Source organism: Lampetra planeri, chromosome 68, assembly GCF_965212315.1.
Source record: "Lampetra planeri chromosome 68, kcLamPlan1.2.h2, whole genome shotgun sequence".
Taxonomy (NCBI): Eukaryota; Metazoa; Chordata; class Hyperoartia; order Petromyzontiformes; family Petromyzontidae; genus Lampetra; species Lampetra planeri.
The window spans coordinates 1,199,222-1,271,310 of NC_136173.1; the positions used below are offsets into that span (position 1 = coordinate 1,199,222).

The following is a 72,089-nucleotide window of genomic DNA, read 5'->3' on the forward strand; positions in this document are numbered from 1 at the left end:
GTGGCATTTAACAAACGCTTTCGGGACTTCGCAGTTATTGAAAAGGACGTTGCTTTTCTCTTCTCCCTTCTCTGTGGACCCTGATGATGCTCCTCCACAGCTGCAGCTGGAGCTCATTGAGCTGCAGTGTGACGATGAGTTATCTTGTTGACTATTGCCGGCAGCTGGACAAAAGCAGGTTTCCATAAATGCGGTCATTTGCTAAGAAAATGCTGAGCTTATTCGGCTCCACATATTTGTGTGAGCAAACATTCTCAGTCATGAACTTAAACAAGAACCGATTGAGGTCAAGGATGAGTGACTCCCACTTGCGTGACATTTTACGCATCTCAACCACTGCCCTCAAGCCAGACCTGGTCTCTTTACTGAAATCTAGATCTCAGTATCACCCTTCTCATTAGTGTCAGCAAGTTATCTGTTCCTTGATCAATCTTAAATTGAGTGTTCTGAACGGTAACATCTGTCACTATTAACAGTGAAAAGCCTAAAGCACATTAATGCACTGGGACTTATGGTACTTGTTTTATTAAACTCTTGAATAAGATTTGGCTATAACTGTTCATGTTATGTACCTGTAGATGTGACACAAACTATTGCTTTCTGAAAGATCTTGTAAAAAACAAGGGAAAAATTCACTTGTTTTAAAGTTTAATGATAACAGACCACTTTGCATTACTTATACCTCCTGTTTAAAATGTTCATGAGGCAAAGATATGTAACTCATGGAAATTTAATGTATTCTATACAGTTTGTTCAATGTTATCTGACTGAATGAAAGGCAGAATTGTGTTTTAGAGTTGTTCACATCTGCCTGAGTGGCTTATATTTAGTTACATTGTCATTTGAAAAATAAAGGTCATTGTGACAATGACAATTGTTTTATAACAGTGTGTATTTTCATGTAACTTTTGTGGTAAAAAAAATGCCAGAAGGAACTATTGGCCCCCGGGCATCTGCACTTTATCAAATTTTGCCCTCTTTGCAAAAAGTTTGGACACCCCTGGGCTAGGCTAAGCTACTGTGGAGAATGTGTGGACGAGACCGTGGAAGTTGTTAATATAGAAGGTGCCTTCTAGAAACTCTGTTTCTGAATCGTTGACACTACACATACATAGAGTCACACAGAGACCCACAGACTCACACAGAGACCCATAGACTCACACAACCCATAGTTTGTTGTCCTTCCCTCGCACCTCCGATTAGCATGGTTGGCTACGGACGGTACGAAAGAAGTTTAACGTAGAAGCACACGCGTACATGTGACCACTAATCCGCAGAGGTGTGGACTCGAGTCATGTGACTTGGACTCGAGTCAGACTCGAGTCATGAATTTGATGACTTGCGACTCGACTTGGACTTGCATAACAATGACTTTGTCCCACCTATGAGATGTGGACTCGAGTCATGTGACTTGGACTCGAGTCAGACTCGAGTCATGAATTTGATGACTTGCGACTCGACTTGGACTTGCATAACAATGACTTTGTCCCACCTCTGCTAATCCGTATCTCGTCTCCAGCTGGTCACCCACATATGTTGTCTATCTCTTTATCACCAATTCTCTCGGGGTGTGGTTTCATCTCCGTATCGGTGAATCACTGCTCTGGTGGCTCCCACACATCAACAGCTCTGCTGCCCCTCTCCCACTCAACCTCATCTGGGTGGAGCTGGAGCCAGGCGCTGAATCTCAGTGTACCTGAAACCATCACCACGCCAACGGTGGCTAGGAGCTGTTAACTCCCTCGCCTGGTATGCAGGAGGTCGTGGGATCAATCCCGACCCTGACGACGCCTGCTGTTGCTGTCTGCCTTCCTGTGGTCACGTGGATTTTTCTCCGGGTCCTCCGGGTTTTCCCTCCACATTTAGAAACATCACGTGTTTAGAGTATTTTGTGCTATAAATTTCCACATGATGATAAGCCACTTCGTTGAGCTATCATGTGATAGCCTGGTCGCTTCTGAAAAGAGAGCTATATAGCTGCTCAGTGGGCCTTGCCTGGTAAAATAAAAAATACATTTTTTTATAGTTTTTAGTTTTGACTACCCTGGCCATCCTCGCAGCAGCGGCATTTGGCTGGCCATGGAACAAAGACGACTTCCTGATGCGCTTATGCGGCTGTCTGGAACGCTCTTCATTCCAATAAAATGCTACAGTCACTGCAGCTAGCAGAGCCGGATTAAGCTAGTGTGGGGCCTGTAGCATATGTTATAAAGGGGCTCTAAATAAATAAAAAAAACACGCGTAAATATTAAAACACACATTTATTATATTCTTTCGGTAAAGTCACGTAGAAGGGAAACAATACAATAATAAAAATATAAAACAATACAATTTTCATGACGTTTCGACTGCAACACAAGCAATCATCATCAGGTGTGAAAAACACTGCAAGAAAATTTTAAAAAAAGTGACGTTTTTTCTTAACGTTAGCACCACGGACAGCGATTTTGGCAGTTGTTCAGATGGACAAGTCCATCTATGTTCGGAAAAGAGGAGGGGGGAGAGGAAGAGAATGGAATGCGGTCTGAAAGTCACCGTAAGCGTGAACACAATCAATTAAGACCCGAAATGGTTTATCAAATCCTTCCAATGATTGCTAAGCCAGAATCCATCTTCTTGGTTGCAATTGTCTCTGTGTTTGTATATGTGGATAGCCTCATGAACGAATCTGTTATGGTAGCCAGATGGCTTACAAAGAACCTTTGTCTTGGAGAAGTCAATGTCATGTGAGCCCACTAAATTATAACAGCGATCTGCCACGGCCGAGGTGTTGGTCCTACCGTGTTTTAGGTCTGCTTTGTGTTCACGGATACGGTCCGATAAACGTCGTTTGGTTTCTCTAATGTAACTACTACCACAAAAGCAACTCAGTTTGTAGACGCCAGGGTACTGTATGTCCAGAATCACATATTTTACAGACGGAACCAGATCAAGGATTTTATGTAATGTGTTGAATCGGATCTGGATCTTGTGTTTATTCAAGATTTTGGAGATCTTTTTTGTGATCCCTGCAATGTAGGGAAAGGTGATGGTTATGAATGGCTCCTCAAGAGGGTCCTTCTTCATGGTTGGAGTGATGGCTTTGCGGATTGTGTAGTCGGAGTAACCATTAGCCTTAAGAGCTTGGTGTACGTGCTTGAGTTCACTGGCAATGTGTTCCTGGTCGGATATGCATTGGGCTCTATGGTGCAGAGTCTTGATGAGGGAATTCTTCTGGGATGGATGGTGGTGGGAATCCGGTTTCAGGTAAGCATCCGTATGGGTAGCTTTCCTGTAGACAGAGTGGCTCATTGAACCATCAGGAAAGCTACCCATACGGATGCTTACCTGAAACCGGATTCTCACTACCATCCATCCCAGAAGAATTCCCTCATCAAGACTCTGTACCATAGAGCCCAATGCATATCCGACCAGGAACACATTGCCAGTGAACTCAAGCACGTACACCAACCTCTTAAGGCTAATGGTTACTTCGACTACACAATCCGCAAAGCCATCACTCCAACCATGAAGAAGGACCCTCTTGAGGAGCCATTCAAAACCATAACCTTACCCTATTTTGCGGGGATCTCCAAAATCTTGAATAAACACAAGATCCAGGTCCGATTCAACACATTACATAAAATCCGTGATCTGGTTCCATCTGTAAAATATGTGATTATGCACATACAGTACCCTGGCTACTACAAACTGAGTTGCCTCTGTGGTAGTAGTTACATTGGACAAACCAAACGACATGTATCGGACCGTATCCGTGAACACAAAGCAGACCTTAAACACGGTAGGACCAACACCTCGGCCGTGGCAGATCACTGTTATAATTCAGTGGGCTCAAGCGACATTGACTTCTCCAAGACAGAGGTTCTCTGCAAGCCATCTGGCTACCATGAGAGATTCGTTCATGAGGCTATCCACATATACAAACACAGAGACAATTTCAACCGAGAAGATGGATTCTGGCTTAACAATCATTGGAAGGATTTGATAAAACCATTTCGGGTCTTAATTGATTGTGTTCACGTTTGCGGTGACTTTCAGACTGCATTCCATTATCTTCCTCTCCCCCCTCCTCTTTTCGAACATAGATGGACTCGTCCATCTGAGCAACTGCCAAAAATTGCTGTCCGTGATGCTAACGTTAAGAAAAAACCGTCACTTTTTTCAAATTTTCTTGCTGTGTTTTTCACACCTGATAGCGATTCCTTGTGTTGCAGTCGAAACTTCGTGATAATTTATTGTTTTCTATTTTAATTATTTTATTGTTTCCCTTCTACGTGACTTTACCGAAAGAACCAAGAATATGAATCCCTGCAGTCACGGAAGCTTTAAATAAAAATTTAACACAATCTTTACTTGTGTTGCATGGTAGAAAAGGACGCTGAAGCCGGTCGTGTAGAGGCTGACGCCAAACGTTTATTTAGGGCTTACGCCTAACTCGGGGGAAGGGGTTAACACAAGGGTTATTAACTAAGCTCCCCAGGGGAAGGGTACTGGGAGTTCCCGACACCCCACCAGGCTATCGGGCTCTTCCCTCAGCACTGACTGAGGGTTCATCCAATTCGGCCAGCCGGGTAAAGTAGCCCCTTAGCCTGGCTCTCCACCCTCTAACCCGGAGCCCCCTACTTCCTAACCACTCACTCCTCTGACTCTCGGCGAAGACCCCGTCCACGTCACGGGTCTCTCCTCAAATCCCCCGGGGGCCATGACGTCACTTTACTCTGACGGCATTCCCCCGAGGCGAGTGTGACCTGACGTCAGCACTCCACTCCTCAACATCACCCCCCTTCCCCCGTAAAAAAAACTCAGCCGACCCGGCTGCAACCCCCCCCTTATGAGCGGCCCTGATGACGACCGACGCTCGTGACCCCAAAACGCGAACCCCGACCAACTGCTAGGAGAACAGAACATTAGGCTGGTGCAACACAAAGCGGGGCGTAGCCGCCACCCGGCATGGCGAGTGGCGACGAGCGAGATGACCGCGGACGGTTGTGCCGTCCGTCAGCGTATGCGCCTGCTCCGCGAGCGTGTGCCTGCCGCTGGGCCGTCCCCATTCTCGGCGTCGGCCCATGGAGGTGGCGGGCCAGATAGTACGTGGCCAGGGCAAGGCGCCGTAGGTGATTCCTTTGGCGCCGGCGCAACAGGCGCCTCCAGCGGCGGCCCACCGCTCCCTGCGGCATCCATCCCGGTAACCGGCGGTGGTCCGGATGGAGACTGGGCCTCCACCAGGGCCTCCCCCGGTGGGTCCGCCGCCAGCGGCATCAATGGCGGTAGCTCTGGGGGCACACAGGAGGGCAAGGCAATGGTGACATCTCCCCGACCCCCAGGACCCGGCCCATCGGACGCGTCCACCGCCGGCCGTCCCAGAATTGGGGATGAATCAAGGAAGGCGGGCGGAACAACCCACTTGAGCCGCGATGGGTGCACGGTCCAGTGGCGCCGGCCCAGCCAGATCCGGACACACTGACGCTGGCGGACACCAACCATCTCAACGGGGCCCTGCCACGGACGATGTAATTTAGGGGAGGTGCCCACTGGCACCTGAGGACAGTGCAGCCACGCCAACTGCCCCACCTCCCATGGCCGACCCCTCGCCTGATGTTTAGGCAAGCGCTCCGCGGCCGCCTGTCGGCTGGCCGAGTTCTCCAAGGCCGCCTGACGTGCTTTGCATAGGCGATCAAGCACCACCTTCATCGGAAGGGGAATGGAGGAACCCCTCTTGCCTGTCCTGGGGTCCAGTTGGACCAACACTGGGGGCTCTGGTTCTCTCCCATATACAAGGGAAAATGGGGAGAACCCCGTCGAGGCATGTGGGGCCATCCTGTACGCGGCCAGTACCCCTGGGATGAACAGGTCCCAGTCCGATTGGGACGTGCTCACGTGATGGCACAACATAGACGTGAGCGTACGGTTCAAACGTTCTACCATCCCGTCGGACTGGGGATGGTAGGGCGAGGTGCGGACCTTCTTCGTCCCAAGGAGGTCACAGGTCACAGGTCACAGACCTCCTTGAGTAATCGTGAAGAAAAATTCCACCCTTGATCGGTTAAGAGTCGTTCTGGCGCCCCCTAATCGAGAATATACCCTTGTACAAATGCCTCCGTGATGGACGAGGCCGATTGGTCCACCAGGGGCCAACGTGTGAGGTATTCCACTCCCACCAAGAGGTATTTGTGTCCCCGTTGGGATGCAGGGAAGGGCCCTAAGATATCGAGCACCACAAGCTCATTTACACGAGAAACCCGGATGGACTGCAGCGGGGCCCGATCCTGGCCAACTGGGGCCTTCCTCCGCGCACAGTAGTGGCAACCCTTCAAAATAAGCGCCACATCATCCTCCACACCCGGCCAATAGTAGTCTCGCTTAAGGGTCAACAGGGTCTTGTGGTAGCCGAGGTACATAAGTTTCTCGTGAATGGTCCGGGTCAACTTACCTCGCAAGCCAATGGGCACCACCACGCAATACCGTTCCAACTGAGCATCCCAACGCATGAGGAGGCCGTCATGAATGGCGATCTCCGGGGCAGCCGACGGAGCCGAGCTCCGGGCCTTTGTGCCAACATGGCGTCGCAGCCTCAGCAGAGAGGAATCCTCCATCTGCATCTGGGACCATACCTCCCGGGGGAGCCCCAGGCCAAAATCCACAGGCAACGCCACCCCCGGTGCGGGCACCGCCTCGGCCGATGCGAACAACTGGACCGCGGTATCCGTTGGGGCCTTACAGCGGCTGGAACCCAGGGTGCAGGCGCACTCGCCCTCCAGGGGCCACCTGGAAAGGCCATCCGCATTCCCATGCAGAGTCCCCTTCCTATGGATGACATCGAAGGGGTACTCCTGGAGCACCTCGAGCCAGCGGGACAGCTGACCCGAGGGCTGGTCAATTTGGAGGGAATATTGCAGGGCTGCATGGTCGGTCCGGACGGTAAACCGGTGACCGTACAGATATGGCCTGTATAATTGGACGAAGAAGACAATGGCCAGCAACTCTCTCCTGGTCACACAGTACCACTGCTCAGTGGGGGACAAAACGCGGCTACCATAGGCCACCACCCGTTCCACTCCATCGACAACCTGAGCCAGGACAGCCCCGATGCCCATGTCGCTGGCGTCGGTGTCGAGGAGGAATGGCCGGGAGAAACCTGGGTACCCCAGAGGCGGCGCGTCCGCCAAGGCTGTACAAAGCACCACAAAAGCGGCCTCCTCCTCTTCCCCCCAGCGAAATTTCTGTCCTTTGGCAGAGAGTGCGTGCAGCGGCTTCGCAATGGTCGCAAAATTCCGGACGAACTGGCGATAGTACGATGCGAAGCCCACAAAGCTACGCACCTCAGCGACAGATGTAACAGTAAGTAATACATTACAATTCTATGTCGCAAAAAATATAATATGCTTCCAGCTAAACTTTTTTCTTCTCTTACATCACACGGGTCTACCCCGTACTATATACTACCATAGACAAACGCAACATTAAATTATATACTGTATTACTATACACCACTCTATATCTTCGACTATACTATTACCCTAAGTATTATTCTACCCACCATACTGTATACCACACTGCTGTATATTCACTATACAATTACGATACTGTATATTACCTTATGCATTGAATTAAACATTGCAATTTTATACTATTTATACAATCTGCTATACACTATACCATTGACCGTCGCGTGAAAGATACTAAGAGGAAGCAACGAAATATGTCAATGGGAGAGTGGTGACAGGAGACTTGCAGCGGAGCAAAGAATCCATTCCCTGTGGAGAATACAAGATATATAGGCAATGCCAGTGAGTGGACTGCGGTCTGAAAGTCACCGTAAACATGAACACAATCAGTTAATATCCGAAATGGTTTATTATGTCCTTCCAATGATTGCTGAGCCAGAATCCATCTTCTCGGTTGAAATTGTCTCTGTGTTTGTATATGTGAATCGCTTCATGAACGAATATCTCATGGTAGCCAGATGGCTTGCAGAGAACCTCTGTCTTGGAGAAGTCAATGTCATGTGAGCCCACTGAATTGTAACAGTGATCTGCCACGGCTGAGGTGTTTGTCCTACCGTGTTTCAGGTCTGCTTTATGTTCACGGATGCGGTCCGAGACATGTCGTTTGGTTTCTCCAATGTAACTGCTACCACAGAGGCAACTTAGTTCGTAGACGCCAGGGTACTGTATGTCTGGAACCACATCTTTTACAGACGGGACCAGATCACGGATTTTATGTGCTGTGTTGAATCGGACCTGGATCTTGTGTTTAATCAGGATTTTGGAGATCTTTTTGTGACCCCAGCAATGTAGGGTAAGGTGATGGTTTTGAAAGGCTCCTCAACAGGATCCTTCTTGATAGTTGGAGTGATGGCTTTGCGGATTGTGTAGTCGGAGTAACCATTAGCCATAAGAGCTTGGCGTACGTGTTTGAGTTCACTGGCAATGTGTTCCTGGTCGGAGATGCATTGGGCTCTATGGTATAGAGTCTTGATGAGGGAATTCTTCTGGGATGGATGGTGGTGGGAATCCGGTTTTTGGTAAGAATCCGTATGGGTGGCTTTCCTGTAGACAGAATGACTCATTGAACCATCAGGTCTCCTTTTAATTAGAACATCCAAAAAGGGTAGCTTGCCATCTTTTTGGAATTCCATGGTGAATCTGATGGCTGGGTGTATGGAATTCATGTGGTCGAGGAATTGGTCTAGAGCAGGTCGACCATGTGGCCAGATGACAAAAGTGTCATCTACGTACCTCTTCCATAAGGTCGGGCGTAGAGTGGCAGTCTGGATGGCGTCAGTCTCAACTTTCTCCATGAAAACGTTGGCTACAACCGGAGATAGGGCGGAGCCCATTGGGGTGCCCTCAGTTTGTTTGTAGAAAGTTCCATTCCAGGTGAAGTATGTGTTGGTTAAGCAATGTCTCACCAAGGGGGTACCCCAGTATTCAGTCCTTGATGAACCAAGTCTCCAATGATTGCGATGGTGTCAGGTACAGGAACTTTGGTGAATAAGGAAACCACATCAAAACTGACAAGCATGTCGTCTTGGGACAGGGAAATTCCCTTGATTGTCGATACCAGGTCAGTAGAGTTTAGTACCACAGAGGTGGTTTTTCCAGTGAAAGGCCGCAGGATTTCAGACAAAAAACGAGCCAGTTTGTCTCTACTATCAACTCCCCCACCTACAAACTAAGTTGCCTCTGTGGTAGCAGTAACATTGGAGAAACCAAACGACATGTCTCGGACCGCATCCGTGAACATAAAGCAGACCTGAAACATGGTAGGACAAACACCTCAGCCGTGGCAAGTCACTGTTACAATTCAGTGGGCTCACATGACATTGACTTCTCCAAGACAGAGGTTCTCTGCAAGCCATCTGGCTACCATGAGAGATTCGTTCATGAGGCGATCCACATATACAAACACAGAGACAATTTCAACCGAGAAGATGTATTCTGGCTCAGCAATCATTGGAAGGACGTAATAAACCATTTCGGATCTTAACTGATTGTATTCACGTTCACGGTGACTTTCAGACCGCAGTCCACTTCCTGGCATTGACTATATATCTTGTATTCTCCACAGGGAATGGATTCTTTGCTCCGCTGCAAGTCTCCTTTCACCACTCTCCCATTGACATATTTCGTTGCTTCCTCTTAGTATCTTTCACAAGACGGTCAATGGTATAGTGTTTAGCAGATTGTATAAATAGTATAAAATTGTAATGTTTAATTCAATGTATAAGGTAATATACAGTATCGTAATTGTATAGTGAATATACAGCAGTGTGGTATACAGTAGGATGGGTAGAATAATACTTAGGGTAATATTATAGTCGAAGGTATAGAGTGGTGTATAGTAATACAGTATATCATTTAATGTTGGGTTTGTCTGTGGCAGTATATAGTACGGGCTAGACCCGTGTGATGTAAGAGAAGAAAAAAGTTTAGCTGGAAGCATATTATATGTTTTGCGACATATAATTGTAATGTATTACTTACCAACACGGAGAATGAAACATATTGGTTTAGCTGTCATGTAAAAAAGTTTTTAAAATATCCGTCGCATGGCAGGTGGACTAGAGGCGACTTGAAGGAATCTCAGAGGTAGGTCTGTGATAGATTTTTTTTTCCGTGGGCTATTTCGGAGTGGCGAGGTTGTTGCGTCGCACAGCGAGAAAGGCCTCTAGGTTCCCCTAATCGGCCAGCTTTCTTCGTGGAGTTTGTATGTTCTTCCCCCTGTTTTGCGTGGGTTTCTTCTGGGTTCTCTTAGTATCACACAGAGACCCATTCTCACTGAGTCTCACACAGAGACACATTCTCACTGAGCCTCAAAACTTTTTTAGGGGAGAATCCTGCCAAGTTTTTCACATCACAGGACAATGTTTCCTGTGTGTAATCCCAATTGAGGACTTTCAGAATCAAACTATTTATACTGGAGGAGAAATCCGATGAGCTATAAAGCTCGTTTTCACAGATGTCCAGTAGGGTAAGAACGTCACAACAAAACAATACAAAAACATGATAGGAGTGCAAGAAAGGTAAACAAATCACCCAAACACATGCAAATGTAACTAAACCATCCCCATCCTACCAGGCAAAGCCCACTGGGGTATTATTGCAGGTGTAGTGTTCTTCACGGAGGCACACACTTGACTTGGAGGCAACACGTTTATTACACAGCTCCAACAGGGCTAACTACATAAACGTACACACGTTAACTAGACCCCAACAGGGTAACTACATAACCGGGTCAGTCAGGAACATCCTGACTAACCCACGATGCCGAGCGTAGACCGAAGATCGGAGAGACATAGCGCCGAGGGTTGATTCCAGAGAACAGTCCGGATCGGGGCTCGGGACTCGGCCTTTATGGGTCGCGGCGTGGCCGGGCTCTGCCCTTGGCCATGCCCCTTTCCAGATCCTTCCCAAAGACTCTGACCCCTACATCACGTGTCCCTTTCCCCAACTTTTGGGCCCCCCTTGCCACCTCGTCCGGCCATGTGCCCTCTCGGGGTCACCCAGACTGTCATGTCCTCACTCAACCTCTCTCTCACCAGGACTATGCCCTTGGCATACCCAGGCTGGTGCCCGAGAGAGGCCCAAGACACACAGCTCCACTCCTGTGATGGTAGCTTGTGCTAAACGCCATAGTGACTCCATTTATGTCACCACACAGGTAATGTTCCAGCATTGGGATGTTTGGTCATTACCAGCGTAGTGAGTCGCAGACATACTCTTTGGAGGCACCACATTTATTAATACCAACACAAAGGGGTAACTGCCCCTTTACCAGATAACAAGGTATGGTGGTGGACCACCAGGCAAACTACACTAATAACAACAAACCAGACCACAGCTCGGGTCTGGTTCCACGTGTTGGAGAGTCTGTAGGACGTAGAACATAGATTTCTGCAGGATGAACAACAGCATCTGGTCCCTCTTGGGGACCCGGCTTATATCCTCTGTGGCATGGCTGGCTCCGTCCTTAGCCACGACCACCTTCTAGAATCCTCGAGCAGGATATCGACCCTGACACGTGACCACCCCTAGCCCCCACCTGGAGCCCTGTGTAGATGTTACCGGTCACGTGTCCTTCGGGGTCAACCAGAGTGCCATGGCCCTTAATAACCCCATTCCTATGGCCCGCACTCTCACACCCTACCCTGTAGGGGTTGGCAATGCAAGCAGAGCGTGGTGCCATCTAGCACTGTCAGTCAGCACTCTACCGAGCCCCTCTAGGGCCGGTACTGCACCCACATATACGTGGTGCCCGTGATGTCAATACATCGCACGCCGTGCCTCTCTAGGGCCGGCATTACACAGTGACATCCGCGATGTCACTACACCAGTCATATAAAATGTGTTTTATTTGATTATTCTGCCTATTGCTGCCACTGTGAGCTCATAACGATGGTTAGGTTATCTTGTCCAGCAAACTCACACAGAGACCTATAAGGACGGGGCTCTTGCGGGGATTGTGAAAGGAGAGAGGACAGAATGGAAGAAGAGTGCACACGAGGTGTTCAGAGCTCTTCGATAAAAAAAAGTATCGCTCGCGGAATAGACGCATGGACCTCCTTTAGATCGGTGGTATTGGTTGGGATACTTGTTGGAAAGATGCCCAGGAGAGGGAACCCACGAGGAAGGAAGGCACCAGCTGGAGCCATTGTCTCCCCGTGAAACGGCGTCACGGACAAAGGAGGACCAACAGCCACCTCGGTCATCCCAGTCACGGCCGACAGCTAGCAGGGGCCATGGTGGAGCAGCGACGTGTGCTCACAGAGTTGCCGCGTCTAATGGAATGCCCAGTTCGACCGGCCCGCGCTGCCGTCTTCGAGGAGCGGGGCTGAGACACCGGGCCCTTCGGCCTCCTGCGCGAAGTGAGGCGAGCTCGCCTCTGCAGCCGCCGACTCCACAGCCGGTCAAGCTTCGCGAAGAGCGAGCAGAGCCTGCTGCGACCACTCGTGAGGCCACCGAAACAGGGACTGCTTGTCCCACTGCAACCATCTGCCGTGGAACAGGAGCGTAAAGGGGGGGGGGGGGGGGGAGAGTGGAGAAAAGGCAGTCATGTCGCCTAGGGGCCAGCGGAGAAGTTCACGTCCATTGGATGGTGACCGCCGGTTTGAGGCTACATACATGGCGCTCGTGCATGGAAGAGGAAGCCCTTGCGAGCTCTACCGACAGTGCTGGGAGATGAAGTGCTGGCAAACTTTTTCTTCACCAAGTGACATATCGGGCTTTGCAGAGGTATTCAATCATCCGGTGTAGTGCAGCCATTCCCCAGATCAGCAGCGCAAGGAGGTGGAGTCACTGCAAGCGGTTCTGGGGAGAAGCACATTCCCGAAGCTGGACGCAGAGGCACACTAGACACCCTGGGTGACTCAACGCATCATCGCTCTTACTCATTAGGACCAAGATTGTCCTGCCGGTGGTGGAAGGGGAAATGTTGAACCTCCATTGGTTTACCTCAAGCATCCTGGCACACAATAAGGTTGAGGGCCCGGCGCGCATCGTGCCACGGGTGGCAGAACAGAGACGAGAGTTTGCGGAACTGCCCACATTGATGTGGGGGGGGGGGCTGGTGGTGGTGAAAGAAACGCTGAAGACAACGCTCAACGACATGCTCGTGGCCATCCAGGGACTTCTTTTTCGATGTGTCTCCTGTCCAACCAATATGGTCTTTTTAAGCATGACTCAGTGTCCCCCATGGGCTCATCATCATGGCTTGGCTTCGCGAATGAAGATCTAGGAAGGACATCCACGTCTTCTGCAGGCACACTGGTGGCTGAATAGGCCTATGCGGGACAAGCAGGTCCTGCCACAACAGCTGCAAGTATAGGTCTCATCTGGGATGGGTGCTGAGGGATCATGGTTCTTCCTCCTTCTCCTTTTGTCCTCCATACGGGCCCTGCGGGTATCTTCGGAGAAGGAGGTGGCCTGGTGGACTGTGTGCAGCCAGGAGTTGTGATCAGCTGCTTGTGTTGCCCACTGACGGTGATCGATGCAGCAAGCAGTGAGGGACTTCTTCAGTGAGTCTTTGTATCGCTTTCGTGGTGCCCCTATGTCGCGATGGCCAGAGGAGAGTTCCCCATACAGCACAATCTTAGGTAAGCGGTGGTTCTCCATCCTGGCGATGTGCCCTGCCCAACTAAGCTGTGTCTTGAGGACCATGGCCTCGATGCTGATGACCTTCGCTGACTTGAGGACTTCAGTGTTGGCGACGAAGTCACTCCAGTGAATATTGAAGATTGTGCGGAGGCAGCGCTGATGGAAACGCTCGAGGAGACTCAGGTGACGACGGTACGTGACCCAGGACTCAGCGCCATACAGGAGAGTGGTCAGCACAACAGCTTTGTAGACGTTGACATTTGTGGCTCTTTTAAGGTTTCTGTTGTTCCAGACACGTTTGTATAGTCTGCCAAATGCACTGTTTGCCTTGGCCAGCCTGTTGTCGACTTCGTTGTCGATCTTGGCGTCAGACGAGATCACGCACCCCAAGTAGCTGAACTGGTGGACAGCTTTCAGTTCTGTTTGTTCAATGAAGATGCTTGGTGGATGGTGCTCCTCGTGGGGTGCGGACTGATGAAGAACTTCAGTCTTCCTCAGGCTGACTTCAAGGCCGACGATCTGAGTTGTTTTCGCGAAACAGGACGTAATTCGCTGCATAGCTGCCTCTGTGTGAGCAAGGAGGGCGGCATCGTCAGCAAAAAGCAGCTCCCTGATCAGTTGCTCCATGGTCTTTGTGTGGGCCTGCAAACGCCTCAGGTTGAACACTCTCGCGTCGAGACGAAAACGGATGTATACGCCATCAGCGTCGTCGAGGTCCTCTGTGACCTGCTGGAGCATCATGCTGAACAAAATGGTGAACAGCGTGGGAGCAAGAACACAGCCCTGTTTCACGCCGTTTGCAATAGGGAAGGGTTGCGAGAGATTGTTGCTATGTATGACTTGTCCAAGCTGGTCTTCATGAAGCTGGACGATCATGGTGAGGAACTTCGGTGGGCAGCCTAGCTTGTCCAGGATTTTCCAAAGTCCCTGCCTGCTCACGGTGTCAAACGCTTTTGTCAGGTCCACAAAGGTGACGTACAGCGCTTTGTTTTGCTCCCGGCACTTTTCCTGAATCTGCCTCAGGACAAAAACCATGTCTGTGGTTCCCCGGTTGGCTCTAAAGCCACACTGGGTCTCTGGGAGGTGATCTTCAGCTATTGCGGGTACCCGTCTATTCAGCAGTACTCTTGCGAGGATTTTGCCGGCGACGGACAGAAGTGTTATGACACGATAATTGGAACAGTCTGATTTCTCCCCTTTGTTCTTGTACAGGGTGATGATGACTGCATCTTTGAAATCTTGAGGGAGTTTACCCTGCTCCCAGCAGCAGGCGAAGAATTCATGGAGTTTGGTGTGCAGTGCTGGGCCTCTGTTCTTCCATACTTCAGGAGGGATGCCATTTACTCCTGCAGCTTTACCACTCTTCAGCTGTTTAATGGCTTCCTCAGTCTCTTGTAATGTTGGTGCCACATCCAGTTCGGTTTTCACTGGTTGTTGTGGGATGCGGTCAATCGCTGGTTCTTGGACTGAGCGGCTAGCATTGAAGAGCGTGTAGAAGTGCTCAGACCAGCGGTTCAGGATTGAGTCCTTTTCAGTGAGCAGTTCTTTCCCGTCTGCACTCCGCAGGGGGCTCAGGATTTGGTACGAGGGGCCATATACCGCTTTTAGAGCTTCGTAGAATCCCCTGTAGTCGCCAGTATCAGCGCAAACCTGAGTTTTTACTGCGAGGTTGATCCACCACTCGTTCTAAATCTCTCGAAACTTGCGCTGGATGGTGCTGTATTCCAGGCGGAAGGCTGCTTTTTTGTGCGGGCAGGATGGTCGGGCCAGGTGGGCCTGGTGTGCTGATCTCTTCTTTGACAGCAGCTCCTGGACTTCTAAGTTGTTCTCATCGAACCAATCTCTGTTTTTCTTCGTGGAGAATCCGAGGGTATCTTCAGATGTTTGCAGAACAACAGTTTTGATGCGGTCCCACAGCATTTCAGGAACCGGAGGTGAGTCTCCTAGGCAGCTCGGTTCCTCTAGCCTAGATCGTAGGCTTTTCTGGAAAGCTGCTTTGACCGCGGCAGACTGAAGGCTGCAGACTTTGAGCTTCTTCCTCGGGGCGCCACCGTTCCTTGGTCTGGGTTTAAAGTGAAAGCTGAGTTTGCAGCGGACAACACTCGGCGCTGGGCATTACCCTGGTGTGAAAGACATCTTTTAGGTCACGCTGGCGCACAAGGATGTAGTCTATGAGATGCCAATGTTTTGACCGAGGGTGCATCCAGGTTGTTTTCAGACTGTCTTTCTGCTGGAAGATGGTGTTGGTAATGGAAAGCTGCTGTTCCCCACAGAGTTCAAGTAACAAGCGTCCATTGTCGTTGCAGCTGCCCACGCCGTGCCTTCCAAGTACGCATCTCCAGGTTTCCGAGTCTCTGCCCACTCTGGCGTTGAAGTCGCCAAGAATGACAATCTTGTCGTCAGCTGGGATATCCTGCAGAAGGCTGCGTAGGTCGGAGTAAAACTTGTCTTTATCAGCGGGATCTGCCTGGAGAGTTGGAGCGTACACACTGAGCAGCGTTGCGTGTTGTTGGTCACGAAGTGGTAGACGCATTGAGATGATGCGGTCAGAGTGACCAGTTGGCAGGCTTGCAAGCTTGGTAGCGATAGAGTCCCTGATCATGAAGCCGACACCTGAACGGCGTCTCTCTGTCGCTGGTTTACCTGACCAGTAGAGAGTGTAACCTGCGCCATGCTCCCTCAGACTGCCTTCCTCTGAAAAGCGGATTTCGCTGAGGGCGGCGATGTCAACATCCAGCCGAGCGAGTTCGTGTGCAATTAAAGCAGATCGTCGCTCAGGTCGAGTGCTGTCAGCTGAGTCTAGCATGGTTCTGATGTTCCAGCATGCGAGTTTGAGTCCTTTCCCACCTTTTAAGGCGAGTGGGATGCGCCGTCGATGCTTTGATGTAATTCGACCGCATATGAAGATGCCCGTTGGCCGCGGTAAGCCAACTGAGGGAGGAGGAAGCGAGCTTTGTTTAGGCCACCTTTTCTAGGCCCCTCTCCATGTGGAGCAAGCAGTGCTGTCCCTAGAAAAGGCTGCTTGGTCGCTCAGGGTGCTGCCGGGTGATGATGTCGTTTCCAGGTCATCATCAGATGACCACTTGCGCCTGAGCCGCCTGCATGCAGGATTGAGACTGTGGCTGCCAGTGTCATCTTACACCTGCCGAGTTTGCCCCTTTCCCATCGCTACAGGACTTAGTGAGACCGGGGGGGGGGGGGGGGTAGACGTGAAGATTTCCTTCTTGCCTGCGCAAAGGAGCTTTCAAGTGGAGTGCAGTGTGCGCAGAAGTGACCCCACCCTTTAAACCCCGGGTTCGTCTGCCATGGCCTAGCAAGCTGGGACGGTGACAGCGAGGTCCTCGGGCCGTAGGTTTTACATCAGAGTTTCCTTCTCCTAGGTAGACGGCCTTCCAAGGCTGAAGAGATCCACCTTCCCTGCTATTTCAAACCATAGCTGGTAGGCCACAGCCGCAGTCCACAGTAACGAAGTGGCGCGCCTTAGTCCCGAACACTTGGCCGTTGGGTCCTAACGAGACCCTTCCGCCCTGGCTGGTGACTCCGTCATGGGAGTTCATTCGCCCAGCGATGCAGTGTTGACATCACCCCCTCACGTCGTTTAGCCCGCCAGCTGAAGCGGTTTACCGGGGTGTGGCACTAGGAGCCAGACGTCAGAGATTTAGGAGATGGATGAGGACCAGTGTTTCCGTCCACTCAAAAATTGAGTGCAGCTACCAGAAAACAAAGGTACTACCTCTACCCAGAGCTCCCTACACCCCATGGGCTAGTAGGTGGAAAAATAATATGTGGAAGCTAACATCTCCTGAACTGCCTGTTTAAGCTTGGTATTTTCCACATGGTTCATCCTATGCGAATTTAGACGAATGGGGGATGCATCTCCTTCTTGGTCGTGTCTCCTGTCTGACCTCTACGGTCTTTTCCCAATATTCTGCACAGGCCACCCCTCTTCTGGTGTTGGCATTTCCAAATCTTGAGGAGTATGGTGCTGCAGGGCATCATCCATGGTTTTCCTCTCCCGACAAGCACATTGTTCTGTTGTGCAGAAGCCCCCCCCCCATGATTTCATGAGAGAGTTGCATCTGCCAAAACTCACTCTTCAGTCTATTTAGGCTCCACCATGTGAGCCATTTTGGAATTGGAGACAGATGCGAGTTCCTCCACTTGGGGGTGATTCCTCGCCAGCTCCATTCAGTAGTATTTGTCACTTGCTTTTTCCCATTCTTTTTGCTAGAGGGAAGCTCTGGCATATTGTGGTGACATGGCCAGTGGTACAGTGGAGCACAAGAAGCTGTTAACTCGATGAGAGACGACCATGGAGCTGGCTGATGGCCATGTAGCGGATGGCGGATGTTCCACTCTAGGGCTTGCCGGTCATGGTCACCTGCTACCCTCCTCCTGATGTGAGGAAGCGCAAAGACAAATACCTTCTCATGGGGAAATATCGAAAGATTCCACTGTGGTCGCATGGAAGAAGCAGCTTTCATGCAGCTGCATGTGCATCTCATTGACGCTCCATTCCGGGCATACCCGGATTTCGGATTTCCCTTTTTTGCTAGATACAAAAGCTCGTGACTTTGGAATTGGAGACATGCTTTCACGAGTTCTCCAGGGACAAGAGATAGTCATCTCCTATGGCAGCCGTGTTTTGTCCAGGGCTCCACGGTGGCTAGGAGACGTTATCACTCTCGCCTGGTATACAGAAATTCGTGGATTCGATCCCGACCCTGACACTTGCTGTTTACTTGGAGTTTTCATGTTCCGCCCATGGTCGTGTGGTCCTCTGGTTTTTCCATACAAATTTAGAATGATGCATTTAGAGTATTTAGCTGCTATATATTTCCACGTAAACCCCTCCTTTGGGCTATCATTTGTGGCCAGGTTGCTCCTGAAAAGAGCTACATAGATCAGTGGGCCTTACCTGGTAAAAAAGAATAGTAATTGAACAGCACTACTGTGTGACCTGTAGAGAGCTATTGTTCGCCTTGGGCAGCAGTTTCGGCCCTATCTGTTTGGACACCAATTCACGGTGCACACAGACGATGCTACCTTGCAGTACTCAACTGCGCATCAACCAGCCATCAGGCCAGCTGGCCAGATGGATGGAGCAATTGCAGGAATACTCGTACCACGTTGGAGCATAGGAAGGGCCTGCGGCATGCAAATGCCGTTGCATTGAAGAGACTGCCGCCAATTACTTCCTTGCACATACATTGCAAGGACACCCGTGCCGAAGGCAGCCAGATGTCATTGTCCCGTGTGCTGAGGCTGTTGGTTCGACAGCCTGTAGGGTGGCCTTCAGCCGTTCCACATTCCACATTTATATTTCCAATGTCCCGGAAATGTATTCATGCCATAGTCACTTGTATTGTTTCATTCACCTTATCCACACCATTACATTCATATGTACCGTTCTTAATTCTCTGTAAAGTGCCTTGGTTAAGGCGCTAGAAAAATTACAATAAGATAAGATTAAATTATTATTGTGTTGATGTGAAGTTGTTTTTGTTCTATTTGTTCCCTTTTTGCCATCGTCCCTGTCACAATCGCCAAAGAATGAGTTATCGCTGCTGGAGACAAGAGGTAGATCAGGAGACTGGACCGGCAGCAGGTAAGGCTGGGTGCTATAATTGGCTGCTCTGACAACCACTCTGGGAAGTGAGGGAGCCAAGGGATTAGCCAGGGAATTCAAAAGGAAAGAGAGCAGGATAGGGGAAGAATGGGAGAGACGGGTGAAGAAAGAGCTGAAGAGAGTATTTTGATGTATTGGTGGTACATCGGTAAAGCATATGTGATGCCGCCGCCGCGAAGCCGCTTGGCGGGCGCCCCATCTACGACTTCGCCACCACCAAGCGACGGGGCTGACCCCGCTTCCCCCTCACCACCCCCCACATAAACACACCCTCATGCATTTCCCCCCCCCATAGAGCTCCGAGGGGAGGTCACCTGGCCGGCCGGTTTTTACCCGAAAGCCCTCATAGGGATAATCTTCACAGTTTCCTGCGGCCAGGGAATTGGGCGACCTCCCCCGATGCTACTTCGCACCGCGGCGCTGTGACCTGGGTTGAGATTGCATGGTCACGGCGGGGGGCTGCCCAGCCACCGCAGTTGAAACGCACCCCCCACACACACGTATCGACAAGGCAGACAGGGGTCCACGGCCACGAACTAAGGGGAAGCCAGAGGGGGGGGGGGCAGCTGATTGGCGTGGCGGTGTGCTCGGGAACCGCCGGCGCGAAGCAGCTCACAGCGAGCCTTTGTTACGGAAGCCGCGGCTGATTGGCATAACAAAAGGCGCCGCGGGCGTGGACGGGCTCATTGTTAGAGCAATCGGGAATGGGGCTGAACGAGCGTGACGACCTGATTGGCCGAAAAGGCGCTCGGGTTGGCATTCTTTGATGTAGATGGGGGATAAAAAGAGGACGCAGAGAGGTAAACGTTCTCTTACTCCAAAAAGTCAGTGCTCGAGACGGCTTCCAGCTCGGCCACCCGAACATCCGTGTGACGCGTTGAGGTGAGCGGCGAGGAGACCAACGGAACGCCGAGCGCATCCAACCATGAGTAAAGAGGTAAAGGAGTATCCAAATCCGCTTAGAGCGTATCGAATTAGCTAAACCGGGAATAGACCCTTGGGGTGTTAGCGTAGGTCAGTCTTGTCGATCCACACTGATTTAACAGCAAATCGTAGGCAGCCGATAATAAATCATTAATAACTGATCGTAGCCTCGTGTGGTTTCGACGAGAAGTGTGGACGCGCGCGGTGCTGTGTGTACGTACGCTCGCAGAGTGTGAGTGCTGCGCGGGGCTGCATGAGGGGAAATATCGCGTTTTATTGATGGTGCTGTACGTACGCTCGCAGCGTGTGAGTGCTGCACTGGGCTGCGTGAGGGGGAGTATCGCGTTTAATTGACGGTGCTGTGTGTACGTACGCTCGCAGCGTGTGAGTGCTGCACGGGGCTGCATGAGGGGGAGTATCGCGTTTGATTGACGGTGCTGTGCGTACGTACACTCACAGCATGTGAGTGCTGCGCAGGGCTGCATGAGGGGAAGTATCGCGTTTGATTGACGGTGCTGTACGTACGTGCGCTCGCAGCGTGTGAGTGCTGCGCAGGGCTGCGTGAGGGGAAGTATCGCGTTTGATTGACGGTGCTGTACGTACGCTCGCAGCGTGTGAGTGCTGCGCGGGGCTGCGTGAGGGGAAGTATCGCGTTTGATTGACGGTGCTGTGCATACGTACGCTCGCAGCGTGTGAGTGCTGCGCAGAGCTGTGTGAATAGAGGTGTCGCGTTCGAATGCCGGCGAAACCCTAGCGGGTATTAGGGCGGTGCGCTAACGCAAACGAGCCTGGAGATGCCGGCGGGGACCCGGGGGAGAGTTTTCTTTTCTTGGTGAAAGGCAGGGCGGTGCGGTAACGCGAGCCCGGAGATCCAGGCGGGGGAGACCCCGGGGGCCAACGGCCCCCACACATAACACACTGGCCCTCATAAAACAGTCTACTAAATTTGAATCATCAAATCTGTTTTAGCAGTCTTTTATTGACCTTGTCACCACGTTTGATGTGATTTAAAGGTTTATTCAGTCTACTGAGACTTGCTAAAAAAAGGGTCAGTATTGATCGTTGATTTGGGCCCGTTGCATCGAGGAACTGCCCAACCAAGTCTCGGGCACGAGTCAAATCTTGCCTTGCGACACAAAGCAGTCAATAGTCATCAGGGCTGGGTGCTGCTATACGGCAACAGACTGTGAAGCTTCATTTTAACACGTAGGCTTTCGCGACCAATATTATTCATAATCAACGTTTTTGGGTTTAGATCGCATTATTTATAAATGTGTCGTAACCCTCCACCACCCGACACGGCCAATCAGTAAAAATGTGTCACGTTGACAAAAGACAAATTAGTTCACTGCTTTAGCCCACCGGTGTGTTGAAGCGCGAAACCACAACATTTACAATTTGAGTACGACGTTTCGCTGGTAATTGCACCCAGCATCATCGGGCAATTTGCCAGAATGGTGAGGCTCTGCTGTGTCTCCCGTTCTTATATAGAGCAGCAGCAGGGTGACGTCATCATTAACTCATTAACTCATCAGGTGCAAAAATTTGAGGGGGGAGTTATTGTAATTATATACTAGATTAGTAATCAGGCTATTGAGTTAATGATGACGTCACCCTGCTGCTGCTCTATATAAGAACGGGAGACACAGCAGAGCCTCACCATTCTGGCGAATTGCCCGATGATGTAAATGTTGTGGTTTCGCGCTTCAACACACCGGTGGGCTAAAGCAGTGAACTAATTTGTCTTTTGTCAACGTGACACATTTTTACTGATTGGCCGTGTCGGGTGGTGGAGGGTTACGACACATTCATAAATAACGCGATCTAAACCCAAAAACGTTGATTATGAATGCGAAGCTTCATGTTCAGCTGCTCATATAAACGTTCGTCTTCCGACCGCTTCGACATCACGACAACAATTTTGATGCACCACCACCCCGCAATATTTTCGGACTGGAGTTGCAAATCGCGGGAAAATATATAATTATTAGCCTTTTGCCCGTCCAAGGACGGGTGTACAGTGATACCTCGGTTCACGAACTTAACTCAAGAACTGACTCTGGTCGTGAACCGAATTGGTCGTGAACCGAGGCACATTTTCCCATAGGGTTCAATGTAAATCCAGTTAATCCGTTCTGACCTTTTTTTTTGGTTTTTGAAGCACAAAAATATGAAACAAATTACAATACACATTAGTACTGTACAGTATAGTAATGTATAAAGAGAGAACACTAACCTTGCTTGAGATGACTTCAGTAAGCACTCAAACGGGTGAACTGTACAATACAGTAAGTGCAGTATTGTACAGTACAGTACAGTAGTACAGTACTGTACTGTATGTGCTAAAATGCACACCAAAAAGCAAAAAGTCACTGAAAGTGTCTTCACAGTACTCACAGTACTTCTTTCTGCATCTCTTCTTCTCTCCACGATCTTCCTACAGGAAGTCACGACCATGTGACAGCCTGGAAATAGCATTAAAATGGCCGCGGCTCCTGTTCGTGAACCGAAGCAGAGTTTGTGAACCGGAGCATATTTTTATGAACTTTTATGTTCGTGAACCGAGTTGTTCGTGAACATAAGCGTTCGTGAACCGAGGTATCACTGTATTTCAGTAAATCTGAAGCTTGTAAGCAAAAAGCAGACCGCGACGTGATAATCATTGCATCAATTCGAGTGCAATTTGTAAGGGCGCGGTGACACAGACTTATTTTAATTTAAAGGTTATAATCCCTTGTTCATCATGAGCCCTTTTTACTTCGATGTCTCAATAGCATTACAGAGATCGCGTGACGTGAGGGTTCTGCCTTAGGAGTGAGGGTTGTAAGTTGACGCTGAGGGGGAGGAGGCGCCTCGCCCCCCCATGTTGAGTGACGTCACCCGCTAATTAATATTAATGGCGGGGTGTCCATTTGGAAGACGTCACCACTTCATGATTATTCATGCGGTGGGCTGTTCGATGTGGAGTGACATCACCTGCTCATGATTATTAATGAGGGGAGGTGCTACATGTGGAGTGACGTCACTCACTCATGATTATTAATGAGGGGGGTCCATGTGGAGAACGTCACCTGTTCATGAGTTTTAATGAGGGGGGCTGGCCGACGTAGAGTGACGTCATGCGCGGGACACACAGACATTCTTGGCTCATTATAGTAGTAAATTGCGCAAAAATGTGCTTTTTTTATTATACCATACGCCATAGGTGTACCGCCAACATCTTCATTTGTGAAAGAAAGGAACTTGAGCAGAGGTTAGGAGAGATTGTGGAAGGTTTCGAGAGGAGAGGAGATATCAGGGTGCATGATGTCGCGTTAAGAACTGTTGGACAATAAGTAATATTTAAAAAACTTTTTTTTAAACACGCTTTAATGAAATGTACCCTATTAGTAATGGAAGAACTCCACGACTCCAGGAAGTGACCCCGAAGTGTGCCATTACGTAAGGGACCGTGGTGAGTTACAGGCAACGTCAGTTGAGCATGGACAATTAGACCCAAGGCGAAACATAACATATAAAAAAGATTGTTTAAAAATGTGTTTTTTGTGATATAATATAGTATTGTCATCAGTACGACATACGTATACCAAGTTTGCAGTCGATACCACATTGGGAAGTGGGTTAAAATTGAATTACAATATTTGAGGATACGACAACAAAGTGAGTTAATAGAAAGCGTGTAAAAAGATTGTTTGAAAATATATTATTATTATTTATGATAGAATATAGTATAGTTATCAATATTACATAAGTATACCAAGTTTGCAGTCGATACCACATTGGGAAGTGGGTTAAAATTGAGTTACAAGAGTGAGTTAATAGAAAGTTAATAGAAAGCGTGTAATAAAAAAAAGATCGCTCCAGGAAAAGACGTGTTGACCTCAGTTACATCTGTGTAAAGGTAAGTCGTCTGCTTATACAGTCTGTTATCCTATAATGCCGGGAATTGGATATAGGCAACGTGATGAATGTATGAGAGAACGCATTTTCATTAACATGGATGTGAATTGGATATCAAGTAGGTCACGCACGAGTAGGAATAAAGTGGTTGTACAGCAGCTGCCTCGGCGTAGCATCATCATCACACAAGGAGGCATTGGGATGCTGCTGGGTGCTAATAGATGTGCCCTGAGTCTGTGTTCAGTCTGCTTATTCATCTCACGTGTTATCACGGACTGTGCTTTGCCCCCTATATTTTCTATTATTTATTATAACGCGATTATTCCATAATGCGATGTTCTTCAGGAACGCAACTACTACCGCCACGTTATAGGAGAACAGACTGTATGACGCTCCCAGAGGCATAGAGAAGCAAAGAACATTGGTGACTGGTACTGTACTGAAGAGTCCAAATGAAGATGAAACCAGTCTACAGGAGTGTCAGTCTCATTGTTGCTTGTTGGGACGACCACATTTTCTAAACTGTTTTGAGTTGTAGGGGTTCCAAACGACCACACGGCCACACATTCAGTGCTTTTGAGACGGTTGTTTGGACAAGGCTGAGAACTTTGTACATGCAATGCTGAATATCTTTGTGCGTTGCTAAAGCGAACGCTAGTCCGTTGGGTAATAGACAACTTTACAAGCCACCTTTGTCCATAAGCATGCAAGGTAGGGGTTTTATGAATGGCCCTGTCATAAAATGCCCTCTCATGGTTGTAACGAACACTCCATCTCTGGTTTCTATTCAGCTATTCAGCTCCGATTGCTCTGTTGAGTGTGTGATGTTGAGTGTGTGTGTGTAAGATCTTTGTTCAACAAGCAGGCTTTCGCGATCAATAGTATCCATCATAGACGTGTTTAGGTTCGATTGCAAGAACACAAATGTGTCGTTAAATCCGACAGCGCCCGACACAGGCATTTAGGAAGGTTTGTCACGTAAACGAAACATGCCAATTCGTTTCTAGTTCAGCATGCCACAATTGTAGCAGTCGCCTGATGATGCTGGTTATTACCGGAAAAACGTCACCGTACTCGAATTATAAATGTTGTAGTGAATTTACTCTCCAACATACAACCGGTCAGTGCTGAACTAGTAACAAGTTGGCACGTTTTGTTTACGTGACCAACCTTGTTAATTGGCTGTGTCGGGAGGTGGTGGCGGGTTTAACGACAGATTTATATTTATAATATACGAATTGTTTTTACCCTTTCTGGCAATAAAACAGGTGTTAAGATTTTAAAATACCAAACAGAAACCTTTCGCAAGGAATCATGTCTGCATTAACCACACATACTTGTGGTAAACATGCAAACAAAACATGCTCTTGTAGTACAGTATATGCATTGTCTTTGAAACGTATTGGTTCACACCAGAGAGAGCTTTCATTAGAGCCTAGGCTCAAACAGTTGTTCCTTGCAAAAGATTTTTGTTTGGTGTTTTAACATCTTAACACCTGTTTTATTTCCAGAAAGGGTAAAACCAATTATTATAATTTGGTACTGACAATAAATGTCCCAAGATTTATATTTATGCGATTTAACCCAAAAAAATATCTGATGGATAAGAACTTTGTCTTTGTTTGCTATTAACGAGCACCTATTCAGGCCTACACGGCACACAAGGGCGTGGGTTATCAGCAAACAGCACTTGCCCCAACAGTCTGTTAAAGGTTACACGGAGGATTTTTGTCTTTGTTGCATGTGAAAGTGAGTGTGCGTATTGAAATGTGTTCGTGGGGAGTGATGACGCAGTGGTTAGCGCACCGTGTGACGAAGTTCGATTCCCGCCAATGGTCAATGTTACTGACGAATGTCTGAACCTGTCATGGGCCTTCCCAAGGTTTACTCAGCCTTAAATGAGTACCTGGTGCGGTGTGTAGCACAGGGTAGACAAAGGCGGCCGAGCGTGGTGCTGAGCATCCAGCCTTATCTTGTGCCGTGCCAGCTGCCATAGGTGCTCGCTAACAACACGTGCCCCAACAGTCTGCTAAGCCTTTAGGGATAATTTTTTGTATTTGTTTTGTGTGTGTACGGTATGCGTTTATGTTCATATCCGTGTGTCTTTGTCATTTCTGCTCTACCAACCCGGTAAATTGGGTTCAATTCCTGGCCACGGGTGCCATCAGTGGTGAATGATATCTGAAGCAGTCTTGAGCCTCTGCTTGGTCTACTCGGCCTTAAATGCTCGCTGACGCATTGGGTAAACATCACCATGCCAACAAAAGCGGCCGTGCGTGTAGCCGGACGCTCCCAGCCCCCCTCTCATACCTTTTCTGCCTTAATAATAAACTATTTCGAAACTGTTTTTTTCTTTTGCCAGATAAGGCCCACTGAGATATAGAGCTCTTTTTCAGAAGCGACCTGGCCACAAATGATACCTCAACGAAGTGACTTATCATTTGGAAATGTATAGCAGCGAAATATTGTACTCTCAACACACGTTTCTAAACCGGAGGACCCAGAGAAAAATCCACGCGACCACGGGGAGACACCGCAAACTCCAAATATACAGCAGGCGTCAGGGTTGAAATTGAACCCACGACCTCCTGTATACCAAGCGAGGTAGTTAACATCTCCTAGCCACCATGATGATGATGATGAGAGAGAGGGACAGAAACGACAAATATACAGCAGGCATCAGGGTCGGAATCGGATCCACGACCTGCTGCATACCAGGCGAGGTAGATAACATCTCGTGGTCACCATGGATAGGTGCTTGCTTACAGCACTTTGACCCCATGGTCTTTAAGGGTAATCGTCTTCGAGACCTTTGTGCTGTGATGTTGCTGTCTGCGATCATCCATTATGACCTCGAGATAGCGTTGCTTGGAGAACGGGTGTAAACACTTTCAAGTAACACAACTTTCATACATTCCTCTCTCAGTATGTTTTACAAATGGAATACATTCGTGCTGTGGGTTGCTGCCCGTTTGGCCTCTTTGTGCCTCTTGGCCTTTGCATAGCAACCGGGGTGTATTGTATTCATAAATATTTTTTCTGTTGTCAAAGGAATATTGAGAAACGTGTCCAGTCATTTGGATCATATGAAAATGCGGTGATATTCTCAATCGCACTGCTGAATGAAGGCCTCCCAACGTGGACGTCATTTGACCATACTTCACCACGATGGTCAGTGCGGAATTGTGTTGTTCCGCCCAATGGCCACGACACGAATATCTCAGGGGGCTTTACCTGGTAAGATGAAATATAATAGTTTAGTTTTATTTGTTTTTCGATTTTTAAGCAATTTGTTTACCTCTTCTATACTTTGTACTCCTATAGTATTGTTGTTGTCACGTTCTGACCCCGTGCCCCTACTGGACATCTGTGAAAAAGAGCTTTATAGCTCATCGGATTCTTCCTGCAGTATAAATACTGATTCTTATTTTGAACAACCTTTCGGCACCACACGTAGCCAACCTTGCTAATCGGAGAAGCGATTAACGTTAACAAATACAGGTTTTGGGTGCATCTTATAATCCGGTGTGTGCGTGTGTCTGTGTGAGACGAGATGCTGTGGGTGCGTCTTACTTCCCGGCGTGTTTTACAATCCGAGCCATCGAACAAAGACGAAAGCAAAGCATTAAAAAAAAACGAAATGATGAACGAAGCAAAGTGCCGACTACACCGAGCATCTTCTTGTTTCCTCTGATCGTAAAAAAAAGACGGTGGTCACTGCAGTGGCGTTTTCAGATGTGCCGCTTCTGTGGCCGTCTGGAACGCTCTTCCCTTCCGATATTTGGACGCCACTATGATGCACTTTTAAATCATCATCATCTACGTGTTAAACATCATCATCATCTAGATTGACACGCTTATTTATTTAGAACTGATTTTTGCGTTTAGTTTGTTGTCCTTCCTCCGCACACATCCGTTTAGCGTGGTTGGATACGTACGGTGTGAAATAAGTTTCATGTACACACTACACTCGACACTAATACACATTACACAAATGACACTTTAATACACTACCCATATTACACTATACATTATATGCTATGCTATACACTACACTATGCGCTACACATACTACACTATACATTATATACTACGCTATACACTGCACTATACACTACATGACTATACACTACGCCACTATACTGAATTGAAAATAATTTCTTCAGAACTGTTGTTTGTGTTTCGTTTGTTGTCCTTCCCTCGCACCTTCGATTAGCGCGTTTGGCTACGTACGGTGCGAAAGAAGTTCAACACACATGCATACATAGAGACGGTGACAGCAGCAGCTGCTGGGCGGATTACACGACTCAGGGAGATGTCAAATCAGCAGTGGACTGAGCATAGACTCAGGCTGGTGCTGCTGCCGAGTGTAATGATTAGATTAACACGCAGCAGGCTTTCACGACAAATATCATCCATAACAGAAGTCTTTTGAGTTAGATCACGTAAATATATAAATGTGTCGTCGCCACCACCCGACACAGCCAACTCATCCGCCCCCACACTTTGCGCCAGAGCGCAGCTGCGTGGTCACCACATCTACTATGCCTCTATATAAGGAACGAAACAGGTGGACTTCTCCACAAATATGTCTGTCGCCTGATGAAGCTAGTTGTAATTACTGGTGAAACGTCGTACTCAGATTGTAAATGTTGTGGCTTGGCTCTCCAACACACAACCGGTGTGCTGTACTAGTTTACTCACTATACACTACACTATACACTACTATACACTACACTATACACTACATTATACACTACTATATACTATACTATACACTACTATACACTACACTATACACTACACTATACACTACTATACACTACACTATACACTACAAACTAGTGCTGTATTAGTTACGAATTGGCCACGTTCTGTTCACGTGACAACCCTTACTAGTTGGCTGTGTCGGGTGGTGGCGGGTTTTAACGACACATTTATAAACTTGATTTGAAGCTTTCGTGACTGCAGGAATCCATACTCTTTGGTTCTTTCGGTAAAGTCACGTAGGTATAAAATAAAATAAATTAAATCACGTTTCGATTGCAACACAAGTAATCATAATCAGGTGGGAAACCGACAGCAAAAAATGTATTTAACAAAATATGTACAATTAAATCTAAACATTTTTTATCTTACCAGGTGAAGCCCACTGAAGCTATTTAAGCTTCTGTTTCAAAAGCGACCTGGGCCACAATTAATTCATCTCGAAACAAGCATCCGAACATTCGTGACAACCGACGTCGCTACGGACGCTGGATTCCCACATCGCTATGGTTACCGTCCCCCCTACTCCTCCCCCGCAGCCGCGTTCCTCCGGGCTCATGGTTGTTAGCAACGGTCGCCATGGCAATAAGGGGTAGGGGGGTAACAGCATCGGCATTTAGTTCATTTATTGGCGTCCCCCCCACTGCCCCCCCCCCCCAACGATAATCCCCTAGCAACGCTCACCAAGGCAACGCGTAAACATCCCCCCTCCCTGGACGAGCCTCTCGAATGACATTTGTTATCGTCTAACCGCCCTTGGGGCAATATTTGATGGGTGTTGGGTGTCGCGCGCATTGGGACGCGAGCAAATATTTTCCCCCTTGGCGTTTTTGATTTCACAGGGTGGGAGGGCGAGCGCGGCGAGCCTCGCCCAATGGGAGCGTGGCGATCGACGGTCACGTCACAGTAGTTTTTCTTTAACCAATGGGGTCGCGGGGATTCCGGTGATGGGGTCCTTATATAATGAGGTGGCGGGCTCCCCACTGCCCGCCAGTGCAAGAGATTTGTGAGGTGCCGCTGAAGGGTCAAACAACTTTGACTAATTCCAAGCATTACTTTAAGTTAAGTTACTCACAAAAATGCGCGAGATTGTGCACCTGCAAGCTGGCCAGTGCGGCAACCAGATCGGGGCGAAGGTTAGTAACCGTTGTTTTCAAAACGGCATTTTGCGCACATATTAATACCGCTGTTGCTGCTTCGTTGTGTGAGAATTAAAAGTGTGGATGGAGCTTTGCATTCTGAACCTCTGTCAGGGAACGTAAATGTCTTCCGTACGTCTTTTATTTAACCCGAGAGATTAAACTGAGATGCGAGAGGCGTCGTGTGTGTAACGTCGCTGACAATAAGCGCATTGTATAAACTACATTTTCAGCACGTAAATTTGTGTTTAAAAAAAAAACGCAATTATGCACGTGCTAAGATGAAAAGTGATTCATAAGGCTGGACATAGATGGCAAAGCGGTATAAATAACACCATCCAGTGCCAGCAAGTAACGCGGTATTGCAACGACTCGAGGAATCGTAATTTTGCCAAATGAAGCCGATACAGTTTACGCCGGTACAGCATTTAACAGCGAATAATGCTGAATTAAAATCTGGAAACGGGTCGAATTGAAGGCTTGGTGTTGACTGCTCATTGCTACCGAATTTATATTTTAATCACCTGCTAAAAATAAAAGTCACGGTCTTTTTCGACCAGGGTGTATCGGAAGCGTTTGTTCGCTTTTTACCTGCTTAGAAAGTCACACCAATGAGTCAAGCGATTATTTGTTAAGTCTCGGAATTCGGCCTCCCAAGTGTCCATGAAGATCGTAAAAAAAACACGAACTCGACCAAAACCCGGTCAAGTTTCTATCATTAAATTATGCGAAATTACAAATAATCGTAACAAAAATAATCACGTGAATTGTTTTTTTTATCTACGTGACTTAACAGAAAGAACCAAAGAATATGACTGGCAGTGCCCAGATTCCAGCGAGCCAATAGGGAGCGAGATGCGGCCCCGTGCTGCAGTGAGCACGGCGGCGGCAGAGCGCGGGCGGTGGCGGGAGATCCCCCCCACCCCTTAACCCCCCCCCCCCTTCATCCCCCCCCCCTTCATCCCCCCTCCTTCATCCATCCCCCCCCTTCATCCACCCTAGCCCCCCTTCATCCCCCCCTCCCCCGCTTCACCTCTCCCCTTCACCGCCCCCCCCCCCGCTGCATCCCACTGCTTCACCCCCCTCCTCGCTTCGCCCCCACCACTTTCCTCCCTCTCCGCCCCCCGTTCCACCCCCCACTTCACATTCACCCCCCCCACTAAACCCCCCCACTACTCCCCTCTACTCCCCTCGAGCCTTCCCGCCGTGGGCCGGGTGCCATCTCTGGGTCACCGAGCGGCAAGGGTGGCAAGGCAGTTCGGTAACAGTACGGTCCTTTTTTTCGTATATGGGTCGTCCATAAATTACGTCACGCGCCTGGGGGGGGGGGTCAGACATTTGTGACGATGTGTGACGAGGGGGGGGGGGTGAGAAATGTGACATCACATCAAAATGCGCAACTTTAAATAAATATAGACAACACATACTCTTTGGTTCTTTTGTTAAAGTCGCGTAAAACAATTTCTACCTACGTGACTTTACCGAAAGAACCAAAGAGTATGGGTCCCTGCAGTCACGAAAGCTTCAAATAAAAAATTACCTACAAATTAGTAATTTGGGGTCACACAGCAGCAACATCGCCCCCCCCTGCTGCGAAAAATATGGCAAGATCCTCCTGAAGAAGACTTGAGACCCCGTTAATCATTCCTGGGTAGGTGAGCAGAATTATAATAAATCATCCTGTGGTACGCTCACCAGGAAGAGAAGCAAAGTTTGATTTGGTTTCATTGCAATGTTAATTGCATCATCTCATCGACGCAGAGTTTTCATGCCCTGGGGCGGCCTTTTCCCTGGATGGAAACAAATTAATGCACTGCTGGATGACACAGCAGTGGATCAGTCATCAATTGTTGTTGATAGGGCTGCCCCCTTTTTACACCACGGCATCTCGGAGTACTTTTCCCGCGACGTGCGACTCGCATCACATCTCAAACACTGGAAAGGACACCTCCACTGACAGCTGTCCCTGCGTGGCATACACACATAGGCCTTTGTGTCTCGAGAGAATTTCTTTTACGCCTTACGAGGTCAGCTGTAGGTTTTACCTTGCCTAGAATGACTTAGTAGGCCAATCCTTGAGTGGCAATCCTTGCCACAACGTGGCATAAGGTGATGCAAAAGTGGGGCATTTGTCTCCCAGTAGGGGCCAATGTTGCTGTGTCATCCTCTGAGTAGTTGGCGCAGAGTGTATTCATGAAGGACAAGATGCTTATTGTGATGAATGCGCGTGAGCAGCTAAATGGCCATGTTGCAGCGGATGCAGCAACTACCCACAGCCACGGTCCGTATCGCCCATCCCCAGGCCACCCTGCGTTTTTTCCAGGACATCCACTCGGCACTTGCTGAGGGGTGATTAGATCCTGCAGCTCAGATTAAAGGGGGAGCGGTGGGAAGGGGGCAGCGCTCTGCTCTTGTGGTAAAATGTGTGGCAGGAGCTCTCCAGTGAGCTCGTGGCCACGCTCACCTTTAAGGGGGCTGCAGGCAAGTGCTGTGGTAGCATTTGCTCCTCGCAGCGGAGTTCCTTCTCCGTTTGCACGGTCCCCCCCCCCATACTACAGTGTGTGGTATGTGAATGTGTGAGTGTTTGCGAGAGAGTGTGAGAGGAGTTTATGTTCTCCCCCCTCTGAATGGGTTTCTTCCCATAGCTGAAAAAAAAAACAATGCTGAAAAATTTCCTGAAAATTCCTCAAGTGGAATTTCACAGAGTAACATTGCCTGTGCGATGTTGCTGTGTGTAGTTTGTTGTCCTTCCCCTACACCTCTGATTAGCATGGTTGGCTGCGTACGATGCGAAAGAAGTTCAACATCCACATGCTCGCACTATGCGAAACAAGAGCACATATCTTCGTGATAGCGTTGCGCTTTCAGGAACGATTGCACCAATATCAAATTTATTCATGGGCCACTCGTGATACGAAGCGTTTTGTGCCTTTCCTGATGGTGCCCGTTGCCACCTTTGCCTCTGCCCTGTCGCATAGTTCTGGGAGGTGATCAGCGACGAGCACGGGATTGACCCCACGGGCACGTACCATGGGGACAGCGACCTCCAGCTGGAGAGGATCAATGTCTACTACAACGAGGCGTCGGGTGAGTCTTCATACGGTAGCGATAGCAATGAATCGCGCTTCATGAACCCTGCTGGTGCCACGCAGCGGTGGTACGCTCGTGCCTCGCAGCAAGAAAACGCCTATGTTCGATTCCTGACTCGGGTGCCTCTCTGTGGAGTTTGTGTTTTCTCCTGTGCTGCATGGGTTCCTTCAGGTTTCTCCAGTTTCCTCGCATACCAAATAAAACACGTACGGTCTAACTGCTATTGGCCACAACATGCTCATGCTCAAACGTTTACCAACAAATTAATAATTTGGGCTTAAACAAAAAATGTTTTTTCTCCTACTGTAAAACTCTTGAAAAAGGTTATTGAGCTTTCCTGGCTCAAGGTTTCCTGAATAATCAAAATAATAATAGTACATACATGCCCAGACATACTGCTGGGCTGCATTGTGGCCAGGAGATGGTGGGTTCCACCTTTAACCAACCTACACTGACCGGCACAGTGAAGTATGGTCAAACAATCCCCTTCACCAGCAAGAGTGGGGGAAGCCTTCATTCGGCAAAGCTGTGCTTTGTATTTTCTTGTATTATCTTTAATCTGGAGGTTGTGGTTGATGGATCATTGGGAGATGGGAGTGGCAGTTTTGCCATGAGGTGAGGGATGACTTCTTAGCCCTGGCAAATACATATTGACCGCAGTATATAGCAGTACAGCAAGTAGGTTAGTTGAACACGTAGGATTTCGCGACCAATATCCATAAGAGAGGTGTTTTAGGTTAGATCACGTGAATATAAGTGTCTCGTTAAACCCGCCATCACCTGTCACAGCCAATTAGTAAGGTTTGTCACGTAAACAAAACATGCCAATTAGTTACTAGTTCATCAACTCAGGCGCCTGATGAGGCTGGTTGTAATTACAGGCGATGGTAAATATTGTGGGTTTTGTGACAACCTTACTAATTGGCTGTGTTGGGTGGTGGCGGGTTTAACAACGCATGTATAACCATTTACGGCCTTCGGCCAGGAAAGTCACGAAAAAAATTGCACTTGAATGATGCATTCACGCAAGCACCCGATGCTGCGTTTTGAAGTTTTAAAATGAAACATCTTTGAATTGTATTATGTTTTGAATTCGATAATTGTATTTCTTCATTAAAAGCTTATCATTTTACATCTGGAATACTTAATTGAAAACGACATTTCGTGTGAATTTTCTCTCATCGTTAATTAGATGGCCTTGCTGGGGGTTCGGTTCGATGTGGACTTTCACCTGTTTGGAATTACGGGATCGAGATGAGGCGACAGAGCTGGCCATGCGAGAAGACCGCCGTCTGCAGATCAATTTCAATGTAATCGAACGTCTGTCCCTGTGCCTCCGTCGTTCATGCAGGGGGCGCGTAGGTTTGCAGCTCCCCCTGCATGAAAACGACGGAGTGCAGCGTTCATCACAGATAAAGTTGCGTTCTTATATAAGAGTATGATATGATAGCGTATGTGGGGATAATGGGAAATTGTCGTCGTCGCAAAACATCGCGAAACAAATGGCAAAGTCGTGTCGGTGGGGGCCAAGTCGATTCTGGGAATCAACACCGAATAGATTCTGGGAATCAACACCGAATCGCCTTGTTCTCTCTCTCAAACGTTCATCGTCGATAAAGTTGTGCGCTTATTTATCTATATATGTAAAAGGGAAATTTGTGAATATATGTGTCTGTTCGAAATGTTTAGCATACTTCCCGACATGCAACAAACTTGAAATTTGGCATGTGGGTAGCTTCCAGACTACACAATGCAAAAAGTATAAAAATTAACTTTTGTATTTTTGGGGGAGGGGGGGTAAATGACCATGAAGTGTGTGGCGTTAACCCGCATACAGGACTGGCGAGAATCGATATCTGGTGAGCGTTTGTGGTATCGATTATACGGAAATAGGCCGATTCTAAAGAAATCTCCAACCTTCAATACCTTTGCGCGATTTAAAGAATCCAATCTTGGCACGCGAGCGTTAGTATTTTTTTCCACCGCGCGTTGGGTTTTATTTTAATTTTAATTAATGAGATAATGATCAAAGTTTTCTTTTCATTTGTATGTGTTATGTTTTTAAGTTTTGAGAAGTTTTAAATATATTTTTCCCCCGGGCAACGCCGGGTACTTCCTGCTAGTAATTTATAAAGTGCCCTTAAACAATTGTTCTTAGGGCACTGAGAACAATTGTTTACGTGCTCTAACCCAACCACCTCTATTATGAGCAAGTAGGTTTCTGAGTAAACAGCATCCACATAGCAATGTTCCCTGCAGTTCCCTCCTACAGACCCACATTTTAGACTTGTCAGCTGCCTACTTGCTGTATCATCTCCTGCAGCCTGCCACTTGCACAAGATTCCACGCATAGCCAAGGCACAGCAGGTGCCTTGGCTGTAATCCGGATTAGTGCTCGGTCCGTCTGCTCTCACTATGGCCTTGGTTCTGTTGAAATCTCCACTGTACAGGATGGTAGGGGTGGCAGTACAGTGGTGACGGCCGCTCTTCCTTCCGATATTAGGAAGCCACTGGGAGCTATGGCACTTTTAAATCATCTAGATTGACAAACTAATTTCTTTAAAAAGTTTTTTGGGTTTAGTTGGTTGTCTATACGCCACACCCCCAATTAGCATGGTTAGGTACGTACAGTGCGAAAGAAGTTCAACATACTACACTATACACTACACACACTACACTGTACACTACGATATACTGTACTATACATTACCCCACTGTACTCGATTGAAAACTCATTTTTTTAGAGCTTTTTGTGCTTAGTTTGTTGTCCTTACGCCACACCTCCGATTAGCACCGTTGGCTACGTATGGTGCAAAATAAGTTCAGGATACAGACATTCCCGACTTGGTTGCCTTTCTACATGGAGTTTGTATGTCTTCCCCGTGTTCTGCGTAGGTTTGCTCCGGGTTCCCTGGTTTTCTCCTGAGGCAAAAAGATCCCATACAATGTCACTGGTATTGACCTAACGTCCTAATTCTCAAATTGATCAATTGGGATTAAACACAGCAGCAACATCGCCCCCTACTCGGCAGGATCCTCCTAAAATAGTTTTGAGACGCATTGTGGCTTTTCTGGGTAAACAAGTAGAATAATAATAACAATTACAACTCAGCTAATTGACCAGGTGCAATAGCCGCGGTAAAATTCTTCACTTTAAGCCAGGCATTGGCTTGGAGGTGGGGGGGGGGGTTGATGGATCATGCTGGAATAGGAGACCACGACTTGTTGTGCCACTGTTGAGAAGAACCCCATCTTGTGCCGTGGTGGCGAGATGTTAACTACCTCGCCTGGTATACAGTAGGTCGTGAGTTCGATCCAGACCCTGACACCTGCTGTTTATTTGGAGTTTGCGTGTCTCTCTGGCCACGGTCACGTGGATTTCTCTCCGGGTCCTCTAGTTTTTCACTCCACGTTTAGAATCATGTGCTTCGAGTATTTGGCTGCTACTCTAAATTTCCACGGGGTAAGCCACAGTCAGGTCACTTCTGAAAAAGAGCTACATAGCTCAGTGGGCCTCACCTGGTAAAATAAAAAATTGTTTAGTCTATAGTTTCGTTTTTGTGTCTCTCTTTCTCGTGCAGGGGGAAAGTATGTGCCTCGCGCCATCCTTGTGGATCTTGAGCCTGGGACGATGGACTCGGTGAGGTCCGGCCCCTTCGGACAGATCTTCAGGCCAGACAACTTCGTCTTTGGTGAGTGAGCATGTCTGTGTATATGCATAAGTGTTTGTGTGTTCGCTACCAGCAATTTCCCCAACAGTCTCTTACGGCTATATAGGGGGATCTTTGTGTGCATGTGTATTTCTACGAATGTGTATCTGTCTCAGTGTGTGTCCGGTTATCTTTCATAGCCAAAATATGAAAAAAACACAATGATAATGGCTTTGGCCAAATATCCCAATGCTGAAAATGTACCTACATATTGCTCAATTAGGATCACACACGCTAAAACTTTGAGACGTAGATATTATATTGGACTTATCGTTAGTCTAACGCCTCCTGAACATCTGTGAAAAGAGCTTCATGGCTCATCGGATTTCTCCAGGAAATCCACCCTCTCTCATCTGTTCATCTTTCTCACCCTTCCCAACTATCTGCATGTCTGCATATTGTCTGTCTCTGCCTGTCTCTGTATCCCTCTCTGCCTCCCTGTCTAGCTCCCTCCCTGCTTGACTGCCTGTTTCACTGACACCTTGTCTGTCCTATACGTTATCGCTGACCATCCTAGGCCAGAGCGGTGCGGGTAACAACTGGGCCAAGGGCCACTACACGGAAGGCGCAGAGTTGGTGGACTCGGTGCTGGACGTGGTGCGCAAGGAGGCGGAGAGCTGCGACTGCCTGCAGGGCTTCCAGCTGACGCACTCGCTGGGTGGCGGCACCGGCTCGGGCATGGGCACCCTGCTCATCAGCAAGATCCGCGAGGAGTACCCCGACCGCATCATGAACACCTTCAGTGTGGTGCCCTCTCCCAAGGTGAGACTACTAGTACTATAGTACTAACCATGATGACAACACTGGTAATCACCCTGGCCACATGATAAGCATGTTGAGCGTAGTGTTCTGTCAAGGTGAGGGGCAACAGGGGAGTAGATGGAGGATGAGGAGACTACAGAAGTGGCCCTGATGCTCGACTTTACACACGAGCACGAACACTGCCTATGGCTCCCAGGCCGAGAGCTCCCGCATCCATAGACTTGTCCACTTACCCGGACCCTCACCAAGCCGCTCGCTCATCCCCTTAATCTCCTACTCCTCCCGCGCAGGTGTCGGACACGGTGGTGGAGCCGTACAACGCGACACTGTCGGTGCACCAGCTGGTGGAGAACACGGACGAGACATACTGCATCGATAACGAGGCGCTCTACGACATCTGCTTCCGCACCCTCAAACTCACGACGCCCACGTACGGCGACCTCAACCACCTGGTGTCGGCCACCATGAGCGGTGTCACCACCTGCCTGCGCTTCCCGGGCCAGCTCAACGCCGACCTGCGCAAGCTCGCCGTCAACATGGTGCCCTTCCCGCGCCTGCACTTCTTCATGCCGGGCTTCGCGCCGCTCACCAGCCGCGGCTCGCAGCAATACCGCGCACTCACCGTGCCCGAGCTCACCCAGCAGATGTTCGACGCCAAAAACATGATGGCGGCGTGCGACCCGCGGCACGGTCGCTACCTTACGGTGGCCGCCATCTTCCGCGGCCGCATGTCCATGAAGGAGGTGGACGAGCAGATGCTGAACGTGCAGAACAAGAACAGCAGCTATTTCGTCGAGTGGATCCCCAACAACGTGAAGACGGCCGTGTGCGACATCCCACCCCGGGGCCTCAAGATGTCCGCCACCTTCATCGGCAACAGCACGGCCATCCAGGTGAGAAGGCGGGGAGGAGGGGGACGAGGTGGGGGGACGAGGTGGGGGGACGAGGGAGGATGACGAGAGGGGGGACCAGGGGGGGTGAGAGGAGAGCAGCAAGGGAGAGTAGAGAAGGGGAGGGTAACAGGGTGGTGTAGTGTTGTCACTGTTGGGTTTGATTCCCGTATGGGACAACATTCTCCCACTGTTTTGCACGCGTTTCCTTTTGGTTCATCTATTTTTTTCCCATATTAAAAAAAAAATGCAATGTAACTGGTATCGGCCAAACATCCCAGTGCTGAAATATTACCTGTAAATGAATAAATCGTGACATCGCCTCCTACTGCAAAAACTTGGCAGGGCCCTCCTGAAAATCCATCTTGTAAGGCTTCCTTGAGGTGTATCGCCATGCCTCACTGTGTCTGTCTTAATGTCTCTCCCCGTGTCTCCTGTATCCCCATGTATCCCTGCGCCCCCCCCCCCCTTTGCGTGTGCAGGAGCTGTTCAAGCGAATCTCCGAGCAGTTCACGGCCATGTTCCGCCGCAAGGCCTTCCTGCACTGGTACACGGGCGAGGGCATGGACGAGATGGAGTTCACCGAGGCGGAGAGCAACATGAACGACCTTGTCTCCGAGTACCAGCAATACCAGGACGCCACGGCCGAGGAGGAGGGAGAGTTCGAGGAGGAGGGCGAGGAGGAGGCCGCCTGAGAGGGATGACGGCGACGACGCAGCCAAGGCCAGCGCTCAACACCACCCACATGGCTGCCAGCACTCACACCTAGCATACGTACACGCACCTAGCATACGTACACGCACCTAGCATACGTACACACACCTAGCATACGTACGCACTGCTGGCATACGTACACGCGGCTGGCATACGTACGCACGGCTGGCATATGTACACACACACACCTAGTATATGTAGTAGGTGTGTGTGTGTGTACATTCACCATCACCCACTCTCACCCACCTGCTTAATAACTGAATCTGTCACCCACTAGCTCACCTGATAGCTTAGTTAAGTCTAAGAGCTTATTATGCACACAGTGCACATTATTGTGTTGTTAAAGCCTTGACTTGATAGAGAAACATCCCAGGTGGTTTTAATCCCCACACACACACAAGAGTGGTGATGCACACTCGCACGCACGCTCCAGTCGCACGCAACACCCCACTCACTTAGGCCAAGCGGCGAGCATCCTCACCCAGGGTTTCCTGGGTGGTGACGTGGCACGCCGGCAGCGCGTTTGGTGCAGAGGTTCACGGTTTAAAAACCACCAGCCGCCCTGCTCGTTTCCAGCGGATGTGACAATCATAAAAACAATGTGTCAACGCGCCGTCTGCTTCGCAGCGGACGTTAAAGATCCCGTGACGTCGCTAGCAAGAGCAAGCCATTGTGTGGCCAATGTCATGGTTCAATTAACCTCAACTTATTCAATTGGATTAACACGTAGTAGGCTTTCGTGACCAATATCCATAATACTAGTTTTTTTGGGTTAGATCGCGTAAATATAAATGTGTTGTTAAACCCGCCACCACCCGACACAGCCAATTAGTAAGGTTTGTCATGTTAACAGAACATGCCAATTCGTTACTAGTACAGCACCAACCGGTGTTGTAGAGTAAGTCCACAACATTTACAATCTGAGTATGACGTTTTGCCAATAATTACAACCGGCATCATCAGGCGACAGCCAGATTTGTGGAGGAATCCTCCATTGCCGGTTGGGCAGAGCCTGTATTAAATTGGAATTGCACATAGCAATCAACCCCCCCCACCCCCCCCCCCCCGTTATAAACAATTGGCAGGACCCACCCCTAAAAGTGAAACTCGATGAGGCTTTTCCTGCATAAGCAAGTTTTAATAAACGACTGCCCAATACATAGACACCTTGACCACTTAGGGGATTCTGTCAGGATACTGACGAGCTGTCATTCGCATCCAGCCGATGAGGTGACCCAACCAACCATCTAAAGCCCCGACTTTTATAATGTAGCCCTAACTCGAAAACTGGGGTCATGCATGTCCCCCGCAGCCCCAGTGCGCCTCCATCCCTCTCACCCTACTGATGATTGGGCAGAGCCTGTAACATGAAACTCCCACAACCGTATAATCATTCATAATTTATTTTGCTCAAAACTCGCCAAAAAAATCCAGTGTTACAGAAGAGGCTGCTTTGCCACATGGTCCTTTCATTCTTCCCTCTCACTCAGAGCCTTCAAATCCCCCCCCCCCCCTCAGTTCTAATGAGGCTGCTGCCCACGGGAAGATTTAGAGGGCTTAGTGTTGCACGGTGAGTGGTCCCCACTGTATGAGAGATCGTTGGTTGCTTGCGTGTCCAATCCATCGACAGAGAAACCGACTCCATTCCATTTTTTTTGGTGTTTTGCGAGTTTCACCCAGGATTTAATTTTCGCCGACAAATTCCACGTCTCATGTCAACTTCAGCTCCACCTTGAAATTCTCTTAGCAATACCTGGCGTGGTAAACTTAGCAGTCGAATGAACTGTGCCAGGTTTGGTTTTGGAAAATGGCACTCGGCATCTAAAAATGCATTTGTAAATGCGTAACAAGCATTAGCATTTGCCTGTTGGAAGAGAAGACGTTTGTGAAAAGCATCAACTTAAATTAGGCATTTAAACCAGCAAAGAAAACTTTTTTGCCTCTGACAATCTAGACAATTGCTTTACAGTGATCCCTCGTTTATCGCGGTTAATGGGGACCGGAACCCCTCGTGATAGGTGAAAATCCACGAAGTAGGATTGGCCCCCTAGGAATTTCCGTATATGTGTGTGTGGGTACCAGAATGTTTAAAATATGTATATTTATACTTTATATATATATTTTACTTAAATCTATTTAATTATAAAACCTTAATATTATAAATTCACTCTCTCTCTCTCATACGATACGTATTATGGTGTTCTACACTCACCAATGACAGTAGTATCTTGAGACTTGACTCCAGTAATGACAATGACGATGACAATGACGACGATGACAGACCTGTGCAGTTCGATGAATGTGATGATGAATGATGATGATGATGATGATGGTGTTACTGCACAGGTATAATGAGGCCTTTAAATCAGTTCGAAAAATCCGCGATGCACTGAGGCCGCGAAACTTGAACCGCGAAGTGGCGAGGGATTACTGTATATCATTTGCGAATTTGGAAAATGGAAGCCTGGGTTAATGTTTTCTATATTCTATTATTTAATTTAATTTATTATTTTATCTTTAGACGTGACTTAACCGAAAGAAACAAATAATAATTCCTGCAGTCACGAAAGTTCTAAAATTAAGATTGGGTTAATGTTTGTTTGTGCCCATTTAAAAAGAAGTTCTCGTTCTTTGAACAGAGTTTATTCCATCACTTGCTGTCTCAGCCCGATTTTTTTTTTAAATCGCTGTGCTCTTAAATAAAAATAAAAAATGTTAAACACAGACCGAGGATGTCTTCTATTGAGTGAAAAGATTGCGTTCGGGGAAATTTTTAAAATTATATTTCGTAATCTCCGGATTGATTACAAGATGCATATTTCCCCCTGTATATGGGTGGCAGGGTGGTGCAGTGGTATTTAAGATCTGAAACAGGAGGAGGATTTCTCCACAACTCTGGCTGTCGCCTGATGAGGCCGGTTGTTGTAATTACCTGTGAAACGTCACGATATTCGCATGGCAAATGTTGTAATTAATTTACTCTCCAACACACAACCGAACTAGTAACAAATTGGCACGTTTTGTTTACGTGACAGACCTTACTAATTGGCTGTGGTGGTGGTGAGATTAACGACATTTATATTTACGCGATTGAACCCAAAAAAACTTCTTATGGATAATACTGGTCACGAAAGCCTACGACGTGTTAAACGAGAAAAAAGGCGCCTGGGTTCGGTTCCTGACTCGGGTGCCTTTCTTGCGCAGCTATTTGCAAGTTTTTTTCTTCCCACCTGTTCTATGTATGGGTTTCCTCTGGGTTGTTGAGTGTTCTACCATAGCTAGGAAACACACAATGTAACAAACCTCCAGTGCTGAAAATGTACCTGCAAATTACTCAATTGGGATTACACACAGCAGCATTGTGCCCCACCCACCAAAAACGTAGGACCCTTAAGAGAAAGAGTTGGGACTGGTCAGGCTTTCCAGCCTAAGTAAGCCAAGTTGGAATAATTATAAATAGTTTAAGCACAGTTTTACGGATATGCGTGCCTTATAATCCGGCAGGCGAGTGTGCAAGTGACCGGATTTGTACAATGTTATTGACACCGGGGACAAATTTGGTACACTTATTTCCAAAGAAATATGGTAAATATTGCCAAACAACCATAACTGCTGATGAGACCCTAAAGGTTAAAATAAGTACGCTTCTGAATTTAACGTTAGTTTATGGGTCTGGTGTTAAGTGTAAGGGGTCTAATATTCACCTATGGGTTCGGAGCACAAGTCTTTAGTTCCAATGTTAATCTGTTGGGACTGGTGATAGCCGATGGATCCAAAGTAAGCCTCTCGTTCCCGTTTAAGTAGAGTAGATGGGTCAAGTGCATGTCTTAGGGTTCAATATTAGGGTCAGTGCTCGCTACCATCACCCGCTTCACCGACACAATCACCACAGACAACCGCCGACGTTGGCATTGCGGAATGATGATTCTGCTGCGTTCCAGCACCACCCGGGGCTTTTGGGAGCGTCTCCCCGACATGCCATTGGTGCCAGGGCTTGTAACGAATGCCTCGCATGAGCCTTGATAAAAAAAATTATACCGACTTGGAGAACAACGCTCCTGTGTTAGTTTACACACCCGTGTTTGAACAGAATTTGCCTTTATTATTAATCTAGCTTTGCTACCCGGCTTTGCCCGGGACTTGGATTCACCACGCACGGCCGCCTTTGTCCCCCCAGTGGCGATGTTCACACAGCAGACCAGTTACTCGTTTGAGGCTGAGTCGACCTAGGGGAGGCCCAGGACTGGTTATAATAATCGTCACCGGTGGTGGCCGTGAGCAGGAATCGAACTCGGGTCGCCGGGTTCGTAGCGCGGCGTGCTAATCACTACACTACAATGCGTTACGCTTCCACATGTGTGGGTCACGTGACAGATTTGACATCACAGCTCACTTGCCGTGCAAAAAATATATGCATTATTGAGCTCCCCCCCCAAAAAATAAGTGTTTTTATAATTTTTGCATGGTGTACAGTCTGGAAAGTACGCACATGGTAAATTTCAAGTTTGTTGCATGTCGGGAAGTACGCCAAACATTTTGAACAGACACATAATCACAACTTTGCCTTTTATATATATGGCGATGAAGTACCATTAGCGAGCACCTATTAAGGTTGGCACAATTCATAAGATGTAGCGTAGCCAGAACCATGCCCAGCTGCCTTTGTCTCCCCAGTGCCGATGTTCACACTGAACTAGGTTCCCAGTGGGCAGCAGGGTGGCTGTGGAGTGTTAACTGAAAAACTAAACAATTTTTCTCTTATTTTACCAGGCAAGGACCTGGCTATCACAAATGATAGCTCAACGAAGTGGCTTATCTCGTGGAAATTTATATCAGCCGAATACTCTTAAATGCATGTTTTCAACTGTGGAGGGAAAAACCGGAGGACCTGGACACAAATCCACGCGACCAGGCGAGGTAGTTAACATCGCCTCGCCACCGTGGCGCCAAGAAGGGGCTTGGATTTTCTTCCTTGCTGTGTGGAGATTTAATGTTTTCCTCCTTGTTTGTATGGGTTTCCTCCGAGCTCTGGTTTCCTCTCATGCAAATATTGAAAAGTAAATAATGTATTGTTACTGGTGTTTGGCTAAACATCCCAGTGCCGAAAGATTACCTGAAAATTACTCAATTGGGAGGATGACATCAGCATTGCCCCCCTACTCTGACATGCGTACGTGGCAGGAGCCTCCTGAAAGTCTTGAGACTCTGCAAGGCTTTTATGGTATGCAGGAGGGTGTGGGTTCGAATTCGACCCTGATGCCTGCTGCTGTATATTTAGAGTTTGCATGTTCTCCCCGTGGTATCGTGGATTTTTCTTCGGTTACTTCGGTTTTTATTTTCTACATTTAGAATCAACGTGCGTTTAGAGAATGTATAGCAGCCAAATGGCTGCTATACATTTCCACGTGATGATAAGCCACTTCGTAGAACTGTAATTTGTGATTGCCAGGTCGCCTTGAAAAAGAGCTGCACAGCTCAGTGGACCTTACCTGGTCAAATAAAACAGTTTAATTAACAAGCGTAATTATATGAATCATTTGGGAATAAAATAGTGAGTAATTTAGAGGCTGCTGGACGAAGGCCTCCTCTAGGTCGTCACCGGATGTATCGCTCTGGGGCCTGCAGGGATTTATGAAACGCGCCCATTACTTCAACTGTCATGCTAGGAAACAGAATCAGCAACGCGCTGGAGTCCAGGGTGCTGATCATCACATCAACACAACGCAGAGTTATTTTCCGCATTGATTTTTTTCATGAATAGTTATCTGTAGTGCTCTTGCCAATAACATCTGGTGAATCCTGACTGCCAATGATACCCAGAAAGTCGAATCCGGTCCATGCTGCTTGGTCATATTGGTCTGTAAATCCAAAAGGCGGATGGAATGAGTACTGCTTGTATATGTAATGTAGTAACTTGGCGGGAGACGACCTTACGGGTAGCAAACTCGTTATTAACACCAACTTATATTACACGGGTGGCTAACTGCAGCCTTAACCCACGGGGTTCCCCTGGCTACACCCACACGGGCTCTTACGCCCCGTAGCTTCTCGGAACCCACCCGGCTGGGGTGTCTGTCTCGACTCTGGGTCCCACAGCCTCGTCTTACATGGACGTCAGACCACGGGTCCCACAGTCTCGCCTCCGAGCCACACAGGGTCCCGGCCCTTGCAAGAACAGCGGGACTAGGGGTCTCAGGGCCCTACCTCTTCAACTCCGTCTTCGATCTTCAACTGGTTATCAACTCCCCGAGTGCTCCCGCGCGTCCCCCTTTATAGTCCTTCATGCGGACGTCGCTGAGAGCACCCACCCCAGTTGACTAATCACTGCGCGCTGCCCACGATCCTATTTCCCACCTTGTGTCAGCGCGCACAACCACGCACCCCGCGCCGCCCCGTGATCTATCACTGTCGGCGCGCGTCAACACCACCACTACATCACCCCCTACCACATAGCTCGCAGCCGCCCCGGCTGCTATAAAACATTTTTTATTACCCCCCCCCCCCCCTTGTGTGCCCCGTAACACAAGCAACAATCACAACAACACAACACAACAAGAACTCCGCCATCCGCAAGAATCAGAACATGCCACCGCAACAACAAGAACAATATGTACAACCCGGCGAGCGACAACAATAAATGTGTATGCAAAAAAAAATGACTCGTGCAGCGTCCCTTCATTTCCGAGCGCCCCTTGGACGGGACATTATACCGGGCAGAAGGGGAACGCGGCGACGAGCTGCAATCTCGGACCCCCCCTCTTTTTTTTTTTTTTCATGAAAAGTGTCGTGTCTTAGCACGAGTCCGCCTGGCCGGTCCGTCGTACGGCACCAGACGCGGTTGACCGTCCGGTGGCGCCGGCAGTCCAGGAAGGCACGGGGCAGGCATCGGAGATCCGCGCGTGCCTCGGGGTTCCGGTTCACGACGGTCAACAGCCGTCAGGTCCGAGACACCTGGGAGTGGGTCAGGTGGAGACACGTGAGGATCAGACTGCGACACATCCCTCCCCGAGTCGACGGCCACATCACACGCTCGGTCGTTACGGCACAAAGGGAGGCCATGTGGTGCCGCGAAGGGTTTCAGCCGGGAGGGGTGTACGTACCAACGGCGTTTTTTCCCATTTAATCTGGATACTCTGGGGTCGCGCAATACGCACGATTTCCACCGGTCCCCTCCATGGTCTCAACAATTTAGGGGACGTAGCCAACGGTGCATGTGGGCAGTGCAGCCAGGCCTTATCGCCTGGTTTCCAATCGTGCGTATACACCTTTCGTGCATGCAATCTTTCGTTAGCGATCTGGCGAGACCTTGAATTCAACCTCGCAGCCTCTCGCGCTTCAGCCAGTTTGGCGATATTAAATTTGATGTGGTCGGCCAATTTAGATTTCGCACGTGGCTGGGAAATCCCCAGTTGGACATCCATGGCCGGATCGGCCTCCCGCCCATACATGAGAAAAAATGGGGAAAACCCCGTCGCCGCATGGGGGGCCATTCGATAGGCCGCGAGTAGCCCAGGTACCTGTAAGTCCCAATCAACCTGATCGTTGCAGACCTGTTGGCACAGCATAGAAGTAATCGTCCTGTTTAGACGTTCGACCATTCCATCAGTCTGCGGGTGGTACGGGGAGGTACGCACTTTCTTCGTACCCAACAGGTCGCACACCTCGCGCAACAAAACGCTCGAAAAATTCTTTCCTTGGTCCGTCAGCAAGCGTTCGGGGGCGCCTTTGTCCAAAACATAGCCCTGGACAAAGGCGTCCGCCACTGCCGCAGCCGACTGGTTGGCGAGTGGCCACGCCATGGGCCATCGGGTGAAGTATTCTACGCCAACCAGCAAGTACTTGTTACCCCTAGGTGTAGCGGGAAAGGGCCCCAAGATGTCGAGCGCAACCAGTTCGTTCGTGCGCGAAACTTGAATGGATTGTAGCGGTGGATTAGCCGCTATTGGTGGCGGTTTTCTTTGAGTGCACCCCACACATCCCTTGAGGATGTTTGCCACGTCGCTGCCCATACCCGGCCAATAATAGTCCCGTTGGAGTAGGGCGAGCGTTTTATGAAATCCCAAATGCATGAGTCGTTCGTGAGCAGCCAGAACGACCCTACCCCGCATAGCAGATGGCACAACGAGCGTATGACGCCGGGACATATTGTCCCACTTCATCAGGAGGCCCTGTCTGACCACCCAGGAACCGACCCGCGTTCCCCCCCCCCCCCCCGGGAGCGTCTGCCTTCCGACGCAACGTGAGTAGGGAGCTGTCGGCCATTTGGAGACGGCCCCACTCGATAAGAGGCAACGCGAGTAACGAGTCCCCGCCCGTGGGAGCGGCGGGCGCGTCGACCCCCGGAGCGTCAGTGGCGGCGAGCAAAACTTCCGCGGCGACGGGGGGTTTACACCGCGCCGATCCCAGAAGACATGCGCATTCCGAGTGAGGCGACAACCGCGACAAGGCATCCGCATTCGAGTGCCGCAATCCCTTACGGTAAATCGTCGTGAATTGGTAGTCTTGGAGGACCTCCAGCCATCGGGACAATTGGCCGGAGGGTTGCGCCACCCGCATAGCGTATTGGAGAGCCGCGTGGTCCGTACGAACGGTAAAATGACGGCCGTAGAGATACGGCCTGAATTGCTGATAAAAAAAACGATCGCTAGCAATTCACGACGTGTCACACAGTAGCATTGTTCCGCAGGTGACAAAACTCTGCTACCGTAGGCGACCACCCGTTCGACCCCCCCGACCACCTGTGAGAGCACTCCCCCGATACCCGTGTTACTAGCATCCGTGTCAAGCAGGAACGGTTGCATGAAATCGGGGTAACACAAGGGAGGAGCCCGCACCAAGGCGTCCCGAAGGGAGCAGAACGCAGCCTCCTCTTCCGGCCCCCAGTGAAACCTTACCCCTTTAGCCGTCAAAGCATGTAGGGGCCTGGCTATGGTGGCAAAATGTTGGACAAAACGGCGGTAGTAGGAGGCGAATCCTATGAAGCTGCGGACTTCAGTGACTGAGGTTGGCGTTGGCCATGAGCTGACGCAGTGCGTCTTAGCAGGGTCTGTAGAGATCCCTGAACGGCCAACGATATGCCCCAAGTACCTGACCGATTCCCGAAGCAGGTGACATTTAGCCGGTTTAAATTTTAATTTAGCGGAACGCATCCTGAGGACCACCCCTCTCAATCGCTGGAGGTGCTCCTCGAAAGTCCGGCTGAAAACGATGATATCATCGAGGTAAATCAAACAGGTGTCCCATTGGAGTCCTGACAAAACCAATTCCATGAGCCTCTGGAACGTGGCGGGAGCGGAATGTAAGCCCATGGGCAATCGATTGAATTCAAATAGGCCTCCTGGTGTCCGGAAAGCGGTCTTTGGTTTCGATTCCTCATCGAGGGGCAATTGCCAAAATCCCGAAAGCAGGTCAAGCGTCGAAAAAAACTGTGCTCCCGCCAAGGCATCCAGCGACTCATCCATCCTGGGGAGTGGATATGCGTCGGCCATCGAGATTTTATTTAGGCGGCGGAAATCCACACAAAACCGCAAGGACCCGTCCTGTTTTTTAACAAGGACGATGGGAGCACCCCACGGACTGGAAGAGGGCGAAATGATGTCGGCAGCCAACATGTCATTAACAGCCGACTGCACATGCTCCTCCTCGGCTGGGCTGAGCGGAAGGGATTCTGCCGAATAGGGGCCGCGTCACCCGTCGCTATGTGGTGGCGCAACAGGTTCGTGCAGCCAATATTGTACTTGTGTCTGCTAAACACGTCAGCGAATTCGAGTAGCAGGCCCCTCAACGCTCCCAACTGCACACTAGACAAGTTACTAGACCCAGCACACAATGAGTCCAACCATTCTGTCCCCTCCTCCAATGGAGGATGCGTATCGAGGCTAGAATCCGCATGTGCAACGAGCTGTTCATCGACGGGTAGCGGCGCCGCGTGAGCCAGCACCGTGCCCTGTGTAATTACAGCTGGCCGCGACCCCGTATTCAGAACCATAACGAACGGATCCCTGTCCGCCCGCACCATGGTCTGAGCTACCGCTAAGTCGAGGCCCCCAACAGCTCTGTTTGACGGCCCCAACAGAACACCTTGTTCCGCCGCATCCACCCCGAGGGGTTTTCGCAATCGAAGGGGTACCAACATTTGCGATCCCGGGGGCACCCGCACAGTCTGAGTTGCCAGCGCCTGAACCGTTGCACAAACCGTGCGTATTTTGGTAGGACTCGTTAAAAATGCAACCCGCCAACCCGATGGAAGCTCAATGCAGGCCTGATCGACGAGAATTTTAATGGGCATTTTAGCCAGAAAGTCCGTACCCAGTAAACAAGGAACTGCCAGAGATGATGACACAAAAATAGGACCCGCCAATTTGATATCGCCAATACAAATAGTCGCCTGAATCTGTCCGATGATTCCCAAGGATCCCCCGTTCGCCGCGTAAAACGGTACGTCCACCGGAAGAAGGGGTCGACATTGGACGGGGAGGATGTTATAAATAAGGTCCGAAATGATAGTGGCCGACGCACCCGTGTCCACCAGCACCCGGACCTCAACCCCGTCAATAAAACCCGTTACTACGGACGACCCGGCCGACGCAGCCACTATCCTGTGGGCAAACTCGGACCATTTGACTGCTCCAGGGCCGTGTACGAACCCCCCTCGCCGAACCGAATCCCCGGTACCCATACGCGGTCCCCCCACCGCGAAGCGGCGACCCGAGTGTGCCGTGTATGTGGACCGAGCGTGTGGGGTGCCGCGACTTGCCGGGGTTAGCTGGGACGACTTGGGGCCTTGGTCGTCGTCCGGACGTGGTCCCGTGGCGCGCTGACGCGGAGCCCGGCACCCGGACGTGACGTGACCCCGAAGGCCGCAGTTGTAACACATGACGAGGGACGTCGTAGGTTTCGGTTGCTCCAGCTTGCGGGACGATCGTATGGGCGAACGACCTCCCGATCTCCACTCCCCCTGTCTCGACACGGTGAAGGCCTCCTCCCGAGCTGTAGCAGTCTGAGGCTCGGCGACCGTCGCGGCAGGTGTCGCGATCCCCGCCGATGCACAGACGACCGTCCGCTTGCGCTTGAGGACCTCGTGTGCGTGGATACTTGTAGCAACCCCCAGGGAGCAGATGTCCATTTGGTCCGCCGTATTGATGGGGACTCCCAGGTCGTGAGCCAACGCCAGCAGCTGCTCTGTCACCATGGCGTCCTTCCCCTCCTTGTCCATGCGGGGAAAAGCGGCGTCCGCCAGGGCGAGCAGTGACGTGCGATAGGCGAGCGTAGTTTCTCCATCCATCTTACGCCGTTCGTAGAACTGGTGGCGACAGGTCGAGGGCGGTCCGAACACCTTAGCCATGAGATGTAGCGCGGCCTGGAGCGTTGAGCGGGACGACCTTGGGGCGGATGTGAAGGCCGCAAGTGCGTCGTCGTCGAGCGTCGCCGGCAGCGCGCGTAGGGCAGTGGTGTCGGACCACCCCGACATCTCTTGATGTGCGAGGAACCTTCGTTGGAAGGCCCCCCAGTCGCCCCCGTCCGCCTTGAACGCCGTCAGCGCGGGCAGTCTTTGTTGGAAGACCTGGTCGTCGTCCTCCGATGAATGCTTTTCCCGCGCGCCGCTGTGGTTGACGAAAGTGTCGGCTCCGTCGGCAGGCACATGGTAGAGAGTTTTGGCGCGCGCCGATGACGCGGGCTGTGTAGAGTGGAGGTCCCCGACCACGTGGTGTCCACACTTCCCACCAATCGATGGTGGACCCTCAAAGATGGCGCCAATTTTAAAACTTTCGGCGCGGAGCACGTTCTGGCGGGATCCCTCCGGCCACGCTCCCTCCTTCAACCTCGTAGTCGTCCTCCCGCCTCCTGAAGCGGTGATTTCTGCCAAAATTGAAGCAGCGGCGAGCAGCAACTCCGCCAGGCGGGAGTGTGCATCCTGGAGGCCGGTGTCGGAGGCGAGCGGAGCGTCGGCCATCGCCGCGAAGTGCTGCATCGGCGGCATCTTTTCGTCCACGCCTTCCGAGGCTTGTGGCTCCGGTACGCCGTCGTCTTCCCGATCTCGCTCGTGGGTACGGGCAGTCTTCTGACGCCAGTTGTAATGTAGTAACTTGGCGGGAGACGACCTTACGGGTAGCACACTCTTACACGGGTGGCTAACTGCAGCCTTAACCCACGGGGTTCCCCTGGCTACACCCACACGGGCTCTTACGCCCCGTAGCTTCTCGGAACCCACCCGGCTGGGGTGTCCGTCTCGACTCTGGGTCCCACAGCCTCGTCCCACATGGACGTCAGACCACGGGTCCCACAGTCTCGCCTCCGAGCCACACAGGGTCCCGGCCCTTGCAAGGACAGCGGGACTAGGGGTCTCAGGGCCCTACCTCTTCAACTCCGTCTTCGATCTTCAACTGGTTATCAACTCCCCGAGTGCTCCCACGCGTCCCCCTTTATAGTCCTTCATGCGGACGTCGCTGAGAGCACCCACCCCAGTTGACCAATCACTGCGCGCTGCCCACGATCCTATTTCCCACCTTGTGTCAGCGCGCACAACCACGCACCCCGCGCCGCCCCGTGATCTATCACTGTCGGCGCGCGTCAACACCACCACTAGATATATGTTATTACACCTTTTAATAGGGGACGATGTTGCTATGTCTAAACCCAGTTGAATAATATGCTGGTGATATTTCAGCATTGGAATATTTTTTGCCAATACAAGTTCCATTGAGTTTTTACTTTGCAGCGATGCGAGGAAACCGGAGAACCCGGAGGAAACCCATAGATAACAGGGTGTAGCGCATACATTTACAACAGCAAATGCCATGCACCACTAAGTGGTGGTCACGTTATCACAGCGCTTGATTGAAGCTGGGTCTATTTTGAGGCCATGTGAATTGTGAAAGCCTTACTGGCAGGAGGGCAAGGAACAAACGCTGGTATTATGGGGTGACCGAGGTGACTTGGCAGATGCACCATCTCTACTCCCCACTGTGTCAACTTGCATTCTACACATTCCGAGCATCGCTCCTCTGACCTTGGTTGCTGTTGGAGTATGGCAAACTGCCCAGCAGCATTCTTTGTGAGCCTCCTCCAAAGATGCCAATGTTGACACCAGTCAATCTCAATTTTGGAGCTTTCGTGACTGCAGGAATTATTCTTTGGTTCTTTCGGTTAAGTCACGTATAAAGATAAAATAATAAATTAAATAATAGCATACTACGACGTTTCGATTGCAACACAAGCAATCATCATCAGGTATAAAAGAAATAGCAACAAAAATCTAACCAGAAAACTATAGACAGACACACAAGCAGACGGACATCACACAGACACACAGAGAGAGAACACGTATCGGCAGAAAGAGAGAGGTCGTTTCTGTGACGAGGCCTTAAATATAGAGAGGGGGCGGGGGCGGAGAGAGGGAGGGGGCAGAGAAAAAATTAGCATGTCAATGAGTGGACGACGACGTGGTACGGTAAGCAAGACGACGACGTGGTATGGTACGCAAGCTTGAAAATTAGGAGAAAGACACACTAAAATAAACTAACCTAGTAAAATATCGAAATGTAATGTAAAGCAACACAGAGAGTCGGTCAACACACAATTAACGCATAGCCCGGTTGATTACGTATTTGCGTACCGTACCACTTCGTCGTCTTGCTTACCGTACCACGTCGTCATCCACTCATTGACATGCTAATTTTTTCTCTGCCCCCTCCCTCTCTCCGCCCCCGCCCCCCTCTCTATATTTAAGGCCTCGTCACAGAAACGACCTCTCTCTTTCTGCCGATACGTGTTCTCTCTCTGTGTGTCTGTGTGATGTCTGTCTGCTTGTGTGTCTGTCTATAGTTTTCTGGTTAGATTTTTGTTACTATTTCTTTAATACCTGATGATGATTGCTTGTGTTGCAATCGAAACGTCGTAGTATGCTATTATTTAATTTATTATTTTATCTTCATATGTGACTTAACCGAAGGAACCAAAGAATAATTGACACCAGTCATCGGCAAGTTGAATCAGCTCCACATCCTCCAGTACCACATCGCACCCACCTCTTCTCTAACCCGTGCTGTGGCTATTTAGCCCCCTCTATCTGGCCAAATAGAAGCTGCTTGGGCATGCGGTGGCTGGGCAAGTAGGCTACGTGACCCAACCAACGCAGTCTTGGCTGCCGATGGAGCTCACTGATGGGACTGTGTCCAGATCTTTCAAGGATCTGTGAGCTTACACAATCCATACTCTTAGGTTTTTTCGGTAAAGTCACGTAGGTAAAAAAATGTAATTAATAAAAGTAAAATAAAAGAAATGAAAAAATTCACGACGTTTCGGAAGCAACACAAGCCTCCGTCTTCAGGTGGAACCGTCACAGCCACGACAGCTGTATCAAGCAAATGAGAGATCACAAGAAATACTACCCCGTATATATAATGGTTGAGGGGGGAAGGGCCAGGAACTGCACACTTTTTTATTAATATGGTAAGGTGATGCTTAAGACCAAGAGTAGACTGCATAACAAAGGACTGAGCCTTTGTTATGGAGAGGTGCGGTTTGTAACTAACACATGGCAAACATGACAAAAGTGTGAAAAAAGAAACGCGAGTAAAAAACTAAAACTGGTAAAACAACAAACTGGCTGTCTATCAATGACCTGTAATAGTTGGCTGTCAAATAAGATGGTCCAAATAAGTGTAGTTACATCTTTTTTGCATGGTTAATCACATCTTTCCAATGATTACTCAGTTTGTAACCCTCATCACGGTTGAAATTATGTCTGTGCTTGTATATTTGTATGGCTTCGTGTACAAACCTTTGATGGTAGCCAGTAGGTTTGCAGAGCACCTTGGTCTCGGAGAAGACAATTTCATGAGAGCCCACAGAGTTGTAGCAATGATCGGCAACAGCCGAAGAATCAGTTCTGCCGTGTTTCAGATCTGACTTGTGCTCGCGGACACGATCAGAAATATGACGTTTCGTTTCTCCAATGTAGCAATCACCACAACTGCAACTCAATTTGTAGACTCCAGGATACTGTAAGTCAGGAACGACATCCTTCACAGATGGAATCAAATCACGGATTTTATGCACTGTACTGAATCGGACTTGGATCTTATGTTTGTTTAGAATTTTGGAGATATTTTTGGTCACGCCTGCTATGTATGGTAACGTGATAGTTTTGGTCGGAGTTTCATGTGGCTGTTTCTGTATGGTGGGAGAAACAGCTTGGCGTATGGTGCGGTCAGAGTATCCGTTCATCCTGAGGGCCCGATGTACATGTCTCAATTCACCGGCCAGGTGATGTTGGTCAGAAATGCCATGGGCTCTGTGGTATAGCGTTTTGATGAGAGAATTCTTTTGAGATGGGTGGTGGTGGGAATCCGGTTTCAAGTAGGAATCTGTGTGGGTGGCTTTCCTGTACACAGAATGTCCCAAGGATCCGTCAGGCCTCCTCTCAAACAAAATATCCAAGAATGGTAGTTTACCATCTTTCTCCACTTCCATGGTGAATCTGATGGATGGGTGTCTGGAATTGATGTGGTCCAAGAAGTGGTTCAATGCTGGGAGGCCATGTGGCCAGATGACGAAAGTGTCATCCACATACCTCTTCCACTGGGAAGGACGCAGGGTGGATGTCTGGATGGCGTCTGATTCAAACTTTTCCATGAACATGTTGGCTATCACTGGTGACAAGGGGGAGCCCATAGGGGTACCCTCATTTTGTTTGTAGAAGGTACCATTCCAGGTAAAATAGGTGTTGGTGAGGCAATGCCTAACCAGCGCAGGTACATCAGAATTCAATCCATGTTGGACTAAGTCCTCAATTATTGTTAGGGTGTCCGGTACTGGGACTTTAGTAAACAGAGATACTACATCAAAACTGACGAGGATGTCATCAGGAGATAGTACCATGTCCTTAACCATAGAGACTAATTGGGTTGAGTTGAGTACTGCCGAAGAGGTCTTGCCTGTGAAGGGAAGCAGAGTATCTGATAGAAACCGGGCTAGTTTGTAAGTAGGGGTGTTTATCGTCGACACGATGGGTCGTAGCGGGGTGCCTTTTTATGGATCTTGGGAAGGCCATAGAGTCTGGGAGGTCTTGCCGCCGATGGTTTTAGAGAGGGACGTTTGCTGGTTCGATTATGGAAGTCGAACTTGTGATGATGCTGTTGGTTTTTGTCGTTAGGCTTTTAGTGGGATCGTTTTTAATTTTGGAGTAACTCCCATCATTAAGTAGGTCCAGGATTTTGTTGTTGTATGAATCTGTATCCATGATGACCGTGGCATTGCCCTTGTCTGCCGAGAGGATGACTATATCATCTCTCTTTTTTAGGTCCGCGAGTTCAGAGCGTTCGTTTTTCCTGATGTTACTAGTGGGTTTCTTAGCATTCTTAAGAATAGTAGCTATTTCAGCTCTTGCTACATCCGCATGGATGTGTCCTATGCCTCTGAGGGCTACATCAATCTGAGAAATCACATCCTCTACTGGTATATATTTAGGGGTGACGGCGAAATTTAGTCCTTTGGCCAGTACCGTTTTTAGATTGTCAGAAATTGGGATGTTACTCTGATTAATCACGGTCTTGTTAACATCCAGCTTTGTAATGTGTGGCTCTGGTTTCTTTTTAGATAGGAGGTTGAATTTAGAAATCAGGTTAGCTTTGCATTTGGCTAACATTGAGTCAGCAGAAGCAGAAGTCATGTTATCAACATGGTTCCAATTGGAAGGTGACATTTTTTGTGTTAACATTAAATGTGTTTGTAATACCCATCGCTTTCACACTCACATCCGCTGCTGTGTCCTCACCGAACTCTAAAGAGATCTTATTTAAAGCTAGCCTATCACTAACATCGGAGAGAATAAGGTTGCTCCGATCTGAACTCGATAATTTAGACAAGACTCTCTTACAAACACATTTAACGCCATCCAGACATCCACCCTGCGTCCTTCCCTGTGGAAGAGGTATGTAATACCGTCGAATACAGGTCGACACCCGGGGTTGAGGCACACTGAGGTTTATTACAGCAACGTTGTGACATACACACTTGAGGGGGTATCGGCCCCCTCACCCGTCTATCTGAGGACACACCTCCTAGCTAACCCTAGCCTGCCTCAGAGTCCTCCTCTCGTGGACTAGGGGAGGCTATCTTGGCCCGACACTGGTCAGTCGGGCCCGGTACTCAGAGTCCAGACCAACACTGGTTCTGGCTCTGGCACCACGCCACTAGCTCGAGCCTGCGCGGTCCTGACAAGGACGGCGTAGCAGGGGGAGACCAGGGCTCTAACTCGGACGTCTTCCGTCTTCTCTTCTTAGCTAACCCAACCCAACTCTCCCCAGCCCCCCGATACATTCCCCTTTTATACATCCCCCTCCCTGAGGGGTGGGGCCCCGGGGGATCGTAACGTCCGAAGCGCGGACGTCGTAGAGGGCACCTGCCCGTGCACTGACGTAGCCCCGCCCACTGTGCTAGTTTCCCGTAGGATCCCATACATATCAGCTCGACACATATTTCCTCCGTAAGACCCCTACATCACCCCCCCCTGTACAGCTCGCAGCCGTCCCGGCTGCAACATCGACAATAAAAGTTTATTCAGCCCTCGATACCCCAGCGTGTGCCTCATTTTTTTCAACAATAACGCAACGAGAAGAACAACAGGAAGAAAGAAAAAAAATAACCCGACGAACCCCCCCCGCGAATAAATACGAAAACCGTAGGACGAGCGTATATACACGTGTTTCTTTACCTGGAGTCCCCCCCCCAGCCCCCCACAGAAGACGCACAACACACACAACACACACAACACACACAACACACACAACACACACAACACACACCCAATAATCGTACAACGCAGCGCGGCACGTGCCGGGAACACAGCACGGACGCCCCACACCGTGAGCACAACATGCGAATGTACACCGGAAAGAGAAGCCACAAAAGACGCAAAAAAAAAAAAAATTTTCTTCTCTTTTTTTCTTCACAAGAGTTTGCGCATTTTTGCGCGCGTCCTCGCCGCAGGCCCGTCACACGGGACAGGCGCGGCCGGCAGGTCGTCGGCCGGCAGGTCGTTGGCCGGCAGGTGTTCATCACAGAGCGAGTCTGTTGCTGGCGTCGCAAGACCCTCAGCATCACCTGCGGGGGTCGTCGGGCGTGAGCCCGTCACTCCCGGTGCGCCTGGGGGTGGGACAGCCGGCAGCACGTTAGGCGGGAGCAACGGAGAAGACCCCTCTGAGTCGGACGCCCCCCCACATGCTTGGCCACGCGCGTGTGTAGTGGGATCTCGCACCGCAACGAAGGGTTTTAGCCTGGCAGGGTGTACAAACCACCGGCGCCTCCCCCATTGAATGCGCACGCACTGAGGTCTCAGGACCTCAACCACCTCGACGGGACCCCGCCACGGTCGCAGCAGTTTAGAGGAGGACGCGAGCGGTACCTGGGGACAGTGCAACCATGCCCTGTCCCCCGGCTTCCACTGTATTACATGCGCGCGACCCATTCTGAGGCGCTCATTAGCCCTCTGCTGCCTGGCAGAATTCTGCATGGCAGCATCCCGAGCCTCCGTTAATTTTTGCAGGTTGAATTTAACATGTTCGGCCAATTGAGTTTTTCCTTGCGGCGCCGGGATCTGCAGTTGGGCCTGAACAGGTGGCTCCGGTTCGCGGCCATACATAAGGAAAAAGGGGGAAAATCCCGTCGCAGCATGGGGGGCCAACCGGTATGCTGACAGGACCCCCTGAATTTTCAAATCCCAATCCGTCTGTGAGTCAGAAACGTGCTGCGACAGCATCGACGTGATGGTACGATGCAACCGCTCGACCATCCCGTCGGTTTGTGGGTGATATGGAGAGGTGCGAATCTTTTTAGTGCCAAGGATGTCACAGACCTGTTTGAGCAATTTGCTCGAAAATTTTTTACCCTGGTCGGTCAGCAACCTCTCGGGAGCACCTTTGTCAAGGACGTATCCCTGGACAAAGGCCTCCACGATGGCTGCCGCCGACTGGTTGGCCAGGGGCCAGGCCATAGGCCAGCACGTGAAATATTCAACCCCGGTTAGCAAATACCTATTTCCCCTAGGGGTGGCGGGGAACGGTCCTAGAATGTCCAGCGCGACGAGTTTGTTCACCCGGGAAACCCTGATAGATTGCAGGGGCGGGTTCGACTCCTTCGCTGGTGGTTTGCGCTGCGCACATCTAGGGCACGATCCTAATAGATCCCCGACATCCCTTGTCATGCCCGGCCAAAAGAAATCAAGTTGGAGCAAGGCCAGGGTCTTTTGGGTACCCAGGTGGAGGAGGCGCTCGTGAGCGGCCCACACCACCCTACCCCGTAACCCCGAAGGGACCACCAGCCGGTGGCGATGGGATTTCCCGTCCCAATGCATTAACAACCCACCGAGCATTTCCCATGCGTCGGCATCACCCCTCTCCCGCCCCCGGTCCCTGACGCGGCGGCGCAACGCAAGGAGGGAAGTATCTTCCATTTGCAACCGGCCCCAATTCCGTAGCAGGCAACCCCAACAGGGAATCAGAACCCTGTTGTGCGATAGAATTAGTCATTGATGCTGCGTCATCAGCAGCCGCCAAGACCGGGACAGGCAATTCAGCAGGATGCCTGCACCGACCCGACCCCAGGAGGCATGCGCATTCGGGGGTGGTCGGCATGCGTGACAGGGCGTCCGCGTTGGTGTGGCGAACGCCCTTACGGTACGTGGTCTGAAAATCAAAATCCTGGAGAACCTCCAGCCATCGAGACAATTGTCCCGATGGTTGTTGGACTCGCAGGGCGTACTGTAGCGCTGCATGGTCCGTACGGACGGTGAAACACTGTCCGTACAGATACGGCCGGTACTGCTGGATGAAGTAGACAATTGCCAGCAGTTCCCGACGCGTGACACAATATCGTTGCTCCGCTGGAGACAACACTCGGCTACCGTACGCGACCACCCATTCGACGCCCTCGACCACCTGGGACAGCACGCCCCCAATACCTGTGTTGCTCGCGTCAGTATCGAGCACAAAGGGTTTTGAAAAATCTGGATAAACCAGGGGAGGGGCATTAACCAGAGCGTCCCGAAGTGAGCGGAACGCAGCCTCCTCCTCCTGTCCCCAATGGAAACGGACCCCCTTTGACGTCAAAGCGTGCAGGGGTTTAGCAATGGTGGCAAAGTCCGCGACAAAGCGTCGGTAGTATGACGCGAAACCAACAAAGCTCCTGACCTCTCCCACCGAGGTGGGAGTCGGCCAGGAGCTGACGCACTGCGTTTTGGCGGGATCGGTAGCAATACCCGAGCGCCCTACGATGTGCCCCAAATAACGTACCGATTCGCGCAACAAATGACACTTTTGGGGTTTAAATTTCAAATTAGCAGCCCGCATTTTGAGGAAAACGGCCCGCAACCTCTGGAGATGCTCGTCGAATGTTCTGCTAAAGACGATAACGTCGTCCAAATAGATTAAACACGAATCCCACTGCAATCCAGCCAAAACCAATTCCATCAATCGCTGGAAAGTCGCCGGCGCCGAGTGTAATCCCATCGGCAACCGGTTAAATTGGAAGAGACCATGTGGCGTACGGAATGCGGTTTTAGGCTTAGATTCATCGTCCAGAGGAAGCTGCCAGAATCCCGAAAGCAAATCCAATGTGGAGAAGAATCGCGCCCCCGCCAAGGCGTCGAGCGATTCATCAATACGGGGAAGCGGGTATGCGTCAGCAACGGAAATTTTGTTGAGGCGGCGAAAATCGACGCAAAACCGCAACGATCCATCCTGTTTCTTTACCAGAACGATCGGTGCTCCCCACGGGCTGGTAGAGGGAGTAATGATATCGGCGGCTAACATGTCATCAACAGCCGATTTGACATGGTCCTTCTCGGCGGGACTCAGCCGGAAGGGATTTTGGCGTATGGGCGCGCTGTCACCAGTATCAATATGGTGACGCAGCAAATGGGTGCAGCCCAGATCGAATTTGTTTTGACTAAACACATCGGCGAATTCGCGCAATAGTGTCCTAAGTTTTTGACGCTCTATATCCGACAGGTCCGTCGATCCCGCACAAAGCGCCTCAAGCCACCCTTCATCGGTGTCCGAATGTGGAGTCGGCAGAGTGGCAGCGTGCACGTGATTTGCGACAGACTCCTCACAGGGCACCGGCGTTGCGTGAGCAAGCACAGTCCCCTGGGGAATTACCACGGCCTGCGACCCCACATTGAGGACCGCGATGAAGGGGTCCCCGTCCCCCCTTACAATGGTCTGAGCGGGAATCAAATGCGGCCCGCTAACCCCAGCCCTCGATGGGCCGAGCAGGACACCCTGGTCCCCAACACCCTTAGCGAAGGGCCTACGAAGCTTCAGGGGTACCAACATTTGTGTCCCCGGCGGCACGCGAATCGTCTGAACTACAAACGCGGGTATCGTCGCGAGCGCCGAGCGATCCGTAGTAGGGGAAGGCAAAAACGCCATCCGCCGTCCCGACGGGAGTTCAATGCAACCCTGATTAATCATGATCCGAATCGGCATTTTGCCCAAGAAATCCGTCCCCAGCAGGCACGGAACCGCCAGCGAGGAGGACACAAAAATAGGGCCGGACAATTTAATATCACCGATCGAAATTTGCGCGCGAATCTGCCCCATGATACCCAGTGAGCCCCCGTTAGCAGCGTAGAATGGCACATTAACCGGTAGCAAGGGACGACTTTGGACAGGGAGAATGTTGTATATTAGTTCCGAAATGATGGTTGCCGACGCACCTGTATCGACGAGGATACGCACTTCGACCCCGTCAATATACCCTACTACGGCCGACGACCCCGACGGCGCAGCTAGAACGCGATGGGCCAACACGGACCACTGGGCGGGATCGAATTCGGTCCCCATAGTGGTTCGTGTTGGCCCCATGGTGTGCAATGTTGGCCCCCCGTTCGTTGCGGTGTGTACATGTGTAACGGGTGTGTGCTTTGGCCAAACATGTGGGGTGCCGCGACTCGCCGGGTCATGTCGGTGGAGCTTGGGAGGAGGAGGAGGAGGGCCGGCGTCCCGGCGAGGCTTCGTCCCCCGCTGTCGAGGGGAACGGCACCCCAAGGCGACGTGGCCCCGGACGCCGCAGTTATAGCAGCGCGGGAGCGCAGGTGGTGAAGACGGGCGGTCGGAGCGGGTCGGGCCATCCCGGTCCACCCGTGCTCCCATCCGTTGCTGCTGTCGGAAGTCGGCGGCGTAAACCTCCTCCGTCGGTGAGGTGACGGCAGCCACCGTACGGCCGGCAGCTGCCCTGCTGGCCTTCCTTCGCTGCGACAGGAGGTTGGCGTGGAGGAGCCGCGCCGCTTGGAGGGAACCCATCTCCACGTCCTCCTGCGCGACGATGGCGACGTCCAGGTCGTCCGCCAGCAGAAGGATCTTCTCGATGACCATGGCGTCGACGCCTTGGTCATCCATACGAGGGAAGGCCGTCTTTGCGAGCGCCAGAAGGCTGGTACGGTAGGCGAGGGGCGACTCCTTCGCACCCCGCTGGCGGTCGTAGAATCGCTGCCTACACTCCGCCGAGGGTCCGTAAACCCCAGCCAGCAATTGCAGCGCCATCTGAAGAGTAGAGCGCTTGTCCCTCGATGCGGACGTAAGAGCGGCGAGGGCGTCGCCGTCAAGGAGCGCCGGTAGTGCGCAGAGGGCTTCGTCGTCTGACCACCCCGCCATCTCTTGATGCGCGAGGAAGCGCCGCTGAAATCCCCCCCAGTCGCCCTCCTCAGCCACAAACTCCTTCCGCGGGGGCAGCCTTTGGTGTAGTGCAGCGACCGCCGTGGAGGGCCGCACTTTGATGTCCCCGCGACTCGGCCGAGCGTCAGCACGAACGGCAGCTGTAATCGCCTGTCGCGCAGATAGTGACGCTCCGTCCGAAGGCGGTGACGCGGCAGCTCCAGCGGAGTCGATGTCGGACCCCAAGTTGAGGTTGGCCACGCCCTCGGCAGCTGCTGCGGCGATGGCGGGACTTTCAAAAGTGCCGTCGGTAGAAATGGCGGGAAGGTGCAACGGCCGTCGGCTGTCCTCGCCTCGCGGTGGTCCAGCAGCCCCCAGCCGAGTGATGGTCTCGAGCGTGGCGGCAGCAGCGTATAGCAGCTCCGCCAACCTCGCGTGCGCCAGCCGCAGCCCGTCGGACAGCAACTCCCCTTCCTCCCGATGCCCCGGTAAGGACGCATTCGGTCCCGGCTGCTCGTTGCCCCCATCAGCCGTCTCTGGTACCGCACTTCCCGCGGTGTCCTCCGCCTCCTGCACCCCGGCCCGAGCTGTTCGGCGCGTGTCCATGTTCGTTGTTGTTTACTTCTGATGCCAGATGTAATACCGTCGCATACAGGTCGACACCCGGGGTTGAGGCACACTGAGGTTTATTACAGCAACGTTGTGACATACACACTTGAGGGGGTATCGGCCCCCTCACCCGTCTATCTGAGGACACACCTCCTAGCTAACCCTAGCCTGCCTCAGAGTCCTCCTCTCGTGGACTAGGGGAGGCTATCTTGGCCCGACACTGGTCAGTCGGGCCCGGTACTCAGAGTCCAGACCAACACTGGCTCTGGCTCTGGCACCACGCCACTGGCTCGAGCCTGCGCGGTCCTGACAAGGACGGCGTAGCAGGGGGAGACCAGGGCTCTATCTCGGACGTCTTCCGTCTTCTCTTCTTAGCTAACCCAACCCAACTCTCCCCAGCCCCCCGATACATTCCCCTTTTATACATCCCCCTCCCTGAGGGGTGGGGCCCCGGGGGATCGTAACGTCCGAAGCGCGGACGTCGTAGAGGGCACCTGCCCGTGCACTGACGTAGCCCCGCCCACTGTGCTAGTTTCCCGTAGGATCCCATACATATCAGCTCGACACATATTTCCTCCGTAAGACCCCTACAGGTATGTGGATGAAACTTTCGTCATCTGGCCACATGGCCTCCCAGCATTGAACCACTTCTTGGACCACATCAATTCCAGACACCCATCCATCAGATTCACCATGGAAGTGGAGAAAGATGGTAAACTACCATTCTTGGATATTTTGTTTGAGAGGAGGCCTGACGGATCCTTGGGACATTCTGTGTACAGGAAAGCCACCCACACAGATTCCTACTTGAAACCGGATTCCCACCACCACCCATCTCAAAAGAATTCTCTCATCAAAACGCTATACCACAGAGCCCATGGCATTTCTGACCAACATCACCTGGCCGGTGAATTGAGACATGTACATCGGGCCCTCAGGATGAACGGATACTCTGACCGCACCATACGCCAAGCTGTTTCTCCCACCATACAGAAACAGCCACATGAAACTCCGACCAAAACTATCACGTTACCATACATAGCAGGCGTGACCAAAAATATCTCCAAAATTCTAAACAAACATAAGATCCAAGTCCGATTCAGTACAGTGCATAAAATCCGTGATCTGATTCCATCTGTGAAGGATGTCGTTCCTGACTTACAGTATCCTGGAGTCTACAAATTGAGTTGCAGTTGTGGTGATTGCTACATTGGAGAAACGAAACGTCATGTTTCTGATCGTGTCCGCGAGCACAAGTCAGATCTGAAACACGGCAGAACTGATTCTTCGGCTGTTGCCGATCATTGCTACAACTCTGTGGGCTCTCATGAAATTGTCTTTTCCGAGACCAAGGTGCTCTGCAAACCTACTGGCTACCATCAAAGGTTTGTACACGAAGCCATACAAATATACAAACACAGACATAATTTCAACCGTGATGAGGGTTACAAACTGAGTAATCATTGGAAAGATGTAATTAACCATGCAAAAAAGATGTAACTACACTTATTTGGACCATCTTATTTGACAGACAACTATTACAGGTCATTGATAGACAGCCAGTTTGTTGTTTTACCAGTTTTAGTTTTTTACTTGCTTTTATTTTTTCACACTTTTGTTATGTTTGCCATGTGTTAGTTACAAACCGCACCTCTCCATAACAAAGGCTCAGTCCTTTGTTATGCAGTCTACTCTTGGTCTTAAGCCTCACCTTACCATATTAATAAAAAAAGTGTGCCGTTTCTGGCCCTTCCCCCCTCAACCATTATATATACGGGGTAGTATTTATTGTGATCTCTCATTTACTTGATACAGCTGTCGTGGCTGTGACGGTTCCACCTGAAGACGGAGGCTTGTGTTGCTTCCGAAACGTCGTGAATTTTTTAATTTGTTTTATTTTACTTTTATTAATTTAAATTTTTTACCTACTTGACTTTACCGAAAAAACCTAAGAGTATGAATCCTTGCAGTCACGAAAGCTTCAAATCTAGAACTTACACAATCCAGTTTCGTTAAACCCAGGAAGGATTGTAGGCGGTCAGCCTAAATGTGGGCTCTGTGATGGTGAGATGTTAACTACAGTGAGGGAAAAATGTATTTGATTCCCTGCTGATTTTGTACGTTTGCCCACTGATAAAGAAATGATCAGTCTATAATTTTAATGGTAGGTTTATTTGAACAGTGAGAGACAGAATAACAACAACAAAATCCAGAAAAACGAATGTCAAAAATGTAATAAATTGATTCGTATTTTAATGAGGGTAATAAGTATTTGACCCCTCTGCAAACATGACTTTGTGGCAAAACCCTTGTTGGCAATCACAGAAGTCAGACGTTTATTGTAGTTGGCCACCAGGTTTGCACACATCTCAGGAGGGATTTTGTCCCACTCCTCTTTGCAGATCTTCTCCAAGTCATTAAGGTTTCGAGGCTGACGTTTGGCAACTCGAACCTTCAGCTCCCTCCACAGATTTTCTATGGGATTAAGGTCTGGAGACTGGCTAGGCCACTCCAGGACCTTAATGTGCTTCTTCTTGAGCCACTCCTTTGTTGCCTTGGCCGTGTGTTTTGGGCCATTGTCATGCTGGAATACCTATCCACGACCCATTTTCAATGCCCTGGTTGAGGGAAGGAGGTTCTCACCCAAGATTTGACAGTACATGGCCCCGTCCATCGTCCATTTGATGCGGTGAAGTTGTCCTGTCCCCTTAGCAGAAAAACACCCCCAAAGCATAATGTTTCCACCTCCATGTTTGACGGTGGGGATGGTGTTATTGGGGTCATAGGCAGCATTCCTCCTCCTCCAAACACGGCGAGTTGAGTTGATGCCAAAGAGCTCCATTTTGGTCTCATCTGACCACAACACTTTCACCTAGTTGTCCTCTGAATCATTCATATGTTCATTGGCAAACTTCAGACGGGCATGTATATGTGCTTTCTTGAGCAGGGGGACCTTGCGGGCGCTGCAGGATTTCAGTCCTTCACGGCGTAGTGTGTTACCAACTGTTTACTTGGTGACTATGGTCCCCGCTGCCTTGAGATCATTGATAAGATCCTCCCGTGTAGTTCTGGGCTGATTCCTCACCGTTCTCATGATCATTGTAACTCCACGAGGTGAGATCTTGCATGGAGCCCCAGGCCGAGGGAGATTGACAGTTCTTTTGTGTTTCTTCCATTTGCGAATAATCGCACCAACTGTTGTTACCTTCTCACCAAGCTGCTTGGCGATGGTCTTGTAGCCCATTCCAGCCTTGTGTAGGTCTACAATCTTGTCCCTGACATCCTTGGAGAGCTCTTTGGTCTTGGCCATGGTGGAGAGTTTGGAATCTGATTTATTGATTGCTTCTGTGAACAGGTGTGTTTTATACAGGTGTAATAAAGGACTCTCTCTCAGATGTCGATCTCCGTTGTCCTTTATTGGGTTCGTAGAATCTCGTTACCATGGCGTCCTCGCTCAGGCCCGCGTCCCTCCCGACGATCTCTCCACAGCCACTCGGCTGCTCCGATATGCAGTCTCCCTGCTGCTCTGAGATGCAGTCTCCCTGCTGCTCCGTTAGGCAGTCTCCCTGCTGCTCCACCTTGCAGCCACACCACTGCTCCGCTATCTATCTTCACTGCTGCCCCGTATACAGCTAGCCTCCCACACCCGCTAGCTCTCTGCGTCTGACACCGATGGCTGACGGTGTCGACGTCTCCCACCGCGTGGCGACCGCGCCACTCTCTCCGTCCTGCCCAGCGTGGCCTCCTCCTGTTTCACTCCGTCTCAACTCCCCCTTTTCCCTTCCGGTTCTCCCCCTAAATCCTCTCTCCCACGTGACCCTAACTCCACCCACTCCCCACGTCACCCAGACTCCGCCCCCCCTCAATCCTTGCTCGCATTACACAGGTAACAAGCTGAGATTAGGAGTACTCCCTTTAAGAGTGTGCTCCTAATCTCAGCTCGTTACCTGTGTAGTGGTGATACGCGCTGGGGGTATACGTCGTGTGCCAGCGCGTATGTACGTGTGTGTGTGTGGTGACGCGCGCTGACGGGGAGGAGCAGGCGTCAGCGCGCGGGTGGGGGTAGTGCTGCTGATTGGCTGTGTGCCGGTGACGCGCTGAGAGGGAGTGATCGGGTGGCAGCGCGGTGTGATTGGTCGAGGAGTGGAAACGCGCTGGGCGGAAACGGATCGTAGAGATAGCGCGTGGTGATTGGGTAACTGAGGAGCGGTGCCGACGTTGAGGTCCGCATCCGCTCCGTCTCCCGGGAGGAAGGGATATATAAGGTGATGCACAGAGGAGTAGGGGGGAGAAGTGAAACCATCTAGGAATGAAGACGAAGGTGCAGAGATAGAGCCCGGAGAGGAGAGTAATGGAGAGTAATGGAGAGTAATGGAGAGTAATGTACAAGGTGTAGCCAGAGAGAGAGGAAGGTCTACACAAGCCGAGTAATGTACAGTGTGTAGCCAGAGAGAGTGTAAGGTCTACACGAGCCGAGTAATGCATACGGTGTAGCCAGAGAGAGTGTAAGGTCTACACGAGCCGAGTAATGCATACGGTGTAGCCAGAGACAGGATAAGGTCTACACGAGATAGGTACTGAAGAGTGTGTAGCCGGAGATGTAAGGTCTACACGAGACGGGTACTGAAGAGGGTGTAGCCAGATGTGTAAAGTCTACACGAGACGAGTGAAGAGTGTAGCGGAGGCGTAAAGTCTACACGAGACGAGGGAAGAGTGTAGCAGAGGCGCAGAGTCTACACGAGACGAGAGAAGAGTGTAGCAGAGGCGCGGAGTCTACACGAGGCACAGAGAGTCAGCAGCACAGAATCTACGGGAGTCGAGAGAAGTGTGGAGCGGAGAGAAGAGGTCACGAGTTGTACCGTTGTATGGTGACCGTACTGTGAAGAAGAGAGGCCACGCGTTGTATCGTTACAAGTCAAGATTTAATAAAAGAAGTGTGTTCCCGTCAAAGGAGTTTCCTGCCGTCATTTCCAATACTTCATCTGGCGTCAGAAGTGATACGGGCTTCCAAGTATGGAGACAAGGAAGACCCGTAGGACCCACGGGACTGACCGCGAGGAAAACCTGGACGACTCGGGGCCGCTGGTGGCGGGGGGTGAGGAGGACGACTTGCCCACGCTACAGGATCCGTCGACGGCGCCGGGCGAGCGACCGGGGACCGAGGCCGTGCTTCGTGAGGCGCACTCCCGACTGGCGGAGCTGCTGCTCGCCGCCGCGTCCATCTTGGCGGAGATCAGCTCGTCGGGAGGAGCAGGGACGGTGGGGGACATTTTACAAGGTCGCCCCGCAGATTCCCGCCAAAACGAATGGGGGATTCCCGCCATTGCGCCTGGGCCTACTTTTGGCGGGAGCGGCGAGCGCCACGTGGTGGTGGGGTCCCAAGCGCGCGCATCGACGTCATCGGCGCGCGATGGGGTCCGCCATTTTACGTCTGCCGCTGGAGCCGCCATCTTACACACCGACGGAGAGGCGGAGAGGAACCACGAGGCGGATGACTTCATTTTTCAGCAGCGTCTGCCCACGTTGTCAGCCTTCAAGGCGGAAGGCGGAGACTGGGGCCAATTTCAGCGAAGGTTTTTGGCGCATCAAGAGATGTCCGCGTGGTCCGATGCTACGGCGCTGCGGGCGTTGCCTGCCATGCTGGACGACGACGCGCTCGCGGCCTTCAGGTCCGCACGGAAGTCGGACCGCTCCACGCTGAAGGATGCGCTGGGTCTGTTGGCCAGGGTCTACGGACCTCCCTCGGCGTGCCGCCATCATTTCTACGCAAGACGGAAAGCGGCCACGGAGACCGCGCTGGCCTATCGCACGGCGTTGCTGGCTCTTGCCGATGCTGCGTTCCCTCGGATGGACGAGGAGGGCCAAGACGCGATGGTTTTGGAGCAGCTGCTTAAGTTGGCGCAGGACCTGGGGGTCCCCATCAACACAGCTGACGAGATTGATATTTCTTCTTTGAGAGTCGCCACGAGTATTCAAGTGCACGAGGCCCTACAACGGAAACAAGGAGTTGGTTGCAACACTGCCGTCGTCGCAGCTCCGGGTTCGGTGGTCACCGAACCCCAAGTTGTCAGCCCACGAGAGGAGGCGTTCGCCGCGGGACGACCAGGGGACTGGAGGCCGGGGGCTCGGTCGCCTCTGCGATCAGGCCGAAAGTCGGAGCAGCCGAGATCTACTCCGACCCTCGTCACGTGCTATAACTGCGGCCTCCGGGGCCACGTGGCGTCCGGGTGCCGCGCTCCGCGTCAGCGCGCCATGGGGGCTCGGCTGGACGACGACCGAGAGCCCAAGTCATCTCTACCATCCCCGGCAAGTCGCGGCACCTCACACGCTCGGTCTGTATGCTCGACACACATGGGACGCCGCGTCGCGGCGGAGGAGGGCCGGTTAAGGTTCGGGGATTCGGTTCGGCCAGGGGGGTTCGGCCGGGACCAGGGAGATATTGAATGGGCGGAATTGGGGCATAGAATTGTGGCTGCTTCGGCGGGTTCGTCCGTTGTTACGGGATCTATTGATGGGGTCGAGATTAGGGTGTTAGTGGACACGGGGGCGTCGGCAACTATTATATCGGACCTCATTTATAATATTCTTCCAGTCCAATGTCGTCCGCTGCTCCCGGTGGATGTGCCATTTTACGCCGCTAATGGGGGATCGTTGGGCATTATTGGTCAGATTAGGGCGTCCATTTGCATTGGAGATATCAAATTGTCGGGACCCGTTTTCGTTTCGTCTTCTTTGGCGGTTCCTTGTCTTTTGGGCACTGATTTCTTGGCTAAAATGCCCATTAAAATTCTTATCGATCAACGATGCATTGAACTGCCATCGGGTCGCCGGATTGCATTTTTAACGAGCCCTACTGACATTCGGCCGGCGTGCGCTACGATACAAGCGGTGGCGACACAGACCGTGCATGTGCCCCCGGGTTCACAGATGTTAATTCCCCTCCGGCTGCGGAAACCGTGGGTGAGGGAGGCTTCGGAACAAAGTATGCTTTTGGCTCCTTCTAACAAGGCTGTCGGGGGTCTTGATTTATCGGTGGCTCACACTTTGGTGCGGGCTGACAGGGATCCGTTTGTAATGGTTTTGAACGCGGGGTCGCGGCCAGCTGTCATTCAACAGGGCACCGTGCTGGCTCACGCGGCGCGGGTCCCTGTGGATGATGGGTTGGTTGCGCAGGTGGGCTCGAGCCCCACGCAGAACGTTGAGCTAAGGGAGGACCTTGAGTGGGTCCATTCGCTATGCGCCGCCTCGGACGGTTTGTCGGCGGTGCAGTTGGGTGCGCTGCGCGAGTTGCTCATAGAATTTTCTGATGTGTTCAGTAAACATAAGTATGACATTGGGTGCACGGATTTGTTGCACCACCACATTGAAACGGGCGATGCGGCGCCGGTCAGGCTAAATCCCTTCCGCCTGAGTCCTGCGGAGAAGGAACACGTTCAGTCGGCTGTTAACGAAATGCTAGAAGCCGACATTATTTCGCCCTCCTCCAGCCCGTGGGGAGCGCCTATTGTGCTGGTTAAGAAGCAGGACGGGTCCCTGCGATTCTGCGTTGATTTCCGTCGCCTGAATAAGATCTCTGTGGCTGACGCGTATCCGCTCCCCAGGATGGATGAGTCCCTCGATGCATTGTCTGGTGCGCGATATTTTTCGACTCTTGATTTGTTATCGGGGTTTTGGCAGTTGCCACTCGACGAAGAGTCGAAACCTAAGACAGCATTTCGGACTCCAGGGGGGCTGTTCCAGTTTAACCAGTTACCCATGGGACTTCACTCCTCTCCAGCGACGTTTCAGCGACTTATGGAGTTGGTTTTGTCGGGCTTGCAGTGGGATACATGCTTGATTTATATGGACGATGTCATTGTTTTCAGTAAAACATTTGAAGAACACCTCCAGCGATTGAGAGGGGTGTTCTTGCACATGCGATCGGCTAAACTAAAATTTAAACCGGCCAAATGTCACCTCCTTCGTAAGTCGGTTAGATACTTGGGTCACATTGTCGATTCTTCGGGGATCTCCACCGATCCCGCGAAGACGGATTGTGTCGGTTCTTGGCCGACACCTACGTCCGTTTTCGACGTGCGTAGTTTCATCGGGTTTGCTTCTTATTACCGGCGGTTCGTTGAGCACTTCGCCACTATTGCAAAACCCTTGCACGCTCTAACGGCGAAGGGAGTGAAGTTCAAATGGGGACTGGAGGAGGAAGCCGCGTTTCGCTCCCTCCGGGACGCCTTGGTGGGTGCCCCACCCTTGTGTTATCCCGATTTTACAAGTCCCTTTTTGCTGGACACGGATGCTAGCAACACGGGCATTGGGGGGGTGCTATCCCAAGTCGTCGGGGGTGTCGAAAGAGTTGTCGCCTACGGTAGTAGGGTGTTGTCTCCGGCGGAGCAGCGCTACTGCGTCACCCGTCGCGAGCTGCTTGCCATTGTCTTTTTTGTGCAACAGTTCAGACCATATCTCTATGGTCATCACTATACGGTCCGAACGGACCACGCGGCGCTACAGTAGTCATTGAGGGTCGCCCAACCCTCAGGCCAGTTGTCGCGGTGGTTGGAAGTCCTCCAGGACTATCAGTTTACGACTACGTACCGTAAGGGGTTGCGACACACAAATGCCGATTGCCTGTCGCGGTTGTTGCCTTGTAATGAATGCGCGTGTTTGTCGGGATCGGCGCGCTGTAAACCGACGCTTGCGGGGGAGATGAGGGCACTGGCTGCGACAGCGGGCGCACCGATCGTGGATGATTCCACTGCCTCTCAGGGTCGGGACTCGCTGCTCTCGTTGTCGCTCAGCGAATGGGGCCATCTCCAGATGGCGGACAGCTCGCTGCTAGCATTGCGCCGCAAGGTGGGGGGTCCCGAGGGGGACCAGGAGCGCACCGGCTCCTATGTACTTAAGCAGGGCATGTTATTAAGATGGGACAGTTTGTCCCGGCGGAACGCACTCGTGGTGCCTTCCGCTGTAAGGGGGAGGGTTGTTTTGGCGGCCCACGAACGCCTCTTGCATTTGGGAGTTAACAAGACGCTTGCCCTGCTTCAGCGTGACTATTACTGGCCGGGAATGGGAAGTGATGTGGTAAATATTCTGAAGGGTTGCGTTGAGTGCGCCAGACGTAAACCACCGCCCGTGGCAGCTAATCCACCGCTGCAATCTATTCAGGTCTCGCGCACTAACGAGCTCGTTGCACTCGATATTTTGGGGCCCTTTCCAGTCACGCCGAGAGGGAATAAATACTTGTTAGTGGGGGTCGAATACTTTACCCGATGGCCTATGGCGTGGCCTCTCGCTAACCAGTCGGCAGCGGCTGTGACGGACGCCTTCGTCCAGGGCTATGTCCTGGACAAGGGGGCTCCCGAACGCCAGCTCACCGACCAAGGTAAAAAATTTTCGAGTAAATTGTTGCAAGAGGTGTGCGATCTGTTGGGTACCAAGAAGGTGCGTACCTCCCCGTACCACCCGCAGACAGACGGGATGGTGGAGAGACTTCATAAAACTTTGACTTCCATGCTGTGCCAGCAGGTGTGTGAGGCACATGTAGATTGGGACCTGCAGGTCCCGGGGGTCCTTGCCGCGTATAGAATGGCCCCCCATGCAGCTACGGGGTTTTCCCCATTCTATTTGATGTACGGTCGGGAAGCTGACCCGCCAATGGAAACGCAACTTGGCCTGTCCGCTCCACGAAATAATTCTAAATTGGCAGAACATATT

The 72,089-nt window shown here is 50.6% G+C and overlaps 1 protein-coding gene and 1 long non-coding RNA gene across 2 annotated transcripts; one reads left to right on the forward strand and one right to left on the reverse strand.

Moving 5' to 3' along the window:
- Nucleotides 1-4,391: 4,391 nt before the first annotated feature.
- Nucleotides 4,392-29,281, reverse strand: LOC144737359 (uncharacterized). The gene is made up of 2 exons (XR_013588960.1): nt 29,188-29,281; nt 4,392-5,273 (listed from the first exon to the last, which is right to left on the reverse strand). It is a non-coding gene; the product is annotated as an uncharacterized LOC144737359 (long non-coding RNA).
- A 515-nt stretch (nt 29,282-29,796) lies between these two features.
- Nucleotides 29,797-39,227, forward strand: LOC144737362 (tubulin beta-4B chain). The gene is made up of 6 exons (XM_078620030.1): nt 29,797-29,951; nt 32,933-33,041; nt 36,626-36,736; nt 37,272-37,516; nt 37,807-38,409; nt 38,889-39,227. Exons 1-6 carry the CDS (start codon nt 29,895-29,897, stop codon nt 39,099-39,101), a joined length of 1,338 nt encoding a protein of 445 aa, XP_078476156.1. The 5' UTR covers nt 29,797-29,894; the 3' UTR covers nt 39,102-39,227.
- Nucleotides 39,228-72,089: the final 32,862 nt, after the last annotated feature.

Coding starts and splice junctions, on each gene's coding strand:
- LOC144737362 (XM_078620030.1), top strand. CDS start 29,895: ATGCGCGAGATTGTGCACCTGCAAGCTGGCCAGTGCGGCAACCAGATC. Junction 33,042..36,625: donor CTACTACAACGAGGCGTCGG/GTGAGTCTTCAT, acceptor TTTCTCGTGCAG/GGGGAAAGTATGTGCCTCGC. Junction 38,410..38,888: donor GCAACAGCACGGCCATCCAG/GTGAGAAGGCGG, acceptor TTGCGTGTGCAG/GAGCTGTTCAAGCGAATCTC.